This window comes from Drosophila persimilis, unplaced genomic scaffold (assembly GCF_003286085.1).
Source record: "Drosophila persimilis strain 14011-0111.01,24,50 unplaced genomic scaffold, DperRS2 tig00000606-arrow-arrow-pilon, whole genome shotgun sequence".
Lineage (NCBI taxonomy): Eukaryota > Metazoa > Arthropoda > Insecta > Diptera > Drosophilidae > Drosophila > Drosophila persimilis.
The window spans coordinates 2,520,056-2,581,003 of NW_020825324.1; the positions used below are offsets into that span (position 1 = coordinate 2,520,056).

Below are 60,948 nucleotides of genomic sequence, written 5' to 3' on the forward strand. Positions count from 1 at the left end.
AAAAAAAAACCATATCTGGCGGATCGCATCAAATGAAAGTGCAGTGGCTACCCATTCCTCTCTCTCTCACACACACTCTTCCTGGTGCAGTGTGCACCCTCTGTCGGAGGGGAGCCGTACTGACTGAGTAACGGGTATAAAAGCAGGCTCCCATCGTTTGGTATGGCGGTAGTCGCAACGTTCTTGTCGAGGCACATAGGCCTGTTGCTCTCCGATTACCGGGTATGAAAAGGAACATCTCTGACTGTCTTTGGAGGAGCAGAGGAGTACTACAGCACTACTGGAATGCGTGGAAACACTTCCAACACCTTCCAGGGTATTCCAGCTTCGGCTAAGGGCAAGGCGCACTCCTGAACGGAACCTTCTTGTTCTTGTATTTTCCCGCAATTTATTTAATTCAATAAATTGTTGGCTGCTTTCGATTTTTGCATGCACAAACACACACACAGATCATCGTTATATGTATTTATAATCGCACGTTGGATCGAGTTAACATTTATGTAATTTAAGGCATATTATTTAATGAGTTTATTTATGTAAATGGAATTTATGAGACCACGCGATCGTCCGGAATTTATTGGGTGGTTCGGGTTCAGTGCATCACAAACTGTACAAAACGGTGCCCGGGGAGTGAGAGAGCCTGGCCGTTTTTCTCTTTCGTTCACACCAAGGTGTACTGGCACACGGTGAGGCCCTCATTGTCGGCACTCTCTCGGGTGCAGAGGCACACGCCTGCATTGCGTGAAGACAGAGAGCGAGAGCTCAAATCGAAGAGCTTAAAGCCCTACCCTGACACACGCACACCCTGCATCTCGCTCAATGAGGTGCAAAGTGTATGCGTGTGTGCGTGCAAGTGTCATCCCTATCGATAAGGGAATCATTTTAAGCGACAAAAAATAAAGAAATATAAGTGACGTCTGAAGTGAGCCGCTGTTGACGTTGACGCCGATACCCGCAAAACGAATAACGGCACTCTTTCGAGGAGGAAACACACAACACACGCACAGTGTGCAACAGGGTTAAGGGATCACGAATCTAGAGAATCTAAATACTAAACAGATCATTGCAATTTCCTAGTTTTTCACGAAGAGATCGAGGTTTCCTTCCCAAAACAGGATGAGTTTTTGTGTCAAGAATATGGGATTGGAGATGCTTCTTTCTTTAAATGATACCCTCTAAAAGGGTGTCAACTGGATTGACAACTATTCGCTTCCTCGTTTTCGTATGCCATTGCCAAAAACATGGTCGATGTTGCGCGGTGTAGCGAGCGCGCGATAAGCAAGAAGGTCAATAAATTGCTATCAGTGGACTCCCTGATACATGAGACATGTGCACGGCGACGGCGACGGCAACAGCGACAACGAGTCATGGCGGAGCGCGAATATTTGCATTTTTTGGGCAGCATTCCAAATTCGATTTTGGATTCAAGTGGAAAAAGAGGACTTACCGGCTTTTTGGCCGCCAGCGGCTTGTTGATCAGGTTCAGATGCGGCTCAAAGTCCTGGCCAAAGCGTTCGATCAGCAGATTCTCGGCGGCCTCCTGGGGGCATTCCTCCTGCTGGACCAGCTCCCAGATGTCCTCCGGTATGTAGCAGCTCAGCACGAGCCCCAGCAGCAGCCCAATGACGAAGTAATGATTGCGGCTCAACGCGGCGACTGGTCTACGCATGTTTCAAAGACTCTGCACTTGAACTTGAACGTGGATGTGGGGGCCTGCCGATGATGATGATGATGATGATGATGATCGGGGATGATGGGGAGAGATAGGGAGGAGAAACTGGTGTTCAGGAACCAATGGTCATATGCACATTTTCGCTGTCGTTGCCGTTGCACGCTCTCTCTCTTCACCGTGTATGGCCACTTGTTGCTTCTCTGCGGTTTTTACGCTTCTGTTCGTAGACGCGAAACGAACTCCAACAAGTGCTGCTTTATTTTGGCACTCCACTCGCTTGTGTTTTATTACCGCTGCTGGCACGCACTTCTTTTGCACTGAATATTGTTGCCGCCCTTTACATTTTGCATTTTGCCGCTAATCTCGGCATTTTTTATACATATGCACACGGAGAACCACAAAACACCACGATGGCGCGTAAATTTACATTAATCTGCGGCAAAAAGTTCGAAAAAAAAAAATCTTAAAAAATCAAAGCGCCGGTTGCGGTTCCGCTACGCGAGAAAAAAAAGTAAACAAATTAGCGATGATAAATTGATGTACGAGCAGTATATCGATATATATATTTGGGCGATATTTTTTCTTGATTTGCAAAAATGTATGGATATTTTCGTGGGATATGTCATCGTCGAAACCACTTTTCTGAGTTCGAAGAAAATGAACACGGTTTTCGGTTCTTTCCAGTTCTTTGGTTCTAAAAATCATTATTATGTCGTTCACATGTGATAATTTCATAGAAGCCTTGTCGTCCACACCAACTGCCTCTTTCCATGGACAACCTCGCTGTTGTAGCACACCTTGCAGGAAAACATCGATCATTTTCAGACTTTCGCTGATTTTGTTTAACAGAACCATGCCAAGTGCATTTTTCGCACACACGCTGTGCATGTGACGTGACATTTATTAACTATTAAGACGCTTCTGTAAATCTATGTTATCAAAAAACATCGATTTTTGCAGGGTACCCAAACATCGATTTTTCTCCAATTCAACACGCATTGACACGACACAAATTGACAGGAGAAAACTCCAATCTAACATCATCTCGGAGAGTCAGAACAGACTAGCAGACAATGTTATAGAGATATGGCAAGCACAGTTGTGGTGCTCGACAATGGAGCTCACACAGCCAAGGTGGGCCTGGCCAACCAGGAGGAGCCGCGAGTGGTCCCGAATTGCATTATGAAGGCCAAGAGCGAGCGGCGGCGGGCGTTTGTGGGTAATCAGATTGAGGATTGCCGCGATACCTCTGCCCTGTTCTACATCCTGGCTTTTCAGCGCGGCTATCTGCTCAACTGGGACACCCAGAAGACCGTGTGGGACTACATCTTCAGCAAGGAGGGCATTGGCTGCAGCCTGGACAACCGGAACATAGTCATAACAGAGCCCCAGATGAACTTCCCGAGCGTGCAGGAGGCCATGTTGGAGATGCTCTTCGAGCAGTACCGTGTGGCCGGCATGTACAAGACGACGGCAGCCGATCTGGCGGCCTTTAACTATGTCGCCGACAGCGAGGAGCGCACCACGATGCAGACCCTCAACTGTATTATCATTGATGTGGGCTACAGCTTCACCCACATTGTGCCATTTGTCCTGGGCAGGCGTGTGCTCGAGGGTATTCGTCGCATCGACATGGGTGGCAAGGCGCTGACCAATCACCTCAAGGAACTCATCTCCTACCGGCAGCTGAACATGATGGACGAGAGCCACGTGGTGAACCAGATCAAGGAGGATGTCTGCTTTGTGGCCGAGGACTTCAAGGAGGCCATGCGGGTGCATCAGTGCGAGAAGAAGCGCAAGGAGGTGGCCATCGACTATGTCCTGCCCGACTTTACGACAATCAAGCGTGGATATGTTCGGATACCCGGTCGGCCCCGCATGGACGAGGAAACTATGCAGACAGTGCCACTGTGCAACGAACGCTTCACCGTGCCCGAGCTGCTCTTCAATCCGTCGGACATTGGCATCCACCAGGTGGGCATACCGGAGGCAGTCGCCGATTGCCTCAAGGCCTGTCCCTGGCAGGCCCATCGGGAGCTCCTGCTCAACATCCTGATTGTGGGCGGCTGTGCTCAGTTTCCCGGCTTTTTGCCTCGCCTCAAGAAGGATCTGCGCGCCCTGGTGCCCGACGACCTGGAGGTGTCGCTCATCTGCCCCGAGGATCCTGTCCGCTATGCCTGGTACGGCGGCAGGGAGGTGGCCACCAGTCCCAACTTCGAAGAGTTTGTCTACACGCGCGACGACTACGAGGAGTTTGGCGTCCATGGCCTGAACCAGCGATGAACGGCGGAGCTCCTTCTCCCTCCCCCCCTGAATCCCTTTTAAGGATGCAGTTTTTAATTACGAGAGACAGATTTGTTCTAGATTCGTTTCTTGCTTGTATTCAACTAGGTGTCTAAAAGAGAAATAATGTGCAAAATAGACCAAAGCGGGCGCACTTATATCATGTAGATAAATCGCCTAGACATTGAATGGTTGCCTAGAGCCTTAATCGTTTTTATCAATATACAACTAAATTTGAACTACAGAAAACACAACTTAACTTTAGAATTCGTTTGCGAAATAGAATTTACATACAGATACAGGCTTAGGGCATATTGTGGGGTAGGATCTGCACCTGACCGTCGTTATGCATAAGCTTTGGGGGCTGCGAGGCGGGTGTTGCCGGCTCCAGAGCCAGTTTGTTTACATGCTGAACGACTCGCCGCAGCCACAAGTGCCCTTGATGTTCGGATTGTTGAACACGAACTCGCTGGACAGCTTCGACTCCACAAAGTCCATTTCCGTGCCTGCAACAGGAAAAAAAACAAGATGTTGATTAATTCGTCTGTTGGAGATTACATAACATGGGACCACTTGCCTAGCAATGAAAGCTGCGCCTTCTTGTCAATGAATACCTTCACGCCGTCCTGGACGACCTCCTCGTCTAGTTTGTCTGCTGGGAAACAGAATCCAGAAAAAAAGAATCTTAGTTCGCTTCTATGCAACGCCGTTGTGCGTGCTGGCGTACTCACCTTTGCTGCTGGCATAGTCCAGGGTGTAGGAGAGGCCGTTGCAGCCGCGCTGTCGTACGCCTACCTTCAGGCCGATCTGCAGGAGAAAGGCTTTTGAGTGATGGCATGATTTCGATGTTGCGATTCACTTACAAAGTCTGGCTTGTCCTGCAGCAATGTCTTGATGCGGTTCACTGCAGCCGGGGTCTGGAGGGACGAGAGGGTAAGGAATTTATAAACAACAACAAATTCTGGCTGACTAGGTGGACTGTTACTTCATCAGCGCGTATTTCATCACGCTCTGTCGATTCTTACCAGGGTCAGGGCCGCCCGTGTGGGTAACAATTTGCGTCCCTTTAGCGCGCGCACCGTTGCCGTTGCCACCACACGTGTTGCCATTGCGTCTTTGGTTTATATAATTTGTTTTTCTGCCCAGAAATTCCAACGATTTGTGATTCGAAAGTATGTGATTTGCGACTGTTTTGGTAGAGCTGACAGATTTCTGTAGGAATCGCAGAGCGATAGTTGCTAACGATTACCATCGATAGATCCTATCACTAGCCCTGCAGTGGAATGTCGTGACAGACACTGTGACTGTGAATTTACGCAAATAAACTGCATCCATGTAAAGAAACGTTATAACATTTGGTGTTAGTGTTGGTTAACCACGAGCACAGTTGATTCGTTTTTCACAAATTATAATTTCAGAGTAAAACTTCGTTTCAATTCTCCGCCAATTGGATAAGAGTTCCATACTGAAACAAATACACCTCTGACTTTCACAGCAAAGCGCTCTTCGCACACGGCTTGTGCTATTTCACAAGAAGGTACATCACTAGTTGGTGTTGTAACAGCTGTGACGATTCCATCTCTAATATACCTCGCTTTCGTTTAATAATATTCGGGGCATAATGAGCACATTCAGGCAGTTGTACAATGTTTCTGCTGCCATGGGCCGGCGGGCGCTACAAGTTGCTACAAGAATAGCACAAAATGAGGCACGCACGCACAGTCACTTCCAGTTCCAAGTGCAATTCCCCACGAGACTGGCATCCAGCACTACAGCTGTTCCTGTTTGGACCGGCACGAACAGATGCACGTGCAGGGGGACGTCTCGATTCCACAGCAGCAACAGCAGCAAACCAGCCGTAAGTCTCAGGATGATACAGTCGCTTTGAGATACGCACCATTCATTTCTCTATGTCTTTGGTTGGTTATCTTTTAGAAAGATGCAGGCGAAAACAAGGCCACTAACAGCATACCGCTGGGCGAGCTGCAAACGAAAATGCAGCTCATTTACACCTGCAAGATCTGCCAGACGCGCAACATGAAGACAATTTCAAAGGTGGCCTATCAGCGTGGCGTCGTCATCGTAACGTGCGAGGGCTGTGCCAATCATCACCTGATAGCCGACAATCTGAATTGGTTCACGGATCTGAACGGCAAGCGGAACATCGAGGAGATTCTGGCCGAGAAGGGCGAGAAGGTGATCAAAATGGTGGACGGAAACTGCGAATTTCTGCCCGAACACAATAAACCGAAGCCGAATCCTTAACTGTACACAAATGCAACTTTATTGAGGAGCTCCATCAGCTGGCTGGCCATGGAATGGGATCGCAATTGCATGTGGAATTGCTCGCGGCAGGGCGATCGGGGCATCAGCAAAAGGTGGGTGAGAAATGTCACTTCGTCTAAGGGCAGTGCCGGGCAGACCGTGACGGTGGGTGGAGCATCGGCCGTGATTTGCATGTCGTCCTGGTCTAAGTATGGCATGTGACGATTCCAGTAGCCAATCAGGTAGGCAATGAGGCTGCCAGACAGACGGGCATGGTCCAGGCAAGCCCAAAATCGCGGCTCATTGGAAGGGTTTTCCAGGAAAAGGTACATGTTGTGCAGGAAGCCACAGCAGGGGGCAGCTGGCTGGCTCTCGGCCAGCATATCACAGATCATGTGGCGCAGCAGATGGCAATCGGAGTGGATGTTGCTGTGGCGTGGCTCGCGGAATAGACACAACCACACGCTGAAGCCAACCAGCTTTAGAGCACGGTGCAAAGCGGTTTCCATTTTCTGGAGCGTGGAAAGACGACAGATGCGCTTAACCAGGCGACGCATTTGCAGGAGATCAGTGCTGATCATTTGGGCTGGGTCGAATGCAGCCGGCTGACGCAACGCTGCCCAGTCCAGCTCCCTGATGACGCTCCACGCCGGTTGCACGTCCGCAAAGGGCTTGTGCATCAAGTGGAGCAACGCGGCATGCGCCTCGCCCTTCCTCGTACTGACTATGCCAGCACACAGCTCCTTGATGCTCTGTTTGCGTTCGGCCAGACTGGAGCATGTGGCGTAGAAACTGTGGGAGTTGCAGCGCTCCGCCAGAGCCTCACCGAAGCGGTCATGGCACTCGAACAGATACATGGTGGCCTTCATCATCGATTCGATTAGATTCGGCGTCAGCTTGAGGAGTTTCTGTTGCAATTGGATCTCCACTTGGCAGTCCAGCAGCCAATCCAGTAGTTTGATGCAGTGCGGGGCGACATTTTCGAGGCTTGTGCCTGCATTGAGGATCAGCTCCTTTCTAATAAACTCATCCATACCCAGTCTACTAATAACAATAATTACTCTTTTAGGTCCATCCTATTCTTTATCTTTGCTGTGATCAGCTGACCAGCTACTGTGCGGAATACACAACGCACTTTTGTAACAATATAAACAACAATAAAAATTAGTGGGGCGGCGGGTTTGCGCGCGTACATCCTCCAGTGTGACCGCGGACTTATCGAGCAAATATACCGTTCGATCATCAGAAATATACCGAAACATACGGTCTCATTTTAAAAATATACCGTAAATATACTGACGAATTGAAGTTCTGATTTACATATTCCTCGTTTTTGATCTTCTGTCGAATATTACCAGCTATAAAAAATATTTAGCCATGCCCACATAGTTTTATCCGATTAATGAATCAATTTTCTACTTGACTGGCTTATTCTAAATACATGCTTTTATTGGATCTTGTCTAAAAAGGGTCTGACCTGACTAACTAAATTCTTCAGCCCTGCCCACATAGTTTTATCGATAGCAACGCTATCGTCAAACTCCTGCTGATCCCATTTTTTTCCGGAATCCTAAGGTCTTTGAGATGATGTGAAACGTGCCTAAACTCATATTTTTCATCCATTCCGCTTTTGATTCAGCGAGAGTTTGATATTTCAGGCCCTGCCAAATTACAAACCTATTGCGATAAGGGCGATATCGATAGGAGGGCAGTGCTGCCCATTGATCTCTACTTTGGGGTTTTTTTTTCAGCTAACTGTTCGAATTTTGCAACATAGTTGAGATTTCTTTGAAATTTATTACGATAAATGAGCTTACTTCTTCAAATCCACTCTCTTTGAGTTACATTTACGGCTCATTGCACAAAAATAAAATGCATAACACATAGACTTATATATGTAACATCGAGATATTTGAATCCATTTGAAATATTCGTCTCCTTGGTAGTCTCGTCGTCTAGTGTCTTTGGACTTATTTCAGATAAACTCTAGAAACCAAAGGCGTATACTGGGAATTTCCTATAGACTATTGTATATATACTAGGGTTTTTTTTATATCTTCTCCTCTATTAAAATAAATCAAAATAAACAAAAGAAAATTATAAATATTGTTTTGTATTTTGTGTTTTATTTGTATTTTTTATTGTTATCTTGCTTGTTTAATGGGAAAGGAAATGTTTGAATCGACAGAAAAACGAAAAAACATATTTTAAATGATCTACGCACACTAAATTTAGAATTATTCCTTCGTTTCTTTCTTCTTATCTTCTGTTGTGTTCTGTGTGTAATTTTCTTCTTTCTTCGTGTGGTTTTTGTTTTCTATACTTTCTCTCTAAACTTCCAAGATTTTTCGCCGACTTTCGTTTTCCTTTTTGAAAATTTAAGAAAATATATATTGTATATATATAGGCGCGAAAATTAATAATTAATTCAACATTTTTTATATATACTATTTAACTATATGTATTGTATGTTTATGCATTTGCTGTTTGCCGCTGCTGCTTTTATTTTTTTTTTTTTAATTTTTAATGTTTTTTTTTTCCTGCTGCCTTACGCTTGCGCCTTCGCTCTCTCACATCTCCAGTGGCTGTTCTGTACTCTCTTCACGAATATATATGTGTGGGGGGGGGGGGGTAGTGGCTTAAATTAATTGAAATTTCGTTTTCGTGGGTGTTCGCGTAGCGCTACGCTGTTGCCGTCGTCGTCGTATAGGAATCAACGAGTGCTGTGTGGGCGTGGACTCGCATTCGCTTAGGCGAAGCCAAAGCCTTCGGAACACTCATGAATTGCCTTCAGCAGGCAGCTGCGCAGTTTATCGTAGGACTTGTACATCGGCAGATCCAGTTGGTTAAAGCTAATGATCGCGTCGGATCAGAGGGGGAAAGAAAAGGATGTATGGTTCCATTGGTTAGTAAAGGAAGTCGCAAGATTGATTGGGATAATGAAAGCAATGCAAAGGCACAAGGCGTCGCCCCCCTTGGAGGTAGTCATCTTTTATCACATTAGGGCACAGCAGATGGATGGACGGATACCTTTGAAAAGCACTCAAAATAAACAAAACGAATACGTGCATGCATACCATGACATCTAAATACTTAATTGAAACAAAGTTATTGCTCCCTAAACATTGGACAACCTACCAATAAATATCTGCAAGTATTTAACCCAATTATCTAGCCTAACATATATTCAAATGACTCTACAGGTGGCACTATTAGACTGCTGCATAATCCCCCAAAGAAATGAATCATTTGACGATGATTTGAAATGGAAGGCAATGCCATTTTCCTTCGTATCTCCTTCCGTATTTCCTTCTCCTACCAACAGAACAGAATGGTAAACTATTGCTTAGTATCTTAACAACCTATGTAGCTCCTCCCCTTGCCCGTCTTCTTCTCCTTCCGTATTTCCTTCTCCTACCAACAGAACAGAATGGTAAACTATTGCTTAGTATCTTAACAACCTATGTAGCTCCTCCCCTTGCCCGTCTTCTTCTCCTTCCGTATTTCCTTCTCCTACCAACAGAACAGAATGGTAAACTATTGCTTAGTATCTTAACAACCTATGTAGCTCCTCCCCTTGCCCGTCTTCTTGGGCATTCGTTTTGCCTACTTGGATCTCTGCATGGGATATTCACTCACCAAGTGTGGGCACATGGCAGGCGATCTGTGGAGCGATCGTCGCGATGGATTTGGAACTTTTGTATGCCGTTCATGCCCTCCAGCGAGCCGAAGCCCTGCAGCGGGACCTTTGAGGTGCCGGTGACAAACTGCAAGAATTTGGCCCTATCCGCTTGGTCGAAGCTGCGCAGCGCACGCCAGAACCATTGGATCTGATAGAGAGAGAAAGATGGAAACAAGTATATGGTTTAGAAAGAGATGCAAGAGAATTGGAGGAATGGGAACAGCTCCTCGTAGGACTCTTACCTGTGCCGACTTCGACGTGTACTTGTGATATTCGGTGTTGGCCTTCAGATCTTCTATATCAATATCTGGCAGGCCGGATATGAGAAGTTCCAGTTCCTGTTCGTTGAAAATCGAGATTAAATGCTTTGGAATTATATCGTAGAAGCCCTCGAGGAATGCATCCAATCTGTAGACAAAGGGAAGACAAATTTTCATTATAGATGGATTCTCTCTCTCTCTCTCTCTTTCTCTGTGGGGGGGGGGGGGGGGGATGTACTCACTGCTGACGTATGGACCCGCTCATCTTCAATTGGCACACCAGCTGCACATACTCGAACTTGTTGTCCTCGGTTACTGGGATGTCGCGTCCGTTTGGCTTGAGATCACGAATCTGGGTGACGCCGAACTCCTGCACTTCGGTGGAGAAGGTCACCTCGTAGCCCAGATTGGAGATGTCGTTCTTCATGAGATAGTCGAGACCCTTGTAGAACTCGTAGTCCTGCGATTCCATGTCCGTGTGCTTCACTTGCTTGCCCAGGATATGCTTGTAGAAGGAGCGCGTAAAGTAGCATTCCAGCAGCTTGTTGTCGTGGACGGCCTTGGCTATAGACACACAAAATACAACAAATTATAAAGGAGAGTCCTCCTTGGTGCGTTGCGGCTCTACGGCTCTGGGGCTTACCAATCACCCGTCCGACAAACTTGAAGTAGCTCAAATGATTGGGATTGGCATGGCTGGAGGGATTTATCATGTAGGTGACGCGGTCGCCCGGCGACACGCAGAACAGAGCGTACATCGGATTGAAGATCTCCCGCGATATGATCACATACCATTCACGTAGCAGGCCGCCAGCGTCCTGACCCTCTTCATCTGTAGTCGGAGGAGAATCGTTAGAGGGGGAGTCCTCTACGGCCAGAATGCGATTATCTTACCTTCAAACACGATGTAGAAACGATTCTTCCACTCTTCGGGGCCCAGACGGTACAGGACACGGAACGAGTCCTCGAAGACGGTCACGCGTCGAACACTGACCGTGTGCTCTTCGCGGCGTATGCCCTCGTCGAGGCGCTCCAGCTCGGTCTGGAAGTACTTGCGCTTCACGTCGAAGTCCAGGATGCGCGTGTGGTCCACGAGGACGGCGAAGGGGCCGTCCGACAGGTGGGTGGGGGACTGGCGCAGGATCTGGTTGAGCACAGTTCGATGCTTCTCAGCGAACTGAAGGAACTTGTGGCGATCCTGCTTCAGCTGTGCCTCGTGGGCACTCAGCCCGGCTGTAGAGCCGCAGCTCGCGGACTCGGCTCCGGCATTGGGACTGGGATTGGCAGTGTTGCCGATGGACGTGTTGCTGGCATCCTGGGCATCGTCCGAGCCGAAGGCTGTGCTGCCGCTGCCCTCGTCCATCAGGGGACTAATGTCCTGCACCGAGGACGAGGACACACTGCCGCCCACTGTGCGGCCGGCTGAGGCTGCGCGGCCGCCGCGTGCCCCCTTCTTGGGTATGCGATGCGAGGCGTGGATCAGGAAGAAGGCCTCCACCGTGGGCTGCAGCACGAGGACGGCAAACTCGTCCTTGGACTCCTCCAGTGCCACCAGGCACTCGCTCAACGTGTGCCACAGGACATCGAGGCACAGGATCTGGCTGAGCGTCGGCTTGCCTGGCTTGCTGCCGCTGTCCGCTGTACCGCTGCCACCAGCCCCGCCACCGCCGACGCCGCAACTGCTGGACGAGCCGCCCCCCAGGGGCATGGCCTCCTCATCGTCATCCTCGTCGTCGCCGTCGCCATCGCCATCGCCGTCGCCATCCCCGTCGATGGCCCCCCCGTCCGAGGGCTGCCGATTCGTCTCCATGCGAGCCCGGAAGCGCGAGGCATCCGAGCTGCTGCCGCTGGTGGCACCGCCATCGCCCAGAATGTCGATGAAGTCCTCCTCGTCGTCGGAGGCCACCGTCTGGTTCTCGTACATGTCCCGCACCTGCATGAAGATCTTCAGGGTCCGCAGGAAGAACGGCTGCGAGGAGGAGTTCGACATCAGTTTCTTCATCGACGGCAGCTGCAGCTCGCACGTCGGCTTGGCGTTCTTCGGGGCCGAAATGATCACGTGCTCTGCGGTGAAGCGATCCTGCATGATTCCCTCGTTCACGGCCAGATTGGGCAACAGTCCAGCCGAAGTGGAGGGTCCCGCCGCCGCTGCTGCTGCCGCCGCTGTTGCGGATGCCGCTGCCGTTGCCTGTTTCGAGGTGCTGGGCAATCCCGCATTGATGTTGTACGCCCGTATCTCCTGGAGCAGCGTCTGAATGGCCTGGCGCACCTCCTCGGCGAGGCCGAGAATGGCGGCGGTCAAGTACTGTATGAAAATGGCGTTCGATGCCTGCGAGCACTGCGTGAGATTGACAATCAGCTTGGCCACGTTGTCCAGACCCTCGGTGGTGCCGCACTGGTGCGTCAGCACCTCGATCACGAGCTGCAGCTGCGAGAAATTCTTCGCGTAGATCTTGCGCTTCGGCTTGACCGGCATCTGGAGGGTGAGCGGTGGCGGCGGCATCTTCTTGAGTTCCGGCAGGGGACGACTGGCGTGCGTGGTGGTGTGACCGGTGTCGCCGGTGGCATTGGCGCCCGTCAGGGCGGCCGCTGCCTGGGTCATCTCCTGGTTCTGCTGGGCCTGCTGATTGAGCACCGCCTGGTTGATGGGTATCAGCGTGGGCATCTGGGGCTCGGCCCCAGGCCCGGGCTCCTCCTCCTTGGGCAGCTCTGTGCTGAGCGAGGCCAGCAGCTTCACGAGCATGTCCGTCAGGTGGGGCGACCGACAGATCACCTTGTACGGCAGCATGGCCAGCAGCTGCCCGAACGGCGAGTCGCTGAACGACAGGAAGTCCCCTGTCTTGGCCACCCACTCCCAGGAGGGCTGCGAAACGATCGGGAACTCGGCCACGTGCTTCATGCGCTCCTCCGTCTGTCGATCGATGTTCAGCACCACATCCCAGAAGTTGTACGAATTGGTCTGGTAGCCACTTCCAGTTCCTGTTCCTGTTCCGCTTCCCACATCCGTTGCAGTCGCTGCTGTGGTCGTGGCTGCCTTTGCCGCCTTGGCGGCAGCTGCCTTCGATGTCGAGGGAGCCTCATCGTCCAGCGGCGTGGCTGGAGCCGGAGCTGGCGCTGGAGCTGGAGCTGCGGGCGTGGCTGCGGCCTGGACTGTGGCTATGGGCTGGACTGGGGGCGGTGTGGGTGGGGCCAGCATTCGGGGATGATGATCCTCGATCATGGCCCGCATCCGATTGGCCACCTGGTAGCGATAGAAGCGGGAACGAAAGTCCAGGGTACCGCCAGCGGGTGGGTTCTGCTGCTGCTGCTGCGACTGCGGCGGCGGCTGTTCTTCGACGCGCGGCGCTCCCGGGATGGGGGGCGGCATGCCAAAGACGGCGCTAAGCATGCGACGGGCCTTGGCCTCGCGATGGTAGGGCACAAAGCTGGACGGATAATGCTTGGCCAGGACGAACAGCAGGTCCAAACAGTTGCGGACAATCATTTGGGCCGCCTGTGGATTAATGCTGATGCTCTTGGCGCTGCCACTGCCGCTGCCACTACCGCCGGCCTCGTCGTGGAGGTGATTGATCAGGAATATGTTGCTCTTGTACCCAAAAGCGGCGTCCACGCGCAGCTTCAGCCAGTCGGGCTTGCTGCCCTGACCCTGGCCCTGGCCCTGGCCCGCCCCGAAGTTGGCGCTCTCCTCGTTCGTTTTCTGGACAATGTTGATCAGGGCATTGATGATCCAGTCGCGGGTCGGCTCGTGGTGGCACAGGTTCCGGATGACGCGGTGCAGCCGCAAGCTGTTCACCTTCTGGTCCTCGACGAACAGGAACAGCAGCAGCGTGGCCAGGGAGTCCGGATCGAGCAGGATGTTCTCGTCCTCCATCATGAGCAGGGCCAGCGGCTTGCCCACGTTCAGGGCGTGGCTGTGGGCATGGTGGTGCACAATCGTCGTGTGCTGGTGGTGCTGCGGCTGGGCATTGCCGCTGGCATCGTACCAAATGGAGCTGTGCCAGCGCGCGTCCTCCAGGCTCTGCAGCGAGTTCTGATAACGGGCTGTGGGCGGATCAACATAGAGATTGGATCAGAAATGGATGGAGCAGAGAAAAGAATATAAGCAGGGATCAAAGACCGATAGAAGAATCCCCATCCGCCCCATCCTCCCGGCTCTGGCTCTGGCCCCACCAAAGTCTCTCAATTGATTCAAAGCCTATTAATGGAATGGTACAAAAGATCCCCCTATAGCCCACATCCACATCCACATGGATCATCGGACAGAGGCAGAGCGCTTCTAGGCAGGATGGCAGGCAACATCCATTCAGAGGCCGATGGACAGCATCATCGACAGTTCTTTGACGGACAAAGGGAGACGGAACGGACGCCAGTGGAGAGACTGCACTCGGAGGGATCTCGGATCTCTACAGATAATCCCAAAATATCCCAAATATTCGTTTTCGGACTTACACAGCGCACTGCTGGGGGGATGGGCATCCCCCAGGCGCGGCCCGTTGCGTGTCTCCCAGTCGCGACGCAGGAACTGGGCCTCGGCGGCCAGCTCTGGCGGCAGGCTGGCAATCTGCGACTCCTCCATGTCCGAGAGTATCTAATAAAAGAGAGAGAGACACAATAGAGACGGGGGATCCTTGCGTTTCTGACGAGCACTCACCACTTGGCGCAGATTCTCGGGTAAATTTTGGAAAAAGGCTGCCGTGTCGACGGGATCCTCGGGGTTGGCCGTCTGTGCCGCCTGGCGCTGCTGTTCGATGCGTTGCTGCATGAGCACCTCCGACTGGATGCTCAGCGGCAGGGCGGCCAGGAACTCGGGGTTCACCTCCACGAGCGAGTCGTGGGCGATCTGGATGGCGTTCTGCTGGGCCCGCTGGCGGATGCGCTGCATGCGCAGATGCTCCTGGATCACCTCCTCGCGCATCTCGCTGGGCAGCGCCGCCAAAAAGGAGGGGTCCACGCCCTCTGGCACCTCTAGATCCCCCAGAGCGGCGCGCACCTCGGGGCTCATGTCTGTGACGGTTCGGCTTGCAGTTCCAGAGCCACTCGCAGTGGCAGTGGCAGGTGCAGTGGCAGTGGCAGTCGCACCACCACTAGATCCTCCTTCATCTGTGCTGGGAGCAGCTGTCGGTGTCGGTGTCGCTGTAGCTGAAACTGGCGCTGGCGCTATAGCTGCAGAGGAGGAGGCCCCTCCTGCGGCATTGGTGGGAGACGATCCCAAAAAGAGTATCCCATTGCGACCTCCAGGGGAGGCCGACGTCCTGCTGGATTGCTGCTGCTGCTGCGGATGTGCTGTGGTCGGCCGCGGGGGACGGGTGAGTGTGGCCGTTCCCCAGAGCGGCTCATCGATGATGGCCACCTGGATGGGCGGCGTTGTGCTATCAGTGGGCGGCGGTGGTGGCGGTGGATCTGGTCGGCTGCTGCTGCTGCTGCTGCTGCCGCTGCCCAGGGACTGCTGCTCCTCCTGCTGGCGCTGTGCCGCCTCTGGCTCGGGCACATCCAGTATGCCGGGCTGCAGCAGGCTGACATTCACTTCCTCCTCCTGCACATTGTCCTGGGTGGTGGCCTGGTCCTGGTCGCGAGGGGACGACGACGCCAGGAACGCTGTTGTCGGATAGAAATCGAGCACTGAGGCCGGCGACGGGGCCAATGGCGGCGGCGGTGGCGGGGCCGGCCCACGTCCCGCATGATGATGCAGCCGCTGATGTTGGCCGTACATCAGCCGATGGGTGCGTCCATTAAGGATGCGCGGGGCATTCTGCAACGACAAAAGAGAGAGACACCCGATCGTTAGAGAGGATCTCCAGCAGGAGGCGGATCTGCATCTGCATCTTTACCTGTCCAAATTCATTGAATATATTCAAATCCTGTACGCGAGCATGGAGACGCGGCGGCCTGCCGCTGGCCGATGGCAAGTGCGGCACTGGCGGGTGTCTTGGGGCCACAGCCAAGACATCTGCCTGCGCCTCTGCCTGTGCCTGCGGTTGTGCCTCCTCTTGTGGGGGAAACAGTAGCAGACGTGATTCTGTTCCCGCTGTGCCCGCTGTTCCAACCGGATCTAAAATATCATCATTGTCATTGTCCGGATCGTTGGTCAGGTCGATCTCTGCGAATATATTGAAGGACGGCCGTGGCTCGTTCCGGCGCAGTGTGGCGTTGCGTATCGGTGCACGCAGCGGGCGCGAACGCGCCGATGTGGCATACGGCGGCATGGCCAGGCCTTCGGCTGGCGCAGAAGCTGCTGTTCGGGGGGAGGGGAATTGGGAATTGGATCGATTAGACACCAGGGAACATCCATCCTCTGGGGGGGAATACTCACTGCCGCTGCTGGCTGCCAAAGTGGGCGCTGCTGTCGCTGTGGCTGTCGTTGTGGCTGTGGCTATGGCTGTCGCTGTGGCCACTGTCGTTGCAGTCGTCGTTGTTGTGGTCGTGGATTCATCGTTGGGGTTCGCTCCTCTGGTGGCCAATGGCTGGGCCTGTGATGCCGCCGGCGCTGGCGCCAGCGAAGAGGGTATCAGCATGGGAATCAGTACGGGTATGGAGCTGCGACGATTGCTGTTGCTCGAGCTGGAGCTGATCGTGGCTGTGGCGCCTCCTGCCGCTCCCGGCGACGATGTCACTGTGGCTGTGGCACTCGTGAAGGTCGATGTCACCGACGACCCGGTGGTGGTCGGCGTCGTGGCCGTTGGCGTCGGTATGGTGGTGGCCGTGGTGGCTGCTGCTGCGGCCGCCATGGCGGACTGGCGCGCGGCCTCCTCCTGCTTCCGCTGGTAGTGGGCCGCCTTCAGCTGCCGGATCAGATACGGCAGCAGGAAGTGCGCCGCGTACAGGCACGCGTCCGTCTGGCTCTCCATGTCCAGGGCCTTGGCCTCCTCCAGCCACCAGTGGAGCGCGTCCTGGGTGAATATCTCGACCTGAGTCTCTTCCGTGGGGTTCTGGTGCGTGGGCATGCACACGCAGTACTGCTGGTCCAAGTACATGAGGCGACGGCGCACTCCGTTGTTGCACAGGGCCGAGGAGCCGGAGCCGGAGCCCCCTCCGCCGCCACCGCCTCCGCTGGCCGCTGCTGCTCCGCCGCCAGATCCGCCGCCGGACACCTGTTCGTCCAGGAGATTGCTCATGTTCTGGCTGTTCGAGGAAGCGGTTGCTCCTGCTCCCGCTGCCGCTGCCGCTCCTGAGGCTCCTCCGCTGGGTGCGTGGAATCCTGCTGCTCCTCCGCCTCCGCTACCTCCGGCACCGCCTGCCTCGCTGTTGCCATTGGCGGGGGCATTGCTGCTTCCGCTACCCCCGGGGGTGGGTATTCCGCCTGCGGCGCTGATGAAATTATAGTCAGGGGCGATCCAGGAACGCGAAGAGGGACGCAGGGCGGCAGCCACAGGGCGTTCTCCGCCGCCTGCTCCGCCGCCGCCGCTGCTGCTGCTGGCACCAGTCGCACCTCCGCCAGAGCCGGCTCTAGCTGCGGAGGAGGCTGCCCCTCCTCCTGCGGCGGCACCACTGGAACCGCTGGCACCACTGCCACTCGCACTGGCATTCGCATTCCCGCCGCTTCCGCTTCCGGCTCCGCCTCCGCCTCCGCCGCCACCGCCACCGTTCACGTCAATGTCCAGGGGCTGGGCAATGGAGCTGTTCATCCGCACACGGAAGCTGGTCGGGGGCGTGGGCATCAGCAGGGGATTGTCGACGACGAGGCGCTCGAACAGGAAGGCCTCGGCCCGACTGGCGGCCTCATTGACGGCCGAGTCGTCGTCGTCGTCATCGACATCGTCGTCGTCGTCGTCATCGTCGGGTATCGGGTCATCGGCCACTGGCTCGCCGGAGGCCGTGATGGCGGCACTACGCCTGGGTCGATTGTTCGAGTTGCTCAGGGCCAGGGCTATGTCGATCTGGTTCTCCAGCTCGGGATCGTCGATGGCGGCACGATGGTCCTCGTCATCGGCGTCGTCTTCGTCGTCGTCGTCGTCATCGACGTCCTCGTCGTCGTCATCGTCGTCGGCGTCGACGTCGGCATCGTTGGAGGCCGTCTCCGAGGACTCCGGCTCATAGATGTGGTCGAATACCTCGATGAACTGGCGGGGCCGCTCCTCGTCGACGTCCGTCTCGCTGTGCTCGTCCGCCTCCTCGTCGGGTGCATCGTCCTCGTCGTCGTCCTCCTCGTCGTTGCGCTCATCGTTCTCCGTGGAGCCGTCCGAGTCGGAGTCCGAGCTGCTGGCGTCTCCCAGCAGCGAGGTCATCTCGCGGCGGTTCTCGCGGGCCCCCGTATCGGAGGAGGTGGAGGCGCCGTCGCTGTTGCCGCCGCCCAGGCCGTTGTCGTTGGCCGAGCCGCTGTTGCCGTTGCCGCCGCTGTTTGCATTGGATCCATCGCCCGGGGCCAGGAGGAGCCTGTCCGGCTGGGAGCCGCGCAGACGGGGATCTACGTTGATGGAGCTGCTAGAGCCGGCGCCAGAGCCAGATGCTCCTCCGCCACTCGTCCCGCTCGAGGCTGCTCCGTTCTGCGGGTGCTGCTGCTGCGAGGAGCTGCCGCTGCCGCTGCCTCCGGCCCCGCCTGCTCGCGAGGCCAGACGCAGGCCCTCGCTCTGCAGAAAGTCGTCCCAGAGCTGGTCAAAGTTGAGCACGGGCCGGACGGGCCCTCCAGTGGCACCTGCAGAGCCAGAAGGTCCATCGTTGGCTTCTCCTCCGATGCCGCCTCCCACGCTGCTGCTGCTGTTCCGTTCTCCCACAACATCGATGACGGAGCCGGCGGCCGCACTGGTGATGCTACTGCTCGATCCCAGTCCGAGGCCCATTCCCAGGCCCATTCCAAGGCCTCCTGCCCCAGTTCCTGCGCCTGAGCCTGCTCCGCCTCCGCCTCCGCCGCCGCCTCCTCCTCCGGCTCCGCCTGCTGTTGGGGGGGCCGCATCCTCTGCGTCGACGGCCATTTCGTCCGAGTTGAAGATGAATTCAAAGGCGTGACGCCTGTCCGACAGCACGTTACGGATTATGTCCCGCAGGACGTGCTCGCCGCCCATCCCGTTCGAGCGCTCGACAGCCGCTCCGGCGGCGGCGCGTGCGGCCATGCGCGGATATAGGCGTCGGTTGATGATGGTGCCGTAGGTGTTGCTGCCGCTGTTGCCTCCTCCGCCGCCCAGGGTGGACACAGAGGAGCCGCCAATGCCCGAGCCCGCGGAGTTGTTTCCGGCGCCCGTGCCGCCCGCTCCGCCCGTGCTGGCGCCGCCGAATAGTATCCGCTTCGAGCCGAGGGTCGTGGTGGAGACGCTGAACCGCAGCAGGATCTCCATGGGCCGCAGGATGGAGGCCAGGGTGCTGAGGGTGTTGTGGTTCGACAGATCCTTGTACTGGGCGATCTTGGTGAGGTACGTCATGACGCCCTGCCGCAGCAGGACGCGGTACATGTTGTTGCGGTGCATGTGCACCTTGTCGAACAGCATCGGAGCCTCGATGAGGTTCGGGAAGAGGCTCATCAGCACCTGCAGGCGCGTATGCTTCTCCGAGGAGTCCGGCTGGGCCAGCGCCCGCGCCACCGCCGCGTGCAGCTCCTCTGCGACCTGCACCTGCACTCCAGGCACCTGGTAGCAGTCGGAGAGCGAGCAGATGAGCACACGGGCCATGGTGCTCACCTCCGAGACGTGGTGGCGCTTCGTGATGGGCAGAAAGCGGTCCAGCAGCACGGCCATGAACGTCATCTGGGGCTCCTGGATCAGCGGACTGTCTGCCGGGGTGTACACGTGTCCGAGCAGCACTCTGGGCAGCAGCGACTGGTAGGCCCGTGTGGCGTCTGCAAGCAGCTTGAGGAGCGTCGCACGGGAGATTGTCGGCTTCGAGTGGGTGTGCACGGCGGTGGGCACGTGCCAGGTGCAGCAGCAGGGCTCGTACTTGCCATCCCCCGAAGGAGGGCCACCAGCGGCGGGAGCGGGAGCGGCAGCAGGAGCAGGCGCCGATCCAGGACCTGCACCTCCTTTCTTGCTGCCGCTGGTCGATGCCTGTGGCTGTGCCTGTGCCTGTTGCTGCTCATGTGTGGGCTCGTCCTCTTCCATGGCCCCAAATTGTGGCTGGGCGCTGGGAAGTCCTTCCTCCGTTTGAGGCGGGGGCTCTGCCGCCGCCTTGGGATGATCGCTCGTGGGAATGGCTTTGGTGTAGTGGCAGCACGGCTGGACCAGGGCCAGCAGCAGCTCCTTGAGCACGGACACGGCCGACTGGACCATCGGGTCCTCCCACATCTCCTCCTTGGCGGGCGGGGCCGGGGCCGGAGCCGGGGCCGGTGTCTGCGGATTGGGTCCCCCGGCGGCGGCTGTCGGCTGCTGGCCGAACTTCGACTTGACCATCACGCGGGCCTCGTCCGCCAGGGCATTGCCGCTCGAGCTGTTCGAGTTCATGAGGTACTCGCCGCGCAGCATCTCCTTGGCGGCGGCCACGAAGATCTGCGGGTTGCGCGACACCGCCGTCGACACCTGGGTGAGCACGAAGATCAGATCGCGCTGTCCCACGGGCACTATGCCGGCGGCACGCATCCCCAGGACCCGCTCCATGGCCTCCTGCAGCACTGGCGGTGCCTCCAGCACGTGCCGCAGGATGATGATCGCGTACGTCGGGAATCCCATGAAGCTGCACGCCTGCTGCAGCTGCAGGAGCATCTTGACGCCCCCGCAGCGTATGAATGTCTGGGCGTTCTCGTAGTTGCGCGTCAGACGCGCGCAGAGGCGCAGCAGCGAGAGCTTCGTCTCGTGCTGCAGCAGGTTCGGGGGCTGCAGGAGCGACACAATGCTCCCAATGATCCGGGCGCAGTCGAATTTGCTCAGTCCGACATTCTCCTCGCTCAGCAGGATCCTCTGCGTGCGCTTGGGTATCGAGGGTGTGGCCGTGGAGGCCGCCGACGATGTCGTGGCTGACGTCGTCGATGTCTTGGCCTTGGCGGCCGCCGCAGCGGCGGCGCTCTTCTGCCGGGACTTGCTGCGTGTAGTCATCGGTGCGGAGGCGGACGGCGAGCGGGTACGTGCTCTGGCCCCGCCGCCCCCCATCGAACAGACGGCTCCACTTTCATTGGAGGTCTCGTCGCTGGTGCCTGCTGCCGCTGCCCTTGCCGCTGCCCATGCCGCTGGCCATGCCGCTGGCCCAGCCCCTGCCGTTGTGGCTGTAGCTGTGGCTGTGGCTGTGCCTGGTGGCTGCACCATCGTGGGGGTCGTGTTTTGGCCCTCGCCGAAGGTCATCAGATGCCGCAGCGAAATCAGCTCGTCCGTGTGGGTGGTGCCCTGGCCGTCGGCCGCTGTGCGCAATACGCGATTCAGCAGATGCTCCACCTTGGTGACCGCCACCGGGTTGTTCAGATTGGAGATGGCCTCGCTCAGCTTGAGGGCCGGGAAGACCGGCCGATGGCTGCCGGAGGCCTCGCTCACCTGCGTCATGCAGTTGAAGGAGACGGTGCACCGCTGCCGCCCGATGTTGATGTGCAGCCAGCGCTCGCCGGAGTTGTAGGCGTTGCGGATGAGGTCGTTGTTCGCGTCCGAGTAGGCGTTCCACTTGCCCGTGGAGGCGTCGTACCAGCGCCACACGTCGCTGCACACCGCCCGCATGTTCGACTTGCGCTGCAGAATGTGGCTGATGCTGTCGATGGCGTCGATCAGGTCGACGAGGTTCTGCACCCAGCGGGGCACTGTGATGCGCTCCGCCTGCGGCTTCTCCGACTGCTCCATCATCCACTGGGCCATGCAGTCGAGCAGCTTGACCAGCGACACCATCGCGTCCTGGGCGTTGATCGCCTCCACGAGCGGCCTGTGCATGTCGCTGAAGTTCTCGTCCAGCAGCAGCGTCGACGTCTTGAGGCGCACGAACAGCCGGGTGGCCGTCATGCCCGTGAGGCACTCCTCGAGGCGCGTGCCGCGGGCGGTGGCGCCCGGCAGCCGCGGGTTCTCGAACAGCTGCAGCGTAAAGTCCACCCACTGGATGATGTTGCGCACGAAGTTCGTGACGAATACCTGCTTGTTCAGGTGGTTGTGGCGCCTGTACAGCACCGCGATGAGGTCCGAGGCGCTGTTCACGACGTCCGGTATGGCCTCCATGAACTCGAAGGCGCGCGAGATGGCCTCGTCGCAGAAACGGTCGAAGATCATCGGCGGCATCAGCTTCAGATGCTTGTAGTCGTAGCTCGAGGGATTGCCGCCCGACTTGTACTGGCTGAACGTGGGCGTCGGGGTGGGGCCCAGGCTGATGGTCGAGCCGGAACCCCCGCCCGAGGACTCGCCCCCCTCCATGCCCGGTCCGTCCATGCCGATCTCCATGGCAGATGGCGGCGGGGTGGGCGCTGTCGGTGCTGTGGGGATATTAATACCTGCCCCAGCACCAGCACCAGCACCGGCACCGGCAGCAGCACCGGCAGCAGCAGCACTCGTGGTGGCATGCGCACTGGCCTCCGGATTATTGAGCAGATAGTCGGTGGCCTCCTCCAGGGAGCCGTTGTTGCGCAGGGCATCCACCACGTGGTAGTGGGTGAAGCCCATGTCCGTCAGCGTCTTGATGTGCTCGACGTTGAGGCCGTCGTCGGTGCTGCGGATGTAGAGGTTCTCGAACTTGATCTCCTTCAGGCGCGTGTGGTAGCGCTCCAGCAGGGTCGCGTGCGACTTGACCAGGTGCTTGACGATGAGGATCATCGTCTCGAACATGCTGGCCCCGTAGTTGGCGATGGGCCGCCGGGCCCAGATCCGGCGCAGGGCCTGCATCGCCAGCTGGTGGATGTGGATCAGATAGAAGACGGGCTCGAAGGGCACCGTGTCGGGCATGTAGTTGAGGCGCGGACTCATCGTGTAGGGCGAGTCGAGCATCGCCCGCGGATTGACCATCTTCTCGAGCAGCTGCAGCCAGGCGTCGAGGAACTCGCCGGTCCCCTCCGGACAGTCGCGCTTGTCGTCCTCGTGCGACTGCATCAGGTCCTCCATGGAGGCCCACTGCTTGAACTCGAACTTGGTCGACTCGGCGTCGAGCGACAGCGCCCAGTAGAACATCTCGAAGAAGGCCTTGAGGCCGTTCTCGGCGCAGAACTGCGAGATCATCAGGTGGAAGGCGCTCCGCTTGTCGTCGAACAGCATCGGCCCGGTGAAGCCCACCGAGCAGATGAGGAACGTCAGCTTCAGCTTGGGCACCGGCTTCGGCAGGATGCTCTCGTGGCTGAAGCCGTTCACCAGAATGGAGCTCAGTATCCGAGCTATCTCGCGCGCCTCCGGGGTAGGAACTTTGTTTATGTTGCTGATCAGATCGTTGATCCGCCGCTGGCGCGTCTGCGGCGAGCCCACCGACAGCTTCACGAGCGTCCCAAGCAGCTCGGCGAGGGCTCGGCCCAGCCGGGAGCTGGCCGCCAGCAGGCTCTTGATGTACCGGAACTGCTCCTCGGGCGTGTACTTTGTGCGAAACTCGGCGGCGCGCTCCAGCTTGCGGGAGAGCTCCGCCTCCGTGAGGGGATCGGCGGTGCCGGCGGCCGCCGACATCTGGGCGGCAATCTCGTCCCAGATGAGATCCGGATGCTGGGTGGGCTCGTCCGAGCACAGATTCAGCAGAATGGTGCTCTCCCACACCAGCGAAATGTAGAGCTGGACGAGCTGCTGCAGCAGCTGGACTCCGGTCTCGCGGTTGACGCCCCACCGCTTGAGGAGAATGGCCCGCATGTCGGTGGAGGCGTTGCGGCACAGGTGCACCAGCATCACCACGTACCCATGGACAAAGCTCATGTTGTGCAGGATCGGCGTGTACTCGGCATTGGCGAAGCCGTCCTCCAGCCGCTGGCAGCACACGAGCTCCGCGAGCAGCACGCTCCCGCCCGGAAAGGTGAAGTGCTTGATGAGGGGCTTCAGCTTGCCCACAATGTCCGCCAGCTGCTTGAGGGCCACGTCCAGCACCTTCGTCTCCTGCGCCTGGCTGAGGATCGCCTTGCAGACGTTCGCCACCGCCTGCGACGTGGTGGAGACGGGCGAGTCCACGGGCAGATTGGGCAGCGACAGCAGCTGCAGGATGGGCTTGAGGCCGCCGTGCAGGACAAACTCGCGGCAGTGGTCGCCGTTCGGGCTGTTGCTGAAGATCGCTTCGATGAATTTCATCACGTTCAGGATGTAGTCGATCAGGGGTATGGCCTCGCGCTCGGGCGGCGTTACAGAGGCGCGGACCAGAGCCGCGGACGAAGACGTAGCCGAAGAAGTGGTGGCCACGGTTGGGCATCCTCCTGCCGTTCCGCCAGTTCCTGCTCCAGTTCCTGCTCCAGTTCCTGTTCCTGTTCCTGAGGATCCGCCTGGTGTCTGTGGGGCGGCACTGCCGCCACGTGATGTAGAGGCCACTACTGCGGCGACTCCGACTCCGACGCCGACTCCTGCTCCCTGTGGCGGCTGCTGGTGCTGCTGTTGCTGCGAGGCGGAGCTCATCTCGTCATCGTCGTCGTCGTCGTCGCCGCTGCTGTCGTTGTTGTTGTCATTGGCCGCACTCTGCAGCACGGAGACGGTGCCTCCGCCTGCCCCCGCCACCATCACCATGGGGGCGCCTCCGGCGACCGAGGGCAGGACACCGTGGGCGCCATGGGCGCCATGGGAGCCGCCGCTTCCTGAGCCGGAGCCGCTGCTCTCCTTGTTGGCCCGCCAGCAGATGAACGAGGGATCGGAGCCAAGGCGCACCAGCTCGTTGAGCAGCCGGACAATCGCTTCGGTGGCATCGGCCCTCAGATACGGATGGTGTTTGATGAGATCGTCCATGGCGTTGCCCAGATTGGTGGCCGTGTCGCCCAGCGGATCGGAGGAGCGGCGCCTGCGCATCGCCACCAGATAGTCCGGGGAGAGCAGCACCTTGAGCACCTTGTCGAACGGATCGTACGAGAGGAACTCGAACAGGCCGCGCTCGTTCAGGCACAGCGCGGAGAAGACGTTGGGCAGGGAGCCGAGAACCTCCCGCGTCGCTGGGACGTCCTTCTGGAGGAGGGCCTTCAGCATGACGCTGGTGATGCCCAGATCCTGGAGGGAGGAGAGCAGCGAGGGCTCGTTGAACACGTACACGGTGACCACGTCGGTGGCCAGGAGGAACAGCGAGGGCCCGTAGTACTCGGCGTTCGCGATGATGTGCCGCAGCGACTGCGTGAGCGACGTCTCCATGATGTTGCGCATGTTGCTGAAGTGGGCATGGTCCTGGATGCTCTTCTTGAGGAAATTCAGCATCGACTTGAGCAGCGCCGCGCGCTGCGTCACGCACGACGGCTTCTTCGGCTGGACGCTGCTCGGCGGCAGCTGGGCCTGCGACAGTTCGGCCTTCCGTTCGGCCAGAGGACGGGCGTAGTAGCTGTTGGCCGGATACACGACCACGGCGAGGCCTGCGTCGGCAGGATCGGCACGATCACTGCTGCTGCCTGCGGCTCCGCTGCCCTCGGCGCCCTCATCGCTGCCGCCGACGACGGCCGCGACGGCCATGATGCTGGAACCACTGGGTCCGGCCGCCTCCAGGTCCAGGTCCAGATCGTGATCCTCCCCCTCGTCCCCCTCCTGATCCTCGTCTTCCTCGTCGAGAGTGCCGCCTCCCAGGCGATCATCGGAAGCGTCGCGATGCGGGGAGGAGCTACTGCCCTCTGAAAGCAAAGAAAAAAGAGTGTTAAAGGAAGGGTTTCGCCTTTTGCGGAGAGAGCAGAGCCGCACCTTCGATGTCCGCATCCACTAGGTCCAGCGACATGTCCAGCTTCCCCTCCTCGTCCCTGAGCGTGGACTCCTTCAGGGTGATGCCGATGTCCGCCAGAGCCTTGCAGCAGCTCTTGATCTCCTTCTCGAGGCGATCGATGAACACGTTCAGTCCGTTGTTCTGGTGGAAGCGGGCAATGTCGATGTTCGTGATCAGATCAATCACCCGCACGGCCCGCGTCACGAAGGTTATGTGCTCCAGGTCCACGCCTGGCCAGCTGATGACGCACAGCAGGGACTGCATCATGCCGCTCTTCACCAGGGCGGAGCCGCCCAGCTCGTAGCTGGCCAGATGGTACAGCAGCGAGAACAGCGACGTGGCCAGGATGAGGGGGTAGCGCTCCGTGAGCCCGTGTGTCGTCAGATTGTTAATGCAGTCGCGCACCAGGAGCGGCAGTGTGCCGCCCTGACGCTCGGCGCCCGTGTAATGGACAATCTTCATTAGCCGCGATCCGGCCCTGCTGCAGAGAAACCACGAGAGGAAAATGGCCAAAGAGAAAACAATCAACAAATTATGGAATTGCGGGGGGTGGGGGTTAGGCCAAGGGCAAGGGCAAGGGCAGGGGCAGGGGAGGGGGCATCGCACCTGGGCACATTCGGATTGCGATCAAAGTGCAGCATCGATGTGAGGGTGCGCAAGACGGCGGCCCGTATCTCCACCAGGATCACGTCCTCCTTGTCGATCAGCTCGCATAGCTCTTCGCCGAAGCCCGGGTACAGCACCTTGTCCGTGTTGTCCTGCAGGGCGTTCGAGTAGATCAGAATGGAGACGGCCTGCAGGCGGGCCTGGACAAACTGCAGGCGCAGCTTGTAGTTGTTGAATCCAGAAATGAGACGCACGCGATGAGCAATGCGCATCTGGAACGAGTGTCAAACGAGTGTCAAATGGAAAGGAGGAAGCGGGAAAGTCACTGCAGTCACTGCACCTTTATTGCCTCGCTGGGCTTTGAGATCTGTCCGGCAATCGTTTTGATCACCTCCGGTGCCGATGCCGTGTGGCATAGGTCCATCATGTCAGGGATTTCCAGCTGGGCGGCATGGCCGTGCTCGTCCACATAGTCGATGCACAGCTGATAGAGAAACTCCAGCTTTGGCTCGCCGATGCAGCAGTCCTTGAGCGAGAGGCCATAGTTTGGGTCGCCCCACCGCTGCGGCAACAACAGAAACAGAGAGTAGAATGAGAGGGTGAGTGGTGTGGAGTAGGAGCATGGGAGTGGTTGTTACCTCTGCTATGTTGAACAGTTTAACAATCAGCAACTCCTTCTTTTCGAAGGGCAGGCGCGGTATAAAGTTGCTGCGCTTCGAGAACATGTACAGCAGATTGAGGACCGCCAGGACAATGTCCATGTTCTGTGAGGAGAGCAGCTGCGTCAGATGCTCGATCGAGTTGTACAGATGCCGCGAGAACGAGTGCTCGATCAGGAGTGTCGTAAAGTTGAGCACATGCAGCAGCAGTGTAACGTCCTGCGGGATATAAGGCATTTCGGTTATAATCATTCCATCTGTCTGTTGGTTTTTGAGGGGAGGGGGGTATGGGGGAGTGGGTGGTTGGGAACTACCGTGGGTGGACTTACCGTTGAGTGGAATTGTGTGTCGCATTGGAGCACAAATTCATTGGAATTCACATGTCGGGCTGCCTCATCCAGAATCTTGTCGAAACGATCGAGTATCTCGATCCAGTGATAGAGCTCGCACTTGCCGTAGATCCACACGTGGATTTTGTCGAGAAACTCGAGCAACTCCGCGCGTGTCCGTCGCTTTGTCAGCTCATCGATCAGTTCGCGGCACTCGGAAGTCAGCTCCGAAGAGCCCTTCTTCAGCTTTACCGTGTCCACCTTCATGGCTCCGGCTCGGGCTCGGGCGGGAATCGCCTTTCGCCTCGCGCCTCGCCGCTCCGGAAGCTTCCGCTCCCTCCTGCTGGTTGTTGCTCCTGCTGCTTCTGCTCCTCTCTCTGTCTCTCTATATCGCTTTGTGTGTGGTTGTTGATTTCTGTGGCGGTGCCTCTATTGGTGGGCGTCGGGTGGATGGTGGTGGCTATACGCTCCACCTACTCTCCGTCTCCTGGTTCGGTTGGTCGGTCGGGTTTTCTCTCCGTGTCTCTCTACTGATTAAGCATTGAATTTTGCCTCAAAAGTTATCGTCAGCGTGTTTAATAAACTGCAAGATTTTACCAAAAGAAACACACGAATAAAAAAAACATTTAGCATTAGTTATTTTCCGAGATTTTTAAAAGGATTATTGGGCCAAAAGCAAAAACAACAACAAAAACAAAAACTGTCACGAACGCACACATGAAATAAAATGTGGATGGGACGAACACACAAAAAAAAACAAGAAATATCACCGATATATATGATTGGAATTTGACTGGAAAAGAAAATGCAAACTCGGCGAAAAAATAAGTTTTTTGTTTTTCTTGTTGTTTCCTTTTTTCTCCAAAGGAAACTGCGTTCAGCACACACTAACACTAGCGCACTACCTACGCAGCAGAAAAAGAGTAACTGCACTTGGCAGCTGTGCGAACGAGAAGGGACGAGACTGCGAATCGAAATGAAAATGTTGGCTGAACACTGCCGGAATATATATCTATCAAAATAAATGAAAAATGGTTGAGAACGAGGAGCTCCCGGATTTATGGGGAAAACGCTGTGAAGGAACAAACACACTTGCACACGCGCACGCATAGCACAGAACACAGCCGAATAACTAACTGCACTTGTCAGCTGTGAACGGAACAAAACGGAAAGGCACACTACCACTACGTTAGCAGAAATGCTGCATCCCTTCCACACTTATACCAACCCAACGCACACACACACACACACAAATGCCAATTGGACGCACAATAAATTTCCAACTGGCAACAGCCGCAAAACAGCACACAGAACACAACACACGAAGAAATAACGCGTAAGGTAAATCGGAAAAAGAGCGCGCGCGCATTAACAAGAACTTTCCGATGCGTTACGATATAGATATAGAGTAAAATGCATTTGTAATTGTATCATTTCTGACAGACAGACTCACACACACCTAGCCACAGACCGGACAGGCACACGTCTATACACGCTCAAACGCAACATGTTTGAGCGAAATGTCAAATGAGCGCCAACCGTACACCGAGACGCGGCTCCGAGCGATGCGTCGAAGAGTGGAGAAGACTGATGAAAAGGGTGGAGTGGAGCGGTGCGGTACGGAGCCGGGAAAGGAGTCGCGACGGTGGCCTGTGCGTAAGTCAAGGTTGGCCTGCGACGCAAAACAAACGGTGGGAAGGGCGGAGGAGGGGGCTCGACTTGGAAAGGGAGCCTTATGCAGCCAGAAACAGTTTTCTTTTCATCTCTTTTTACTATGAAATTTACACTTTTGCGTGCATGTACATGTATGTCTAGGTGCAGTCGTGTGTGTGTGTCTTGCGGAGCACCCCGATTTCTAGAAACACTTGGGCATTATTTTTCCGTGCGGCATTTCCTACGATTTCTACCGACCCAATATGCATGTGTATGCGTGCGTGTGTTGAAGAAGTCTGTTTTTTCGCCCCAGCAACAAAAACAAAACCAGCTCCGATCCCTGTCTCGCCCGATGCAATGCATTTTTTTTCATTATGCCTTTTTCGATTCTTTTTTTGCACGAACCTCAGCCTTTTTTCTTTAATAATATAACGTTCTTTTCACAGCCAGGCCAGACACACGCGCAATATTAATGCATGAAATGCAAAAAAAGAAGTCCAAAGTGGAAAAAACTACCGTGAAAAAAAATGAAATTTCCACAGTCAGAACGCAGAAAACAATTAGAGTAGATGTGCGTGTGTGGATGCTTTCCTTGAAAAAAGAACTCTGATGCAATACTTACATTAATATTAAACTGCAGCATTGCTGCTATGTTATTTTCTCTGTAAAACGTTCTAATTTGGTATATTTAACAATCTCGGTTTTCTTGAAATTTCAACAACCAGCAAAAGGCAAATAAATGCAAGATAGGGATGATATAAATTGGTATATCAATATATCGATATATATTGTTGGATGATAATATATTTTTTACTGGTGCTATAATTATTGCGGAACTTATCATCAATGGCACTCTTTTCATCAACTTTTCTGAATTGTTTTTTGACTAAATGGCCACTAATTTGTATTGTTTCATGTCTTAAGGTCATAAATTCACGACTTTTGATTCTGCTTATCGATGCACAGGGTAGCTTTCAAAATAGTATCGGTATTTCTGTGCGATAAATGGAATTTATCGACGTATTATTTTTTAAATTACACTATTCCGAATCACAAACGCGATTAACGATGGTTTTTTCGGTGTAGATTCGTAAAGATCTGAAGTTGTATAAACTAAATAGGCATGCATGACAGTTTCGTCTTCCTCCAATAGAATGCCTGCCTCGTTCCCTGTCGTGTGCTCTTTAAGAATATAATATAATTCTCATCTTTGTTTTTGTTGTTGACCTGAATGCCTGTGTGGTGTGATATGTTTGATTACCCTATCTGGTCCTACAGTGGTTCGAAGACAAGATATACTTTTCGTCATATATATCTCGCTGGCGGCAGACTGGCATTGTGGGATGGGCGCATCTCCTCTTCCTGATGCTGAACGGAAAATCCACCAATATTGGATGATTGAACACATGCAGTAAAGAAATTGAATCGACATGAATATTATCTCCATATGAATTAATAAAATACAACTTCATTCGACTGCTGCCTTAATTATACTTAATTTGTCTTTATTGAATGCTGATGGCCGGCTTGCTTCCATTTTTGTTGTGGCCAATTCGCTAACGAAAGATAGAGCATTTACCGCTCTTCTGGGTCAGCGCCTCTCGGGCGGATATTGTGCGAATGGCGGTCCGAATCATGCGCTCTCGATATCCGCATTGCCATTGTTCCACTGGTCATTGGCCTCAAATGCTTCAATACATGAGGCAGGCGATGAACACCACACCTCATTCACTGTAATCGAATGCCGATCAAAGATCAAATGGAGAAGGTCCAGCTTGGTCTTGATCTCCAGAGTGGCCAAGGCCAGCCACAGATCACCCATCATGACGTTAGATATGGAGCTCTGAGTTCAGGCTGAAGCGCCAGCCACGGACGTGCTGTCAACGATGAATGCAATGCTCATCGCGGAATCAACGACGGACGCGGCTTGCCCAGACAAATTCGAGACACGCCTTTAGCCTCGACTCGGATTGTATTTTATTTGTTTCTTAATCTTAATTAAAATATATATAGGCGTCACTCGACGACATATCTCAGCAGACGAGGCGGTAGGAGATGTATCTACCGGCTGTTTCCGAGGAACGGATGATCTTCACCACCTGACCACGCTTAAGGCCGAAATAGCGAGCCACTGGATCGCCGGCCTGAATGCGCATCAACATGTTCTCCTTCAGCTTGTAGCGACTGAGCAGCTCCTGTTTCTCCTCCACCGTCATCACCACATGCTCCGGCACCAGTTCGTGTTCAGTGATGTTGATTAGCAGCTCAGACTCCAGAAACTGTTCCAGAATGTACTTGGGTGCCATGTCCACGAGCGATTGCTTGGCCGAGGGTGTCATACCGCCCTGGACCACAACGATTGCTCTATGAATGTTCTCTTCCTGCATACGGGTGCAATAGGTTTTGATCGTCTTGATGCCAATCTTCGGCTCCTCCGGGAAAAAGACGAACATCTGATCAGTGGGATCGTCGTTGTGGGCCACCAGTACAATCAGGTCGGACCTCGCCGGCCTCTTTTCGCTTGGCTTGTCGCCAAACATGTCTTTAAACTGCTCTAGCGTCTGGTCCAATTCGTCCTGCGTCACCAAATATCCACGATCGTGACTCAGTTGCATTATGGTCTTGCGAATGCGCCATAGTTTGTAGGTTTCAGCCTCGTCATCCATGGTTATTTTCTAAATTTTTTAATTGCAAAAAAATATGAGCACGCGGAAGCGTCAACTTTGTCGATACCGATGAAAAAATGATCTTAGCCCATTTCAGCCCCCTCTACTTAAACAGTTCATCGACTTGAGGTATGTCGGAAAGTATTACTGATTGTAAATTTTTCTTGTGGATCCATGCCATCTTTCCTTTGAGCTTACAAGAAAAACACGATATCTTTCACATCAACTGCGTTAAAATGATTCAATTTTCATTATATTTGATGGCATATTAAAATACCCCTTGGTCTACAATGGGTTAATCGGTCTCAGTATAGGATTGGAAACCATATTCCTCGAATTTGATATTCGATTTGAATATTATTTGAATTTTATACCATTGATGAATTAATTTCCTACAAGATTGGCTAACTGTAAGTACCCTTTTTTATTGGTCTGCTTATAAAAAAAGGTTTAGGCAAAAAAGGTACACCAAACTGAAAATTTTTTGACATGGCAACATACATTTGCTACATCATAACTACATATTTATGTAAAAACGAAGGGAAAATCGCGCCACGAAGAGAATATATACCAAGATAAATTTAGTAATAAGGTGACGTCGTCACCACATCTGCTCTCGTTCGAGGACCATCCGCCGGCTATTTTTTTCTAGAGCGTGTCTCTTTGAGAGCAGAGAGAGCGAGTTGGAAAGGTGGATGGACACTACCCTATTACTAAATTCCGGGGTCCTAAACAATAAAATTTAATAAATTGATGATGCCGATATGCCATAATATAAAATTAACTCAATTTGATGTTACTATTAGTATAATCTTTTTTTTTCGTTCGTCCGCTCATATATTGTTAAAACTCTTTCAAGAATACCTTTACTACAGAACTGTTGGCCAAATTTCAAAGCTATATATCTTGAAATTATAGAAATTAGTTCAAGGTTTAAATATGATTAAAGTGATTTTCTGATTAATTATGGAATATTTTATTTCTTTAAATTTCCTTTAAAAAAAATTCGCTTTTTAAAGTTATTTGATATTAAAAAAAAAAAACTAATGTAATTTTTGGAAATCGTTTGAATAAACTATAAAACTAGTAACTTCAAGCTTCTCTGGTACATAATCCATAATACTAAAAATAAAACGAGGGGGAACGTTGTGAGTTGCTGCGGACACCGCAACTCTACAGTTATACCCGATACTAAGTCAGTATGGCTCTCCTCCGGCAGACGCCGCTAATATTAAACGAAACGACAGAGTGCGTGCGAGAGAGACAGAAAATCAGTCTGAGCGTGACGTCGGGCGCTGCGTAGCCACTGAAAATTGATTTGTTCCTTTTGGCCATAAAAATTATCTGATCTGATCCAGATTCAGCAATCTGATAGATATGGTCGCTATCTATGATTCTGCGTTTTTAGTTTTCTCGAATCTGCAATATTGTGGATGCAACAAATTTTAGTTTTTTGTGTGGGCGGAAGGGGGTGGGGCGAAATTCTGAGATATACGTTTTATAGTGAGATCTAACAGAAGTGCGGATACTAAATTTGTTTACTCTAGCCTTAATAGTCTCTGAGATTTGTGGATGCCCCAGATTTTCGTCCTTTGCGGGGGCGGAAGGGGGTGTGGCGAAATTTGGACACGAAACGGTCAAGGTCCGATATCACAGGAGTGTGGATACCAAATTTGGTTGCTCTAGCTCTTATGGGTTCTGAGATCCTTGAACTCATATTTTGCAATTGGTAAAACCGACCATGAAACCTGTGTGTTAGAGAGAGACAGAGCGAGAAAGAATGAAATTGTTTTCTTAATTCTGGCTATAATAATTATACGATCTGGTTGAGATTTTACACTCTAGAAGATATGGTCATCCTCTACGATTCTGCGTTTTTGGTTTTATCGTATCTTTAAAAATGTGGATGCCACAGATTTTCGTCCTTTGTGGGGGCGGGGCGAAGTTTTGAAATATTTTTGTAGCAGTGACATATCACAGAAGTCTGGATCCAAAACATCGTTGGGATGGGGGTTTATGGGGTCGGAAACGATTCCTTCTGGACGTCACACACATCCACTTTTACCACAAATCTAATATACCCCAATACTCACTTTGAGTATCGGGTATAAAAAACCATGTAATTCTTAAAACTAAACTGGAGAGGTGAAATTTGTGGCATCAATAAAGTTGCCTGCGGAGCTTTCAAAGCTTCCGGTCTCGGCGGAAAAGAGTATCTGCTGGATGCGCATCTTGGCCCAGGAGCGGCTGTACGGATTGGTTATCTGCCGCAGCTGCGAGCCAATGCTTTGGCCAAAGTGCGTCATATCATCATCGGGATGTGGTACGGCAGGTGCCACTAGTGGTGGTGGTGGGGCTATAGCTGGTGGATCGATCTGTTGCTGCTGCTGCTCCGACTCCGGCTGATGGCTGCGGACTGGAGGCTGTGCAGCTCCCGGAGAAGTGTACACAGGTTTGCGCTGTTGCTGCTGCTGCTGTGCGTTTGGTTGACTCTGGCCCGTGACCTCCTCCGGTACTTGTGTATTTTCCTCTACAATAGAATCATCAATAGTGAGGTCGTAGGTCAGTCTGCGTCCGCTGCCATTTGTCATAGAATTATGCCGAGTGCTGCGACCACTGGGAGTGGACGATGCCACAAAATGCTGTTTGGTGCTTTCCGTATTGCTCACATAATCCGTTTCGTCACCAACCGCCGCCTCTATGGCATCCTCGCTCATACTAATGTCCGAAGTGGCATTGAAGAGGATTCTGCTAGCTGGATTCACGGCTGGCGTTTTCTTTCTCTATGTATGTCGATTATGTTTATTAGAAAGGGGGAACCCTATAGATGCATGTACTCACGTTCCTGCCGTGGGAATGCGAAAGGAAGGCATCGGCCAGATTGAACCAAATAAGCTTTGTGTCGTAGGGCTTGCCCTGCTCCTTGAAGCGCCTGCGAGTGCCCAGCTCCTTGGAGTAGACGGTGCGTATACTCTTGATCTTCCGCTTGATATCGTTGATCGACAGTTGTGGAACCTTGAGTTCCTCGATCATCGCGGTGTAGGCCTCCTCGCGGGCCACACGATTCTTGTAGTTCTCCAATTCGGGGTTGTACAAGCAAGGCTGCTGCTCGTAGGCCTCCAAGAACTTGCAGATTGAAATGCTGCCATCGCTCAATTTCGACATGGCTACAGTTTTTCGTTTTCAGTTTTCACTCTACAGGAATGGCTATTAACTGGTTACGAACTATATTATTCTTTTCTTGTTTTTCCTTTTGATTGTTTACTAGAGCCAGTGTGACCTATTGGATTTACCTATAAAATATACGTCCGACCCTCAGAAATATACCAAAATATGCGGTCTCAATTAAAAAATATACCGTAAATGTACTGCATTTTTGACGATTTTCATTGGCCGTTACATTTCCCGGTGGGGTTCACCCTTTCAATGGTTGGGAAATGCAGTTCCAATGATCTCCATAAATCCAATCCATAATAAATGATGCACGTAAGAACGATTTGAAAGCGAAAATTAAAAAAACCCTGCTTATGGATATTTCTATACCCTTTTTTCTTAAATAAAATATTTTAAATACCTATGCTAGCCATTCATTCTCCATTTTACATTTACATTAAATTTTACATGCATATCAACTGGACTTGTTTCAAAAGTCGGAGCAGGGTGGCCATTTACGTGGTTATATTTTTTTCGGTATATTTACGGTTGCCAGTTGTTTCAAAACTTGCAGAAGTAGATTTAATCAAATGTACGAAATGGATTCAGGTGTACAGATATTCCAAGTCTGTTATATGCTAGACATAGTCTAGGAGACACAAAGAAATTGCGGGAATATGCCACGGAAAATGATGGTTTGTTTCATGCTTATTTAGGAAAACAGTTTTTTTCAGCGCTACATTTTACGGTATATTTTATCGGTAAGTCCGCGGTCACACTGATCCCGAACCGAAACACGTGCGTGTAACAGTAATGAGTTACACCACTAACCATACTGTATACTGTACAGTATACTGTATGGTTAGTGGTTACATCATGTCTTGCTCACACACCTTTCATATTTGAATACTTTTTATAGTATTTTTGAGTATTTTCTAGTAATTTCCAGTATTTTTCAAGAAATATGCACATTTTCCGTCAGGTGTCTTTGTCGATAATTACATACATATGTAGTTGGTACGTAGCACGTGCGTAGTTACCGTGTATTTACCATATACAAATTAAATTATGCTTCATGTTTTACATTGCTTTTATTGCTTAAACCTTATTTTTATTAAGGAACCAAATGAAAATGAGTACTTGATGGTAGAAAATCTAGTAGGAAATTGATTCATTTAGCGAGTAAAATTATATGATAGGCCCTGAGGGTTCTAGCAGGCTAGTAAATCTAAGCCGAATATCAAAATCGAGGAATATCAACGCAATCACGGATGGCAGCGCTGCCAGCTGAAAAGCTGTGATCCCAAACCGAAACACGTGTAAACGCCTTTCAGCTGCTCTGTTGCGTGTGTGTGTTCTGTTCCCCCCTCTAAGCGGCCGCCAGCACCAGTCCGAAGGCAGACAGCCGATAATTTGCGAACCTGTGTTTTAAGACTTCGATCCGTTCCTATTCGCGACACCTCTATTATTTATTTAAAGTTAAAAGGTAAGTAATTGCACGGTCAAAGCTGTGGAAAATTCAATAATGTGCGCAATCCACACACATGCACTTTTCCCCTGCCTGTGTCTGTGTTTCTGCGAATGTCGTTCGCCGTTGGCCCTGCGTGTGTGTGTGCGTTGCGTTGCGTTGCGTTGCCTTGTGTGCGCGACTACAGACCAGACTACAGGGGCAAGGTGGTAGATCGGCAGTAGTGTTTTCTAGCGCGTGTACGTACACGAGTGCTGCAATTTTTTTTGCACATTTTCTTTCCGATTTCCCTTTTCCGCCCGTCCGTTGCAGCAACGGAATTCCTTGGTATTGTGTGTAGTGTATAGTGTATGCAGGCGCTTGGCTAACTGTGAACTGTGAATCATCGTGAAGCGCGCGAGGGGAAGCAGACGCGACGCGGAACACGAAGTGGTCCGCTCAGCAACAGTGAAACCCGCAAGCACACGCCGAAGGCACAGTGGAAATTTTTCCGTTTTTGCTGACGCTGTCTAAATTTAAAATTGAGACCAAACCAAACATTTGTTGAAACAGTTGTTCGCTTCGCTGCGCTGCTCAGGTGCAAGGTGGGTGGTGGATGGTGGATGTAGGTAAGGGGTCTGTGGGGGATCACATCTACATGCATACATACATACATACATATGTAGCGTCTGTGCTGTGGGGCTGGAGAGGACGGGACGCCTGAAAGCGTGCTGCACATGCATACGCAGGTGACCCTGATTACGCAGGGCCGCCCGACAACCCTGCTGTGCAGCGTTACATGACCTTGTCGTAACAGGGGCTCTTGCGAGCAAATAATTATCCCTTTTTGGCAGATTAATGTACACAGCAAACCCAGATTTTGTTGGCATTTAGGCAGAAATCCAGAATAGAAAACACTCAGCAACAAAAGTCCAAATAAAGTGTAATAGTGTAGTATATTTTTTGTATATTGGCAGATAAAATGCCTTCCGACTCAAAGAAACGCGATGCGCAGCGCAAGAAGGATGCCCGCAACAAGAAGATCCAACAGATTCCCTCCACCAAGAAGGCCAACGGCCAGCCGGAGCGCGAACTGACCGAGGAGGAGAAGCTGTGCGCCAAGCTCGAGGAGGAGGCCCGCATCAGTGCCGAGGCCCGCTCCTGCACCGGCTCCCTGGCCGTGCATCCGCGATCGCGCGATGTCAAGATCGCCAACTTCTCGATAACGTTCTTCGGCTCTGAGCTGCTGCAGGACACCATGCTCGAGCTGAACTGCGGCCGTCGCTACGGCCTGATCGGTCTCAATGGCTGCGGCAAGTCCTCGCTGCTGGCCGTGCTGGGCGGGCGCGAGGTGCCCATTCCGCCGCACATTGACATTTTCCATTTGACGCGTGAGATACCGGCCAGCTCGAAGAGCGCCCTCCAGTGCGTCATGGAGGTGGACGAGGAGCGCATCAAGCTCGAGAAGCTCGCCGAGGAGCTGGCCATGAGCGAGGAGGACGATGCCCAGGAGCAGCTGATCGATATCTACGAGCGTCTCGACGACATGTCCGCCGATCTGGCCGAGGTAAAGGCCGCCCGAATTCTGCACGGTCTTGGCTTCGACAAGGCCATGCAACAGAAACAGGCCAAGGATTTCTCTGGTGGCTGGCGTATGCGCATCGCCCTGGCCCGTGCCCTGTTTGTTAAACCGCATCTGCTGCTGCTCGATGAGCCGACCAATCACTTGGATCTGGACGCTTGCGTGTGGCTGGAGGAGGAGCTGAAGACATACAAACGCATCCTGGTGCTCATCTCGCACTCGCAGGACTTCCTCAACGGAGTCTGCACCAACATCATTCACTTGACCGCCAAGCGGCTCAAGTACTACACCGGCAACTACGAAGCGTTCGTACGGACACGCATGGAGCTGCTCGAGAACCAGATGAAGCAGTACAACTGGGAGCAGGACCAGATATCGCACATGAAGAACTACATTGCCAGATTCGGTCACGGCTCCGCCAAGTTGGCGCGCCAGGCGCAGTCCAAGGAGAAGACCCTCGCCAAAATGGTCGCCCAGGGCCTCACCGAAAAGGTCTCCGACGACAAGGTCCTCAACTTTTATTTCCCCTCGTGCGGCAAGGTTCCCCCACCTGTGATCATGGTTCAGGTAAGCGCCTCGACTCATCAATCATTCATCATTCAGCGCATCTATCCAGACATCTCTCTGATCCCTCGCGTGTCTCTTTGCAGAATGTGAATTTCCGGTACAACGATGAAACGCCTTGGATCTACAAGAATCTGGAGTTTGGCATCGATTTGGACACACGTCTCGCTCTGGTGGGCCCCAACGGAGCCGGCAAGTCGACGCTGCTGAAGCTGCTTTACGGTGATCTGGTGCCCACCGCTGGAATGATCCGCAAGAACTCCCATCTGCGCATCGCTCGCTACCACCAGCATCTGCACGAGCTGCTCGACCTCGATGTCAGTCCGCTGGAGTACATGATGCACGCCTTTCCCGATGTCAAGGAGAAGGAGGAGATGCGCAAGATTATCGGCCGCTACGGCCTCACGGGTCGCCAGCAGGTCTGCCCCATTCGCCAGCTGTCGGACGGACAGCGTTGTCGCGTCGTCTTCGCCTGGCTCGCCTGGCAGGTGCCCCACCTCCTGCTGCTGGACGAGCCGACCAATCACTTGGACATGGAGACAATCGATGCCCTGGCCGATGCCATCAATGACTTTGACGGCGGCATGGTGCTAGTTAGTCACGATTTTCGTTTGATCAATCAGGTGAGAAATCAATCGGGATTTGGAATTTGCGATTCATGATGGGATGATGATGCTTGGGATGCTTATGGACGATCTTTATGAATTTTCCAGGTGGCTGAGGAGATTTGGGTGTGCGAAAAGGAGACGGTTACCAAGTGGAAGGGCGGCATTCTCGACTACAAGGATCATCTGAAGAACAAGATCACCTCAGAGAACGAAAAGAAGGCCAAGGCGGCAAAGTAGACAGATGCTACACAGAACACAAATTAGTAACATACAGAAGGAACACACACACACACACAGCACCCACAACCACACACAACCGCACACACCCTATGGACATTCAGGCAAACGCTCCTCCTGCGCTCTTCAATATACAACAAACACCCATTCGATGACAATCTCAAGGGGATTGCTCCGCCCTCCGCCCCCCCTTAGGATTATCCCATGCGAAATTACGATTTGAGTTTACACTACGCTATAGTCAAGTCATGTAAACCCACCCCAACCATATTGAAGCATATATATACTAGAAACTACATAAGAACCACACCATATACCCACACACATGTGAGAGTCCGAAACTCAACAAGAATACACAAATTTTTAGCTGAATTTTTTCTTTTTTATGTGTCGAATTAAATTTAAAAAAAAATAAACATTACAAATGTATAAATATTTATATGTATATTTATATCGTATATATACATGCTATATACATACATAGATACATATATATGTATGTATACCAATCATTCATCAAATGTGGAGTAGTCGTCGGAGAGGAACAAAACATCAATAACTAAACAGAAAAAAAGAAAAGATAAAAACAAAAACTACAAAAACTGCTTGTGATCTTGCGCTTATTCGTAATTTCGTTTAATTCTCCGCTAGGTTTCAATATATATTTATATATATATATGTATTTTTTTTTTTGTAATTTATTTACGCCTTAACGATACGAGTATATATATATACATATACATACATGATAGATACGATATATACACCACAGATCAGATCTATAAAACACAGATCAAGTTAAAGATAAAGATAATAGATACAACAACAAAATATACTACTACTACTATATGTAATTAAAGTTCTGATTAAGAAGCCAGAGAGTGACAAAACAAAACGAAACCAACAACCATGTGTGTAAAGAAAACAAAACAAAACAAAGAAGAAAAACCATACCGAGATGATACTGCCTATCCCCCACATCCCATTCCGCTGGATGGGGGGGGGGGCTCAGGCGTTCAGCCGTTGCTTAGAAATTTCAATATTCAATATATCAAATTTGATAGGGGAATTCGAATGAATTCGAGACGCTCGAGATGGAGTATTCGAGACGTTCGAGTATTACAATACAAAATATAAAATACAAAAAATAACTAAATATGTTTAAAAACAAAAACTATTAAAACAGGAAGAAAGAACAAAAACACATATAATATTATTTATAGGTTATTTAACAAATTGGAAGAGTTTTTATATACGAGTATGCCACAAAGATATATACAAATACACGTGCCCGTATCCCACATACAACAACAACAACAGCAGCAGCAACAATCTATGCATAGATGAATGATTTTAAGCAAAAAGCAGCTAAGCTAATGTTAAGGTTAAAGGTTATGTCAAATCAATAAGCCATCAGCTCCAAATGTGAAATTGCTGCGAGAAAAGAAATACAGCAAACAGTTGCTTGAAACAAAGTAATAAACGAAATAATTGACCAAAAAACAATCAAACTCGTTTACTCATTTCAGAATCTGTGGTCATTCAAATGGTTCTGGAACTTTCAAGAACCTTTTATAGCCCCGGAAGGTGGTTTGTCCTGCGATGCTGACCACCCGAATACTCATGTGATTGGAATTCCTCAAGGTAGAGGAGTGAGTTCCCTCCATGGATACCTTATATTCTTAAGTATGAGATATATCAATAACTTACCAGTATATAAGGCCTCCATCGTTCATCCAATTCCAGCTCCCGTCTTTCGTACCAGAGTGTGCTTTTTAAGCTTTTGTTACAATTTTTCAAAGTTAAGAAATTCCATGGGCTTTGTGGATCTTTTCTACTACCCCAGGAGTGCTTTTTCCCAGTAAAGCAGCTCGGTATAATGGATATTCATCTGTGATATTTGTTATTCTATATACTCGTTTATCTCTAGTTTCTTATATCTAATACAAATTTAATTTCTCGAGTATTATCCCAAAAGTAAGTCGCAAGTTCTGTGAGGTAATCTCCATTTGCTTTGCTTTATTGTACAATTTTCAAATCTGTGTGCTATTAGATGACTTATAACATTTATTGTTAGCGCATTTACATATGTATCATATACGGATTCCCTTTATTGTTGCACGGTTTTCATATATACCCTTGCAGAGGAAGCACCACCGACACTACCATCTATATCGGGTATTAAAAGAGTAGAGGGACATACTATTTTATTTTTCAACCAAACTCTGCTTTAGGTCACCCCTATGCTGCTTGGCACATGGTCTGCATTCCTGATAGTATATATTCTCTTGGCCATTATTATTTGTATTATTACAAGGCCTTGTTTCGACTTCGACTATATATTGATTATGATAATAAAGAGGAAGACGCCGGTCTATTTGGGGATTTGTCCCGATGTTTCCTGCTTCATTTCACAGAACCTCTAGGGGTGAGGTGATATCTCACGAGACATACAGTTCGAAGAAATAAGAATTTGTTGTTATTTATGCCAAATGGGTTACAAATCGGATGACTATATCATACAGCTGCCATTGGAAAGAGCGGTGGAGGTTATATTTTAAAAACAAATCGGATTCCTATTGGTATTAAAGTTCAACAGCAGACCGAACAGAAGGGACCGATCAATACTCAATAGCCTTTAAATGGTCGTCCGTCCAACTGCAAGGGTATATAGACTTCGGTGCGCCGAAGAGCGCCTCCTCCCTTACCTGCTGCTTCCCGCTTCTGGTCTGTGGTTCGTTTTCTCGTTTCTTGCGTGTACGAGTGTAGGCACGTTCAAAGGTTGAATGGTAGACTTGGTTACACTTAAGCAATACTAGTTACGTGTGCTAACGCTAATCAATAATCGTAATAAAATAATCATATATGTATGTATCGTATCATATACTATGCTACAATCCATGGTACTGGTAATCGTACAATGAATGCCGTGACGAGCCGTGCTCGCACGCGACTAGTACACTGTGGAGAGGTCCGCGTAGATCAGTTTAAGCAGCTGGCGCTCAGCATTGCTAGCCGAACTGAACTCGGCCGCAAAGTCCCGGAGTAGGTGCTTCAGATCGCACATTTTGCGCTCGACCCAGGCACAGATGATTTCGGCGAGGGCGTACTGCTGCTGCTGGGGCACAAAGGCGCCGGGCCGCTCCACTAGCTCGCTGTTGTAGCCCGGACAGGGGCTCGCCTCGAACTGGGCGAGGCTGTAGTAGTGCTCGATGAGCTTGATGTGGGCTGGCGATTGCCGGGCAGGCGGCAGATTCAGGTGGACCAGCAGCAGCAGGCGCAGGACCTCCACACGCCTGAGCAGCTCGCTGTACATCAGCGCCCCACGACGCTCGTAGATGTTGTCCACGATGTCGTCGTAGTGCTGGAGGGCACTGCGGTAGTCCTCGCGCTGCGTGCTCAGGTCGGCGCTCATTTCCAGGTCGTGGATCTGGTGGGTGGGCGAGGCGAAGCTGCTGGTGCGGTCCAGCTGCCGCTGCAGCTGCTGCAGCTCGCGGAGAATGGCCGCCTTGAAGACGCAGCCGTCCACAACGCGCTCCGCTGCCTTGTGGTAGCAGTGAATGGCGCCCTCCCGGAAGCCACAATGCTGGGTGCGCAGGTGGAGGAGCCCGAACTCGTTGTGGGCCTGCAGGAAGGCGCGGGCGGCTCTCACATAGGCCTCCGACTCCCGCTGCGGCGCCCCGCCAAAGGACTCGCACTTGGCATACCCAATGTGGCACATGGCCGCGTACTGCATGATGCCCGACTCCTCGAAGCTGTACGCCAGCCTCTGGAAGTCCGCCTGTACATCATTCACGCTGGGCGCAAAGCGTCTAAATGAGAACGACAGAAAATGAGTCAGATATGGAATTCAGTTGGGCGGAAGTTGGCGGTGGGCTGGCTTGAATGGAAGGAAGAACTAACTTGAAAAAGCCGGCACGCTCGAACTTTTTGATTTTATTGGAGGCACGCAGATATTGCTCGATCAGGTTTTTGGGATACTGCTCGACATGGTGTTGCTCGGCCAGTGGTCCTTGGCCCGGGGAGGAGGTACGTTGGTGGGTGCCTGCACTGCCGCTGCGTAGCTTGTCCATGCTGTGCCGGTGGCCGGGGTGACGGTGGCGGTGGCCTTGGCCGTGGCCGTGGCAATGGCGGGTTACAGCTATAAAAACGTCTCAATTGTGCATTATTTCGTTGTAACAAAAACAGTTTCCACGGCTGGTGCTGCCAGTGCTGGGAAATGCCCTTATATGTGTGATTCAACATCGAATGCAGTGTTGCCGAGCCGGACTTTTTCCCGTCAAATTTAGCCTTTTTCATAGTCAATTAGCGGGAAAAAATTCCGGCAGTGTTGCCGTGTTGCCACAAAAACTGGACTCGTTACTTTCGGAACCTTCCTTCTTTGAACCTTTGACTTCTTTCGCTAAAACCTTTTTTTTGACATAAAAGAAAGTATTTCGAATAAGCCAGTAAAGTAAAAAATTAATTCATAAATCGTATAAAATTATGTGGGCATGGCTAAATGTTTTATATAGCTAGTAATATTCAACGGAAGATCAAAATCGGAATATGTAAAATATAACTTGAATTCGTCAGTATATTTTTAAAATGAGACCGTATGTAAACCATACTATCGACCACTATCGAAAGTTCTGCCATCGATAGTTCTCCACCTCTACCTCTTTCGTCTTTCGCCAATCGCCAACCGAAACATAGAAATCCAATAAATGCATTAAGCCAATCAAGTAGGAAATAGACGGAAGGGAACAGGCAATTGCTTTCATACGCTAGTTTTCAATCGCCCCAGCCAAAATGGCCATTGTCGAGCACGACAACGTCTTCATATTTGTGCCAAATTTGATTGGTAAGTTTTGGCGGAGCGAATCGGTCGAGTCCGCCTCTGGACTTACGGAATGTATACATACCTGAACCCGTGTGATTGTTCCTGCTGATGGCTGTTGAGGGGGGCGGGTGCGTCATGGGGCCTAATTTAATTAGCCGTGTGCTTGTGCGTTGTCATGCAACCTGTAAAATGCACACTGCCAGTGCATGGACCAGCCCCAGCGCAGCCCAGCCCAGAGTCGGCCTCACATCAATGTCACTTCCCGTATCGATTGAGCCGCGCCGCTGATGAATATTTGTTTGCTCTTCCCATTGCAGGCTATACACGCATCGTTTTGGCCCTGATTGCGTTCTGGTTCATGTCCACGAACTATGTGATCTCCGGCTGGTGTTATATAACCAGCGCCCTTCTGGATGCCGTCGATGGACACGCCGCCCGGGCCTTCAATCAAAGTAAGCAATATCAAATCGAACGCTAGTATCTAGCGGGCACCCAGTGCCCTCATCAGGCCACATGGCACACACACAGACGTCGCCTGTACACACCTGTTCAAACAATGACTATAGTATCCGACGAGCCTTCAACGGAATTATTTGGCTATTTAATGATATGCGCACTTTGCCCATACGAATGCGGCCTATCAACACACCATACCATATCGCACCGCACATCCCGACAACCACCAACCGACCGAATCGTATCTTTATGTAGTTGCGGCAGTATCTGATATTGGTTTTACCGCACGTCAATGCTTAATATGGTCATGGTTGGAGGGGGCGGCGCCCACTTCAGGCCCTCTATTCCGCTGAGGCATTGATTTGAACAATTAACCATTTCGTACCCTCTTTTGGGCTTCCAGGCACACGCTTTGGGGCCATGCTGGACCAGCTCACTGATAGATGCGGCACCACGGGCCTGCTGGTCACCCTGGCCTACTTTTATCCTCGCTACATGTTCTGGTTCCAGCTGTCCATCGCCATCGATGTGGCCTGCCACTGGCTCTTCATGCAAACGTAAGTGGTTGAGTTCCGCTATCAAACTCAATTAATCTCCTATCTGCAATGTGTGTGTATTGCAGGAGCGTTGTGGTTGGCCGAGCCTCGCACAAGGTCAACGAGAACTTTGTGATGCGTCTGTATTATCAGAAGGACATTTTGACCTTTATGTGCTGCGTCAACGAGCTGTTCTATGTTTGCCTGTACCTCTTGCATTTCACCTACGGTCCCCTCAGTGAGTATTTGTTGCGTCATTATGTGTGTGGATTGGACTGACTTAATTTGTATATTCAACTTGAACTCTCGCTTGAACTGTGATAGTATTCGGCGCCTCGCTCTTCAAAATACTGGCCTTCCTCACGGGCCCCTTTGCCGTGCTGAAGGCCTTGATCTCCGTGATGCACGCCTATGTGGCTGGCATTGATTTGGCCGCTGTCGATGTACGTGAGCGCCAGGAGAGGCGCCAGAAGCCCGACCCAGTGGCAGTGGCTGGCAAGAAGTTGGAGTAGGCGGCTCTAGTCAAAATCCATTAAATGCCAACAGCTCCAACAGCTCCAGCTTTCAACTTAAAGTACTAAAGCAAAACAACTCTTGATTCCAGAAAGAAAACAAAAAAAAAGCAAGAAATAAGATGAGAAGTGAAGAAGTAAAGCGTAGAGAAAGGATAGAAAAAGAAATAGAAAAAAAAACAAAGAAAAATATATTAGATTATTAATTATTTGTACGCGCTATTGCAATATTGTTGATTTTATTTTGTATTTTGATTAGTTATACGGCGGAGGGGCGTGCCCGCCACTGATGTGTATTTAAATATTCTAGAATGGCATGGAAATTGAGTGAGGGAAGCGATTCTCGTTCCATGCGCGCGAACAACAATTCAAAACAATTGTCGTTGTAGTTGTAGCTCTTGCATATTTAGTTTTGCTTCTTTTAGTCAATGATAATTTACATCTTTTTTGTGAAGCTTACACTTATATACACATATTTTACGTATCTGTATGCTAGATATATGATTGAACGTCGTCTATATATATATATATATATATATGTAGCGGATACTTCCAGGAATAGCTTCAAACTCGTATATTCGTACGTGTAGCCCAACAGAATCTCATTTTGTACACTATTATTTTGTTTGTCAATTATATTGGTTCCAGACATTGCAGATTACACACACAATCCATGTTAAATTCTTAATGTAACTAATGTATTCCTAATCATAAGTCAAGAATTGTAATTGGAGACCTGCATGAAATATATATTTAACCATTATCGTGACCACTCCACCTGTGTTCCTCCTCAATCCTGGAGTATTGTTATTGATAGACCTGTCAACACACATTCAATGATTTCTGTCTTCGCACATCAAAAGGGAGAGCACACAGAAACGTACACTTTTAATTTGTTTTGTACTTCGAAATTATACTCCTAGCCAAAACAATTTGCTGCAAGCTTCGAGTACTTTTGCAGGTTTGAATTACGCGCCCAATTGCTCTGCGTTGCAGCCCTGCTCCAGACCAGACCAGCTGACGCATCTCTTTGCAGCCCTGGCCCTGGTAATTTGTATGTTTATATTTTTCTGGGTCAGGCCACATAAAGACAAGCCACTGCGGACAGCGGCTCAAAATGATTATAAACTGGAAGCGCCTGTCCAACATAGTGCGCTATACAGTGGCCTATGCTGCGATAACCCATTGCACATTTGAGTATATTGGCGACTTTGTACTGGTGAGTGTGATGTTCAAGGCTCCTCTGCGGTCCAAAGCTAATACGCATCTGCCCGCCCAGTGCAAAGGACCCTCGATGGAGCCGACTCTCTTCACGGACAACGTTCTGGTGACCGAACGGCTTACGAAGCACTGGCGCGGCTACAAGCCCGGCGACATTATCATTGCCGTCTCGCCGACCAATTCCAAGCAGTGTGTCTGCAAGCGTGTGGTGGCCGTCTCCGGCCAGGAGGTGCGCATAGCCCAGCCCCGTTCGGTTGCCAACAAGACCAAACCAGCCATGATAAAGTCCTATGTGCCGCGCGGCCACATTTGGATTGAGGGCGACAACAAGGACAACAGCTGCGACTCCCGCGACTATGGCCCCATTCCCGTTGGTCTTATCCGCAGCCGTGTGGTCTACCGTGTTTGGCCGCTGGCCGACGCCTGTGGCGAACTGTAGGATCATCTGTAGATCTGTAGTATATCTTCTATTCTGCCAAGCTTATTTTTATTTGTAATGCGATGATGTACCCTTACAAAGGGTAGGGGTAGGGGTATGGAAATTGTTTAGAGACTGTTATAAAGAATATATATTTACGAAACGAATGATGCCTCTCATCCGGCAAGCAATCGTTCGCATGGCCGGGTAATCCCTTCCTCAATGCGATCCTTAGGAAATCCCAAGATTGTCACTTGTTTGGCCAGTGGCTGGCCTTTCATTTGGCACATTTAACAATACAAAGTACATACAAAAATTAATCTCTATTTATCTACATTTTTGTGCAATTTCCCTAAAAACGTCCTCTGCCATTTTCAATTATTTTGGCTTCCCATTACCATTCCCTTTCGCATTCGCATTCACAGTTTTGGGCCATCGTCTGGCTTCGACTGCCCGTCCACAAAGTACAGATTGTACTCCCTCTTGAGCACTTGGTGCACCTGATTGCGGCAGGTGAGCACCAGGCCGCGCTTCTGGTAGTCGAGGAATGTGTGCACAAACTGCCGATTCGTCTCGTGCACCTGGGGATGCTGCAGGTACTCGGCGATGGGCATCCACTGAAGGCGGGCGATCTCGCGCTCGCAGCGCGTAAAGTCCAGGTTGAGGGGCTTCAGGGCAATCACCATATATATATCGGAGCAGCCGAAGTTGCCGCCGTGCGCGTGCCGCAGGCACACCACCGAACGAAATGTAGTCCTGATGCCAGTCTCCTCCTCCACCTCGCGTATGGCCGCATCGATGAGGTTCTCGCGCGGCTCTACATAGCCTCCTGGCAGCTTCCAGCTGTTGGGTATCATCGCATAGCGATCGGAGACCACCAGCACCTCGTCCTTGTCGTTGATCACCAGGCCCCCCACGCCCAGCAGGGTGTGGGCGTAGTTGGGCAGGTTGATGGACTCGTGCGTGGGCAGCCAGCGGTACATGACCACAATCCCGGTGCGGGCGTGGTGGAAGTCGAAGCCGGCCGCTGCCAAAATGGGCACCCAATCCGCCTGCTCCTTGTACACGCGAAACCAAATGGCACGGTTCTTGTTCTTTGTCCACCACTCCAATGATTCTGTGGGATTTCAGTTTTCAGTTTTCTTGATTTCTTTCTTGACTCTTATTTACTTACTGTTTAGCTTTTCCTCAAACTCGGACTTTTCGACGGTCTCCTCGCGGCCGTCCACTGTGACGCCAGCGAAGCGATCCGTTTGACCGCGAAATACGTCCGGCGGCGAGTCCATGGCCTTGTGTCTGCAATTATGTGCACATTTATATTTATGTACGGGCTATTCTGATACTTTTGCCTGGGGTCTGGGTGTCTACTTACGAGTGAAACGCTCGAGTAAACTGCCGTGACTGATGTTGGGTGGCCTGCTCGCGCTGGTGCTGGGGGGATGTTGAAACGGAGGAGGTGCTTCTATTGGTCCGTAGGCGCCTTCTCCATGAATTGAACGCTTGCAAGGGTAAACGAGTACTGCGACCCAATATGGCTGTAGACAACATTAAATGATTGCGCAATAGCAACGGGCAGCGCCGTTAGCAGCAGCAACTTCTTCCAAACTTGTCACAATTTCCAGAGATTACGGAGATATAAAACGAAGCGCTGGGCTGGGCATGCTGCGTGAGAAATGTAAGAGGGTGGAACGAGTGAAAACACCAGCAGTAAGAAATCTGCAGCGCTCCAAACGTCTGTTCGATGTAAATCTGAAGTGGGGGGGACCCTATCTCGTCTGGCAAAGAGATAAGCGTTAAGCGTTGTCATTGCAGTGACGTTGTTGAGTTCTGTTCCTGACATTTTGAATTTGGCGCGAGTTGGTGTCATATGCACATGCAATAGAGATGAGTCGTGACCGCTTCCCACTCGTTGGGACCTCTGCCGAAATGCAGTTTGAATGGATTTATGTAATAGCAGTAGCAGTAAAAGCGACTTAATCGGGTGTGATTTATAGCTAAAGTTTTTGATGGTCAGAACAAATGAAAGCAGCTTGTTAGTTTGTTGCGATTTAATGATTTTTTGTTGTTCATAAATCAAGTGACACTCGGGAATAAGTAACGTAACAGTAAGAGTAACCGTGACGAGTAGTCGGCCATCTCTGACCAGGAAACCTTGAATGGCAATTTGCTTGTGTTATTTGTTTTAATTGCTTCCGGATCGGTTATGTGCTAGCTTTTATGGGAGGCGAGTGTGTGTGCATTTATCAGCTGTTATCAACATCGTTCAGTCATTGTATGCACGCTTTATATAACAAACAAATCGAAACACTGCTTGCACTTACTGCACACTCGATGCCTGTCACGGCTACTGTCGCCCACTTGGATGCTAACGAATTGGGGCGATAATAGAACCGAACCGAACCCACTTTAATCTATGCACCGGAACAAAGTACTTTTTGTAAATACTTGCCTAGCAAAACAAACCTTACAATTGGAAACACAGTTCTGCGCCCAAGATTGATTTACGATAGTTATCGACTTGTCGAGCCAGTGCTGGTAAACTCTTAGGGTGTACTGTTCGCGCGCCTTTTTTAATTTGAAATATTTACAATCGAAATGCCCATGTAACTCTTGGGCTGGTGAAGAAGCTCGGATCATATCCGTGTTTTGCTTGCGCACTTTATTCAATTTGAAATATTTACAAGCGAAATGTTCAACTACCTTATCGTATACAAAATCTCTTTAGCTTGTCTTGAGTAGGCGAGGTATTTTCGATGGTTTGGGCAGCGGGACATCTTTACCACCCTGCAAGCGGTCTTCCATGATTAGCCAGCTGTCGTTCAACGCCTTGGTGGCCGACATGCGACGTCGTGGATCAGGGTTCAGCATGGGCTTCAAGAACGACACAAATTCGCAGGCAGCGTTCGTCCCCCACTTGTAGTCGTGGATTAGGACGGAGACCAGGTTGCGCTTCTCCAGATGGGTAATGTGGAGCAGCTGTCCATCCGGCTGGAATATCTCCGACGAGTATATGCCCTGGTCAATGAGATACTGGGGAATGGGGCCGCACGTCTCGATGATGTTTGCGACGTGCATCTCGTCACTGGTGGCCGAGTCGGTCGCCTTGCCGGGCTCAAAGAGGTAGTCGCCGGTGGCCAGCTCCCAGAACATGCAGGCAGCGCTCCAGATGTCTGCCGTTTCGTTGTAGCCAGCCCCAAGGATCACTTCCACGGCCCGGTACTCCCGGGTCTGTATGTCGTCCGTATAGTGATGGTCGAACCAACAGGCATTGCCCATGTCTGCAAGCTTCACGGACAACTTGCACGGGAACAGAGCCGGATCTCGGCGCGCGACTATGTTGCGGTCCCGCACATTCCCATTCGCATCCACCTTAGTCTCGGACAACCGATGTTTCCCCTGTTTTCCACCTTTTTGTCGAGCACTTCCGTTCTTCCACTTGCGGTTCGTCACTGGCGCCACCTTCGGCTGGTCCAGTTCTGCGGCACGATCGGCCTCCAGCACCTTCTCCTGGACGATGCGCATGAAAGCCACCGGGTTCTTGTAGAGAAGCTTCAACATTTTCGATCCCTTGGCCAGGCTCCTCTCCATGGCATCCGCGGCGTCAACGGCATCAGCGGCTGCATAATGGTGGTTGCCTGCTTTCAAACGGTTCTTTTTCTTCGCCGATCTAAAATCGACTGGCTCGCTGCTGTCGAAGGACTCGCAATCGAGGAGGAAGCATTTCATGGCATAGGCGGCGGCGTCGGTGTCCTTCTCCAAGTGACCGAAGCGCTCCAAGTGAAAGATGTCGTACTCCTCGAGGATCGTCAGACCGTCAAAGCTGAAGGGCATGAAGGGCAGCATCCCGGTCACACCCATGCCGGCGGTGGAAGGGCTGAGGAGACTGCGACTGGCCAGCTGTATTAGATCCTCAACTGCGCGCCGGCGCAGCAAACGGCGATGCGTCTCGAAGAAGCTGGTCGTGCGCTTGATATGTCCCCGAAGCCGCTTCTTGGCCGTTTTTGTCAGCTTGGCATCACTGCAGCGAGTCTCTTCCTCACGGCCGGGCGGCATGGCAGCAGGGAGGGGATTCGCTGGAGAGTCGTCAGTATGGCTGGTACGGCAGTGGGGCTTTCGGGTCGGAGTTTGCCTGGTGTGGGCCTCCAAATAGGTGTTGGCCGCCTCAGCGGCCTTGCTCCGCACATTAAGGTCGTCCGCCTCGAGCAGCACATTCTCGGGCTTGATGTCCGTGTGGATGATCCGGCACTGGCCGTGCAGATAGGCCAGGCCCTCCAGCACCTGACGGGCAATCTGCCGGACATTGTAGTTGGGTATACCCCGGTAGTTGGAGCGTTGGATCAGACAGAGCAGGTTCTGCCCGAGTACCTCGAACACCAGACAGTGGTGCGTGCCGTTCGGTCCGCTCGCAAAGAAGTTGTCCGTGAGCGAGACCAGGTGGGAGCGCAGTGCGTGCGACTCGTACTTGGACACCTTCTTCAGCAATGTGATCTCGTCGCGCGCCGTGCCCGCAAAGTGTTCCGCCGATTTGCACACCTTGATGGCACAGTAGACCTCCGATTGCAGGTCGAAGCAGAGCCACACGATGGAGAAGTGGCCCCAGCCGAGCTTCTTCAGCACCACGTAGCGGTGGCTCAAGAGGTCGCCCAATCGCACCGGATGATAGCCCCCCACGCAGTAGTCGCTCGCGTTCTCGTCCACCCCATTGGTTGTCGAGCTGCCACTGCAGCTACTGTTCTGGTCAAGGCCCACCTGGTGCACCGCGGCTTCGGACAAGCAGCTGGAGGACACGGTCTCCTCGGAGCAGAAGCTCAGCTCCTCATCACTGTTCTGTGCGTCCGATTCCTTCACCGAGCTGGAGCTCTTCCGCAGAGTCGCTTCAGTCTCGGGGTCGGACGCCGGAGAGGGCTGATCCACGGCTCCACAGTTCCAATCGTCGTTGTCAGGTTCGAAGTCACAGAAGTCCTCTTCGTCTGACATGTCTGCTGGCCCGCTGGAGCACCTAGACGCCAAATGCACACAAGATATTTAGTCTTAAAGGGAATTCCTCTCAAATAACTACTAAATACGTTCCGAAAAATATGGAAATTTGTGCCACAAAATAGTTGTAGGCAACCTGAAACTAATCTGAAACAAAGCAAAAATGACTAATGGCACAAAAACACGTATGATCTGGTTACTTGTGATCCGAAGGTACTTTTGCTAAGGCTAAGGCTAACAGATATCCGAGCACCTCAAACAGATCGGACAGATGGGACTAGGCTCTTTCGGGTATAGGTGTTATAGATCTTTCTATAGACAGGGCTGTGGTAAATATTGGTTGTATTACCTTTGAATGGATGGTAGAACGACCAGAACTGGCTAATAATCGTGCGGTACGAGTACACTACAATGTTGAATAAGATCGATCCTCCCTAAAATAAGAAGAAATGCAAAGATGATTAAGGAAAGGAAGTAGTACCTACAAATATACTCACTGTCTTATTCGTTCCTTATATGCATGAAGACATTGATTTTTTCCGCTTTAGAGAGTGGTGTTTTGATGTGGCGGCTGAAAGTGCCTGTAGGCAAATAACAAAACTGGGAAACCCAATCCCCAATGAAAGTTTGGAACCAGGCCTCCTACTTAGGACTGAATTTACAAAAAAATAATATCATATAGATTGTTTATGAACGGCCACTTCGATGTGGAATGTGTGTTGCAGTTGCAATTGCGGGAATTGGATTGGGAGTGGGACCGGGTATGGGGTGTGCTTTTGTGCGAGTGCATTGATCTGGAAAATGCCATTTAAGGCAACAAAGCGGCAATACCAAAACATATAACCAGTTTACAGTGCCGGCGAAGGGATTATAAAGGATCGTTAAGTTGTTGCGAAATGCACATAGGCCCCGGAGTCAGCGGGATGCCGGACGACGGATGCCGCATTACAACCGGAATCAAAGTCTGAATCCGAATCCAAATCCAAATCCAAGCCGGAATCACATCCACTCCGTCCAGTAGGTGTCCGTCTCAGGTGTGTCATCGATCGGAGAACAATAGCTTCCATTGAGGGTCTCTCATTCGGATATGTTTGTATTTTGATTGCCAGCTTAACAACTTTTTTGTCCGTCTTTTTTAAGAGTGAAATTTCCCAAAAAAAAATATGAAAGAAATGTTACCCCTGCCGGGCGAATTTTCTCCACTTTTTACAGTCGATATTTGCTCAGTTGTTTAAATAAATTTTCCGCTTAGGGTTGCTGCGCGACCTACTGTTTGCACACAATGGATTTCCATGCGTTTTGGGCTTAAGTGAAAATGCCTTGTCAAATATTTATGAAAGAATCGATTGCGTGGAACGGGGGGGCTGAGTACGAGTATCTCTCTCGGGGGCCAGGGCCCCGAACGACAAGCCCAGAACTTCAGAGTTGCGACCTGTGTGCGTGGCTGTGTCTGTGTGGAAAAGCGTTCGTTCCCAGGCGCGACGGCGCGCCTGCGCGTCTTCAACCCTTACCCTCACACCCTTTTCCTGGGCCATTTACCGCTTTTTTATGAAAATCTTGTTTGTAATTAGGGAGTTTTCCTTATCATTTTCCGAATGCCCTTGGCATTGTTTCTTTACCAATTAAGCGTCATTTTCAAGTGTCCCGTTTGGGTGAAATACACATCTATTTGCCTAGGCAGCACTTTCGTGCCGCGAAAAGAGGCGGACGGAGAGGCGTTTTGAATTTCACTTATTCACATATAACTGGTTGCCTCCTAATGAACTGTTTATGTGCACACAATGGAATGGAAATGAACATAAATTAATGGTAATTTTCCCCTTTTTCCGAGGGGCCAAGCGCAAAGCTTATTCTGTTCTTTTTTACATTTTTGTGGGTGGTTCAGCGCCCCTGGCAGCTGGAAAAATCGCGATTGCACACAAAGAGCATTATAATTTAGACACACACTTTTTCCAGTAGTTTTGGTGTTAATTTGAGACACGCATTGGAGAATATAAGCAGCCAATCCGAGATCCACATTGCACTCAAAGGCAGAGAATGAACGATTCACAATCTAGAAGTTCCACCATGTGGCAGGTTACAGGTGCTGCGAACTGGTTCATTTGGAGAGCCAAAGAGCAGCGCAAAATCGTGTGACTCAAAGAGAATTCTACCGGCTAATTCAATTCACACAATACACAAAGTGCCACAATAAAAATTAACAAGAATGCTTAGCAGTTTTCAAGTGTAAGCTCTTTGCGCTGGGCCACTCCGAACAGCTGATTCGATCTAGTTTTAGTTCACGCGCTGCAAATGTAAATAATGGGAGCTGGGTAGAGGTAATTGGCACATTTTGCAGCATTTTGGGCAATGGCCCGAACAATAGATGTGGCACACAGTCTGCCGGAACGGGACGGGACGGGACGGGACGGGACGGCAGCTGCTGCATCATCGATTGGCACAACAAAGAATGCGACGCATGCCACACACTGCACTGCGAAAAAAAGGAAAGGAGCGGAGAGGAACGGAAAGAGAAAAGGAAGAAGGTCGCCCAAGAAAACAAAAAAAACGATGCTGCAGGAGTAGGCGCAATAACTGCACATTGACATTGGAGGAAGCGCTGGCTGACTGCCCCGAACAATGGAAAAGTGAAGAATCTCCCAGAGGACAGCTGTCTGCCACAGGGCAGAACGTCTCCTTCAAGCAGGCATCTTCAGGGTATGTACGTCTACAGGGTATGTGATTTGATTGTGCAACTAAGTGTAGCAACACTAATGGGCTTTCCACCAGCGGCGGCAGGGCAGCGGCAGCATCGCCAGGGGCAGGCATTACGCGCGACTACGCGGTCAATTGGTAATTGGATTAGGGCAGCCGGGCAACCCTTCCGCCCAGCATCCAGCATTCAGTGAGCCATGCAGCGGCAGTGACGATGAGCCGATGTTGACCCTGTGACCCGACGGCGACCCCTTCCTTGGCTGTGGGCTAATCAAGAGGGAGCTGGCCCTTTTGCTGCCTTCGCTGCCAAGGAAAACACGGAAATTAATTAAGAAAACAGAAAGTATCCGTATCTGACAGCAGACGCAGCCGCAGCCACAGCAACAGCCACAGCGTCAGCCTCATCGCAGCTCTCGGCTTCCCCGGCATCCCTGGCTTTCCCGGCTCTAGGCTGTCCATCAAGGATGATCCCCGCATGGCTGCGTACCCGCGGCAGTGTCCCATCTAGTGTCCCGTAGCGGATTTTTATTACATGTAAGTTATTTACGCACACATCAGTGCATCACGTATCAAATGTTCTTTTCCCATTTAAGGAATTTACATATTCCCTGACCTGACCCTTTTACCGACCGAATCGCCAAGGGGCTGGGCTGGCCTGCCCTCCTGGAAGAGCTTGGAGTACATCTTGAGGAATCCATCCATCCATGTATCCCAGCTGCCGATCGTTGTGGGAACGCCAGTCTCCAGCGGAGATCTGGAGCAGCACCGTTGATGATTGGAAATCAAATTGTGGGAAACTTCTGTGTGGGATGATGTCGTACCCACCAGTCATCGGGTATCCTCCAGTCATTTATCATATCTGTTGGCGGCAGGATATGCGACAGGATGTGACTGGGCATAAACGGTGCCCGCAATCATTACCGCCAACCGCATCCTGGTGTCATCTCGATACTGCGCATAAAAAGGAAGGCGAAACAAAGCGCCATTGTCGTGCTCCAAAAAACGTAGCGAATGGGCCACCGGATCGGCCAGAAACAGGAGCAGGATGCGCAGGCAGCTGCTGCAGACCGACCGCAAAGTTCGCGCCCATGTCCCGGCCGCTGTAATCCTTTAACTGTCACCAAAACAAACACAAACAGAGCCCACAGGATACAGGACACAGGACTGACCTCTTCATTATAATATGAATACGGCGACAATCTGTGCCGGGTCATGCCGCACCGCGCCGCGCCGCGCCGCGCTGCGATCAGGGCGGTTCAGCGAATCGGAAAATTATGCAACGCTCTCCGGCTTCTCAGGACACTGGATTAGCGGCAAGGAGTCGCCCGACTGACCCCTGCGCCTGCTTTTATTGCTTTGTGTCGGACAATTGATTCTGTGACATACATTTCGGTGTAAACAGCTTTGGTCAGCTTCCCGGCAATCGACGCGACTCTACCTGGGAAAATAGAGTCCTCAATGCCCGCCCTGCTCACTGGACGGGGCATAAATCACGGGAATCCCAGGGCTGTCCGGCAGAGTGCTCTCTATTTATACGGATCGCTTCAATCAACAATGGCCCAGTGATATATGGTCCATGCATAATGGTAATCTATAATAATTACATCCATCTGTGTGTTATTATAGCTCCAGTGCCCGTCGAGTGTCCTTTCAATGGAATAAATATGGATAGATTAAGGTCGATTAATGGGTGTAATTGTTGCATCATAGCTTGATTTATATACATTTTATTTAGGCTATTTATGGAAAGACTGTTGTTACTCTTGCTTAAGTATAAGGAATGAGAAGTACCTTAAGAATATTCGATATATTATGGATATAAGTCACACGGCATATAGAACACTATATTTATAGATTTATAGATGGAGCTATAGGTGCTATAGTTTTCAAATTATAGTGTGGAGTGTGAGTATTCATAAAGCTATGAACAGACTACAGACTACAACCGCATGGCAATCAAATTGAGAGCTCTATGCGGCCTGGAAAGGTGGTCCCTGTGCTCTACCCAATCTCTACCCAAATGGCTTCAATGGCAATTTGACCCTGCCCTGCTTCCTGTCCGTCCACGCCCACGACCCAGCCTTGACTCTGCCACAGGCACCGGCACAGATACGGGGCCACTGGTGTATACTGACTGGGTGGAAACATGCCACAAATACATTAGAATGCACTCAATATGCAAACCGTGTACAATAATTGAAAACTGTCAGCGTCTGACAAATTTCCCTGTCGTAAAACCTGGCGTGTAACCCTAAATTAACCCCAAAAGTCAAGGGCACGACATATGTGGGTTGGAAGTGAAATTTCCGAAAGTCATAAACTTGCGATCGACATCGACAGTGGCAGGCAGGTCCTTCTAGTGTCCTTCAGGGTTGTGTTAATGTGTGAGGCGCGTGGGTTGCCCTAGGAATCGTGGGCTGTGCTCTGGAGGGTGGCATTCGGGTTGCAATTTGCTGATAAACATCTAGCGGTGTATTTTTGACAGTTTATCATTATGCCGGCGAGCGGACCGATGCCGGACCCCCGCCTGGGGGTTGTTCTGCTCTTTTCCTGGCCATGGGTCAGGTCAGGGGATCATTACAGTGTAAACATTTGTACAATTTGTATTTAATTGATTTTCTGCACTGACAGTGGCGCAAGTTTTCCGTCATTAGCAGATCCAGTTCCGATATGTGGGACCTTAGCATTTGTGTGATTAATGCACGCCCCAGACGACGTCGACGACGACGACGGCGATGACCGGGCTCCTGTGGCCCGGTCCTTCCACCGGTAGGTTCTCACGTCTCTGATCTTAGCATCTCGAGGGTCCTAGGACGCCAGGCTCCTATTGTGTTTCCTTATGGCTGCACACGACGCGCCAAAAAAGCGAAAATTCGCACACTCTCCGGAGATTTATTATTGGGCAAACACGCAAACACGGTGCCGCAGGAGCAGGAGCATAAATCTCAATCTGTCGGGCCAAAGGGGAAGCGGAGAAATGCGAAATGCGAAATGCCAAATCGAAAACGAAATCATTGTGCCGAAATCAAAATTGAAAAAATTTAACCGCAAATTAGGCAATAAACAATGGCTAAAGCGGTCACGGGTTAATACGTTTAGCATCAGGCAGACACGACCTCCGAGGGTCGCAGCCGCCACACAAAAGGGTTAAGGGTGTGTTCCCCTTCTCTCCCGCTCCCTCCACAAACTTTAAACGTGTGCAAAAATATTGTAAATCCATGTCGATGCTCCAGTTATTTGGCTTTTGGGAAAATGTTTCCGATCCAGACTCGACGCATCAAATATTTCACATACATATGTATGCACCTCCTGGTAGAGTGGGGTTTATCCCATAAGGTGGTGCCAATGCACACATGCATACCTCTGTACAAAGAAAAGACACAAAATCGGAGTGCACTACGGAGCATAGCTTCAGCAGTCCCCATAATTGAATCCAATCCATCCATCAGACGTAAAATTTATGTAGATTTTTGCAGTAAACCCCAAGTCACGGCTGCGCAAAGCAAGAACCCTAACCTAAAAGCACACGCGTGCGCGGATGCCGCTGCTGCCACGATTTGCGGCAGAAGTGGCATTTTGTGGGAAATCCCAGCCTGTTGGCTTTTCCGCAGTGAAATAAAGCTGGTTGCATCAGCAGAATGTGCACGTGGACGCGCGCAGTCTCATTTCACCCAGAGATATTTTCGCACAGCTTCTGCTCTCTCTCTCTGGCACTTGTCCAAGCCCACGCACGAGCGAGAGGGCCGATGCACCGACCACAAGCAGCTTCAGCAATGCCATTCGCACACACACAAAGCCCAGCACGGCACACATACGGGGGCATAGGGGCTGGCGGTGTGCGTGTAAGCGCTGGCAATGCTGCGCAATGGAGAAAATAAATGAGCGAACGCAAATGTTTGTTTAATTGGTTTATTTAGCCTCTAAGCGATTGCAAAGTTAAGAGATTCATAGTATTTTGTAAATTGGTTGAAAATATCACAAATTCCTGAAAAGAACATGCGCAAAAAATGAAAAAACTGTGAAAAAAAGCAAATATGAAAACTTACTCGTAGAGGCGTGGGGGGGGGGGGCTACCCGAGTCCTAATTAGAACCATCGACATCCCTCAGTTCGGCGTCGTCAGTCCAATAATGGTGCTCGGTCTGGGTCTGGGCCTCCACCTGGGGCTGGGCCTCCGTCTGGGTCTGCACGATATGCATGTGACATTCGCGTTTGACGAACCACTTCATCATATAAATGCCTGCGGATTGGAGATTCATGACGAATTCGAGGGCCAGCCACCCGGGAATAACTTACCAATCACGTCCAGCAACTGCTGGCCCATTACGAAAAAGTAATTGAAATTAAAGAAATGAAGCATCTTGAACTTGCAACCTTGTGCGAAGACGTCGAGAAATGCGAAAGGCGGAAGTCGGGTGTCTCGCCGAGTTGACAGGTTTGACAGGTCGCTGGCTTCCAACAATCGCAGGCCTGATTTTCGCATATCGATGTTTCTGCAGCTTGCGGCTAATCAATTACGCAACTTGAGTAAAAAGAGAGGGTATTCATTGCTCGATAACTTTACGTTTTATTCAAATTTAATTGCAGCCATGCATTAATTTCTTCCCCGAAGGAACCTGATCGCCTCTGCGCGCCTGTCAAGCGTTTGACAAACTTCCACGGGGTTTCCCGCCCGACGGACTGGCATTGATGTGCGGATCGACATGGGTCCCATGGCCATGCCTCAGTCCCATCCGGGACGGTCCTGGATGGGGAATGTCTGTCACGTCATTTGCATTTTTAACCCCTTTTCTTTGTCTAATGATGCACACAAGTCGCGACGTCTTTGCCGCCTTGCGGTCGCCTCTCCGTCTTCGAAGGGAGGCACACCACACCACACTGGCCGTGTCGATTCCCCCTTGCCAGGGCGTCTGGCAGTTTGCGCCAAAGATTTATGGGCGACTGCGACAGAGACTTTCCCCGGCAAAAGACCATTTCCATTTGGGTTGCTTTATGCGTGGATTGATCCGTTCGCTGCCTCAAAGATTTCTGATATTTTGGTAATTTTCTTCACAATTAAATATGCAAATGCCCTCGCTAAGCGTTTGTTTGCAGGGCGTTTGGTATTGTCAATCGGCCCACAGAGTTCTCTGCCGGAGCAGGACGCATCCATCACCTTTTGCCCAGAGAAAACTGAACAAATCCCACAAATTATGGAACACAAATCTAAGCAAAGATCCTGCATGGAATGGAACGATGATCAGCCAGAGAAGGTGGCGGAACTCAGCTCCACTTGACCACCGCTTGGAGGATCCCCTTCCTTCCACAGAAGGGAGTTTCAGGATAGAGCAAAGGATTAACAGAAACTGCCAAGACATGCATGTGACTTTATTCTAGAGGAAGTTGGGGATCTAGCCTGTAGTAGCCCGTCTTCCCCGTGATACAGGGGTTGCCTGAAAGATGAGATGTGATCTATGGCAAAGGACTATGACTCTATGAGATGCTTGAGATTAGAATTTAGGGGATTTGCTTCAGCCGGAACCTGTGAATTTCGACAACTGAGATTAGCAAGATATGATCTCATTGCATCGCTCTGCTGAGCCTGGCTGCTGTCCGTGATCCCGTTTCAGTTCATCCAAGACGAATGCCGATTTCAATGGTGTGTCGTAAGCCACAGTTTGGACTAATTAAGTGTCGAAAGGATTACCAACGCCTACCCACGGAGATGGTGATTTACGACCTGCTACCTGTATCCTGCATTCTGTAGCTGTGTGTGTCCACCCTCGATCCTCGGATCCTCATTAGCATGAGCCACCTGAGGTGTGGATCTAATGCGTCCGACTTGGGCTCAGCGCGTGTGCCATTCATTGCGGATCACTGAGAGGAAGGACCGCCATTCATGTTCATTCAGAGACCTCGTCCCATTCTGATTTGCTAATCCTTTCCTTTTGTGTTGCATGGAAACTCATTTAGGCTTAGTCCGCCGCCAGGGAGACTGCTTTCGTATTGCAGGC

General features: G+C 51.5%; 14 protein-coding genes and 2 long non-coding RNA genes across 18 annotated transcripts in view; 6 read left to right on the forward strand and 10 right to left on the reverse strand.

Moving 5' to 3' along the window:
- LOC6597695 (chondroitin sulfate glucuronyltransferase) overlaps positions 1-2,110 on the reverse strand; it is a 17,314-nt gene extending 15,204 nt beyond the window's left edge. The window contains exon 1 of the mRNA XM_026990755.1: positions 1,448-2,110. Coding sequence (XP_026846556.1) covers positions 1,448-1,669 — 222 coding nt within the window. The 5' untranslated portion in view covers positions 1,670-2,110. The remainder of the gene's footprint in view (positions 1-1,447) is intronic.
- A 507-nt stretch (positions 2,111-2,617) lies between these two features.
- Positions 2,618-4,204, forward strand: LOC6597698 (actin-related protein 6). 2 transcript variants are annotated; one of them, XM_026990634.1, is made up of 2 exons: positions 2,857-2,891; positions 2,951-4,204. In XM_026990634.1, the coding sequence occupies exon 2, from the start codon at positions 3,065-3,067 to the stop codon at positions 3,953-3,955; it is 891 nt and encodes a 296-aa protein (XP_026846435.1). In that variant the 5' UTR covers positions 2,857-2,891; positions 2,951-3,064; the 3' UTR covers positions 3,956-4,204. The 2 variants fall into 2 exon arrangements, with proteins under 2 accessions (XP_002022879.1, XP_026846435.1); XM_002022843.2 differs by having other exon boundaries at positions 2,618-4,204.
- On the reverse strand, positions 4,038-5,190 carry LOC6597699 (iron-sulfur cluster assembly 1 homolog, mitochondrial). 2 transcript variants are annotated; one of them, XM_026990635.1, is made up of 5 exons: positions 4,981-5,190; positions 4,819-4,872; positions 4,687-4,762; positions 4,533-4,610; positions 4,038-4,461 (listed from the first exon to the last, which is right to left on the reverse strand). In XM_026990635.1, the coding sequence occupies exons 1-5, from the start codon at positions 5,062-5,064 to the stop codon at positions 4,358-4,360; spliced, it is 396 nt and encodes a 131-aa protein (XP_026846436.1). In that variant the 5' UTR covers positions 5,065-5,190; the 3' UTR covers positions 4,038-4,357. The 2 variants fall into 2 exon arrangements, with proteins under 2 accessions (XP_026846436.1, XP_002022880.1); XM_002022844.2 differs by having other exon boundaries at positions 4,533-4,607; positions 4,981-5,150.
- Positions 5,191-5,539: 349 nt separating this feature from the next.
- On the forward strand, positions 5,540-6,225 carry LOC6597700 (DNL-type zinc finger protein). Its single transcript, XM_002022845.2, has 2 exons — positions 5,540-5,813; positions 5,891-6,225. The coding sequence occupies exons 1-2, from the start codon at positions 5,577-5,579 to the stop codon at positions 6,218-6,220; spliced, it is 567 nt and encodes a 188-aa protein (XP_002022881.1). The 5' UTR covers positions 5,540-5,576; the 3' UTR covers positions 6,221-6,225.
- LOC6597701 lies at positions 6,217-7,387 on the reverse strand. The gene has a single exon (XM_002022846.2). The coding sequence runs from the start codon at positions 7,252-7,254 to the stop codon at positions 6,217-6,219; it is 1,038 nt and encodes a 345-aa protein (XP_002022882.1). The 5' UTR covers positions 7,255-7,387.
- Positions 7,388-8,513: 1,126 nt separating this feature from the next.
- On the reverse strand, positions 8,514-27,680 carry LOC6604638 (E3 ubiquitin-protein ligase HUWE1). Its single transcript, XM_026990573.1, has 16 exons — positions 27,411-27,680; positions 27,061-27,300; positions 26,763-26,984; positions 26,423-26,694; positions 25,798-26,297; positions 21,316-25,730; positions 16,473-21,195; positions 15,991-16,394; positions 14,814-15,911; positions 14,612-14,750; positions 11,057-14,203; positions 10,806-10,994; positions 10,405-10,726; positions 10,145-10,310; positions 9,860-10,050; positions 8,514-9,072 (listed from the first exon to the last, which is right to left on the reverse strand). Exons 1-16 carry the CDS (start codon positions 27,675-27,677, stop codon positions 8,970-8,972), a joined length of 16,398 nt encoding a protein of 5,465 aa, XP_026846374.1. The 5' UTR covers positions 27,678-27,680; the 3' UTR covers positions 8,514-8,969.
- A 3,346-nt stretch (positions 27,681-31,026) lies between these two features.
- On the reverse strand, positions 31,027-31,754 carry LOC6597756 (DNA-directed RNA polymerases I, II, and III subunit RPABC1). The gene has a single exon (XM_002022851.2). The coding sequence runs from the start codon at positions 31,727-31,729 to the stop codon at positions 31,097-31,099; it is 633 nt and encodes a 210-aa protein (XP_002022887.1). The 5' UTR covers positions 31,730-31,754; the 3' UTR covers positions 31,027-31,096.
- A 2,083-nt stretch (positions 31,755-33,837) lies between these two features.
- Positions 33,838-34,944, reverse strand: LOC6597757. The gene is made up of 2 exons (XM_026990695.1): positions 34,571-34,944; positions 33,838-34,512 (listed from the first exon to the last, which is right to left on the reverse strand). Exons 1-2 carry the CDS (start codon positions 34,892-34,894, stop codon positions 33,862-33,864), a joined length of 975 nt encoding a protein of 324 aa, XP_026846496.1. The 5' UTR covers positions 34,895-34,944; the 3' UTR covers positions 33,838-33,861.
- A 1,285-nt stretch (positions 34,945-36,229) lies between these two features.
- On the forward strand, positions 36,230-39,720 carry LOC6597758 (ATP-binding cassette sub-family F member 2). Its single transcript, XM_002022853.2, has 4 exons — positions 36,230-36,368; positions 37,307-38,478; positions 38,562-39,098; positions 39,189-39,720. Exons 2-4 carry the CDS (start codon positions 37,312-37,314, stop codon positions 39,318-39,320), a joined length of 1,836 nt encoding a protein of 611 aa, XP_002022889.1. The 5' UTR covers positions 36,230-36,368; positions 37,307-37,311; the 3' UTR covers positions 39,321-39,720.
- A 1,594-nt stretch (positions 39,721-41,314) lies between these two features.
- On the reverse strand, positions 41,315-43,520 carry LOC6597759. The gene is made up of 2 exons (XM_002022854.2): positions 43,224-43,520; positions 41,315-43,132 (listed from the first exon to the last, which is right to left on the reverse strand). The coding sequence occupies exons 1-2, from the start codon at positions 43,391-43,393 to the stop codon at positions 42,274-42,276; spliced, it is 1,029 nt and encodes a 342-aa protein (XP_002022890.1). The 5' UTR covers positions 43,394-43,520; the 3' UTR covers positions 41,315-42,273.
- Positions 43,521-44,009: 489 nt separating this feature from the next.
- Positions 44,010-46,418, forward strand: LOC6597760 (CDP-diacylglycerol--inositol 3-phosphatidyltransferase). Its single transcript, XM_002022855.2, has 5 exons — positions 44,010-44,163; positions 44,460-44,594; positions 45,002-45,155; positions 45,221-45,372; positions 45,459-46,418. Exons 1-5 carry the CDS (start codon positions 44,112-44,114, stop codon positions 45,644-45,646), a joined length of 681 nt encoding a protein of 226 aa, XP_002022891.1. The 5' UTR covers positions 44,010-44,111; the 3' UTR covers positions 45,647-46,418.
- Positions 46,419-46,697: 279 nt separating this feature from the next.
- LOC6597761 (mitochondrial inner membrane protease subunit 1) lies at positions 46,698-47,605 on the forward strand (the record flags this gene model as incomplete). The annotated part of the gene is made up of 2 exons (XM_002022856.2): positions 46,698-46,865; positions 46,926-47,605. Coding segments are annotated over 2 exons (549 nt in total), but the record flags the coding sequence as incomplete, so codon positions are not given.
- LOC6597762 (nudix hydrolase 8) lies at positions 47,536-49,698 on the reverse strand. Its single transcript, XM_002022857.2, has 4 exons — positions 49,607-49,698; positions 48,658-48,947; positions 48,460-48,581; positions 47,536-48,402 (listed from the first exon to the last, which is right to left on the reverse strand). Exons 2-4 carry the CDS (start codon positions 48,831-48,833, stop codon positions 47,705-47,707), a joined length of 996 nt encoding a protein of 331 aa, XP_002022893.1. The 5' UTR covers positions 48,834-48,947; positions 49,607-49,698; the 3' UTR covers positions 47,536-47,704.
- Positions 49,699-50,006: 308 nt separating this feature from the next.
- Positions 50,007-52,899, reverse strand: LOC6597763 (SRSF protein kinase 3). The gene is made up of 3 exons (XM_026990739.1): positions 52,760-52,899; positions 52,612-52,696; positions 50,007-52,284 (listed from the first exon to the last, which is right to left on the reverse strand). The coding sequence occupies exon 3, from the start codon at positions 52,260-52,262 to the stop codon at positions 50,007-50,009; it is 2,256 nt and encodes a 751-aa protein (XP_026846540.1). The 5' UTR covers positions 52,263-52,284; positions 52,612-52,696; positions 52,760-52,899.
- Positions 52,900-54,830: 1,931 nt separating this feature from the next.
- LOC113566200 lies at positions 54,831-55,583 on the forward strand. The gene is made up of 3 exons (XR_003408983.1): positions 54,831-54,976; positions 55,032-55,490; positions 55,550-55,583. It is a non-coding gene; the product is annotated as an uncharacterized LOC113566200 (long non-coding RNA).
- Positions 55,584-58,851: 3,268 nt separating this feature from the next.
- LOC113566202 lies at positions 58,852-59,071 on the reverse strand. Its single transcript, XR_003408984.1, has 2 exons — positions 59,003-59,071; positions 58,852-58,941 (listed from the first exon to the last, which is right to left on the reverse strand). It is a non-coding gene; the product is annotated as an uncharacterized LOC113566202 (long non-coding RNA).
- Positions 59,072-60,948: the final 1,877 nt, after the last annotated feature.

Coding starts and splice junctions, on each gene's coding strand:
- LOC6597759 (XM_002022854.2), bottom strand. CDS start 43,393: ATGGACAAGCTACGCAGCGGCAGTGCAGGCACCCACCAACGTACCTCC. Junction 43,133..43,223: donor GAGCGTGCCGGCTTTTTCAA/GTTAGTTCTTCC, acceptor GTTCTCATTTAG/ACGCTTTGCGCCCAGCGTGA.
- LOC6597757 (XM_026990695.1), bottom strand. CDS start 34,894: ATGTCGAAATTGAGCGATGGCAGCATTTCAATCTGCAAGTTCTTGGAG. Junction 34,513..34,570: donor CGCATTCCCACGGCAGGAAC/GTGAGTACATGC, acceptor CGACATACATAG/AGAAAGAAAACGCCAGCCGT.
- LOC6597698 (XM_002022843.2), top strand. CDS start 2,759: ATGGCAAGCACAGTTGTGGTGCTCGACAATGGAGCTCACACAGCCAAG.
- LOC6597701 (XM_002022846.2), bottom strand. CDS start 7,254: ATGGATGAGTTTATTAGAAAGGAGCTGATCCTCAATGCAGGCACAAGC.
- LOC6597763 (XM_026990739.1), bottom strand. CDS start 52,262: ATGTCAGACGAAGAGGACTTCTGTGACTTCGAACCTGACAACGACGAT.
- LOC6597758 (XM_002022853.2), top strand. CDS start 37,312: ATGCCTTCCGACTCAAAGAAACGCGATGCGCAGCGCAAGAAGGATGCC. Junction 38,479..38,561: donor CACCTGTGATCATGGTTCAG/GTAAGCGCCTCG, acceptor GTCTCTTTGCAG/AATGTGAATTTCCGGTACAA. Junction 39,099..39,188: donor ATTTTCGTTTGATCAATCAG/GTGAGAAATCAA, acceptor TGAATTTTCCAG/GTGGCTGAGGAGATTTGGGT.
- LOC6597760 (XM_002022855.2), top strand. CDS start 44,112: ATGGCCATTGTCGAGCACGACAACGTCTTCATATTTGTGCCAAATTTG. Junction 44,595..45,001: donor CGCCCGGGCCTTCAATCAAA/GTAAGCAATATC, acceptor TTGGGCTTCCAG/GCACACGCTTTGGGGCCATG. Junction 45,373..45,458: donor TTTCACCTACGGTCCCCTCA/GTGAGTATTTGT, acceptor GAACTGTGATAG/TATTCGGCGCCTCGCTCTTC.
- LOC6597762 (XM_002022857.2), bottom strand. CDS start 48,833: ATGTTGTCTACAGCCATATTGGGTCGCAGTACTCGTTTACCCTTGCAA. Junction 48,582..48,657: donor TTTACTCGAGCGTTTCACTC/GTAAGTAGACAC, acceptor ACATAATTGCAG/ACACAAGGCCATGGACTCGC. Junction 48,403..48,459: donor GTTTGAGGAAAAGCTAAACA/GTAAGTAAATAA, acceptor GAAATCCCACAG/AATCATTGGAGTGGTGGACA.
- LOC6597756 (XM_002022851.2), bottom strand. CDS start 31,729: ATGGATGACGAGGCTGAAACCTACAAACTATGGCGCATTCGCAAGACC.
- LOC6597699 (XM_026990635.1), bottom strand. CDS start 5,064: ATGGCAACACGTGTGGTGGCAACGGCAACGGTGCGCGCGCTAAAGGGA. Junction 4,873..4,980: donor CACGGGCGGCCCTGACCCTG/GTAAGAATCGAC, acceptor TCGTCCCTCCAG/ACCCCGGCTGCAGTGAACCG. Junction 4,462..4,532: donor GGCGCAGCTTTCATTGCTAG/GCAAGTGGTCCC, acceptor TTCCTGTTGCAG/GCACGGAAATGGACTTTGTG.
- LOC6604638 (XM_026990573.1), bottom strand. CDS start 27,677: ATGAAGGTGGACACGGTAAAGCTGAAGAAGGGCTCTTCGGAGCTGACT. Junction 26,985..27,060: donor AACTGTTCAACATAGCAGAG/GTAACAACCACT, acceptor TTGTTGCCGCAG/CGGTGGGGCGACCCAAACTA. Junction 21,196..21,315: donor AAAACACGACCCCCACGATG/GTGCAGCCACCA, acceptor ACCAGCGACGAG/ACCTCCAATGAAAGTGGAGC.
- LOC6597700 (XM_002022845.2), top strand. CDS start 5,577: ATGAGCACATTCAGGCAGTTGTACAATGTTTCTGCTGCCATGGGCCGG. Junction 5,814..5,890: donor GCAACAGCAGCAAACCAGCC/GTAAGTCTCAGG, acceptor GTTATCTTTTAG/AAAGATGCAGGCGAAAACAA.